This window comes from Saccopteryx leptura, chromosome 3, assembly GCF_036850995.1.
Source record: "Saccopteryx leptura isolate mSacLep1 chromosome 3, mSacLep1_pri_phased_curated, whole genome shotgun sequence".
NCBI lineage: Eukaryota > Metazoa > Chordata > Mammalia > Chiroptera > Emballonuridae > Saccopteryx > Saccopteryx leptura.
Window position 1 is genome coordinate 74016157 of NC_089505.1, and position 61958 is coordinate 74078114.

At 39.8% G+C, this 61958-nt stretch overlaps 1 protein-coding gene across 1 annotated transcript; it reads right to left on the reverse strand.

Moving 5' to 3' along the window:
* Window positions 1-21521: 21521 nt before the first annotated feature.
* LOC136399235 (zinc finger protein 432-like) lies at window positions 21522-40210 on the reverse strand. The gene is given in 7 exon segments (XM_066374232.1): window positions 21522-23091; window positions 23094-23127; window positions 23129-24840; window positions 30736-30831; window positions 31116-31242; window positions 32032-32227; window positions 40011-40210. Coding segments are annotated over 6 exon segments (2106 nt in total). The 5' UTR covers window positions 32047-32227; window positions 40011-40210; the 3' UTR covers window positions 21522-22969.
* Window positions 40211-61958: the final 21748 nt, after the last annotated feature.

Here is a 61958-nt window from a genome sequence, read left to right on the forward strand (position 1 = left end):
TTATCTCTCTCTGTTCCTGTCTGTACCTATATATCCCTCTCTCTGACTCTCTCTCTTGTCACTGTAAAAAAAAAAAAGCAATGATCATTAAGACTTAGTCTCTAGCTACAGAGTGTGGCATATAACTACAACTTCAGTACCTTATAGACTTTTCCTGAATATATGTGACCTCTGCTCTTTAGAACATTTTGCAAACTAAAGTAAGATTGAATTAAATTTGTAAATAATATAAAGCAGCAATAGTGTCAACATAGACTTAGTGAAATTACATTAACATGTTAAGAACATTTGTGATTGTAAGAATTTTATTTTAGATCCTGTTATATTAGTTAGAACTTTATTTTTGTTTAATAATCTAGTAGGTTTTAGTCACTTTATTGTATTGAGACGCTTGTTATAGTATTTGTTAACATTAGCTATTGAATTTTATTGTTAACTGTACATTCTTTCAGTCTGTCTCAAAGTCGGAACATACTAATTCAAATGAATAGATGCCACCCAGAACCAGTGGGGTTTTGGGACCCTTATTGCCAAAGGTTTATTTGAAACCAATTTGAAAAGATTTTAAAACAGGGAAGAAAGAAATTTACTCAGGTAAACATTTAGGAATATTTAGAAATAGACTTTATAAAATAATTGACAATTGTTAGGAAATTGCTATATATGATTCTTTCCAGGTTTAGGTTGCCCATTCTAGTACTGGATCTGCATTTGTGTCCACAGTCTCAAAGCTAGTAGGAAAGGAACCCAATACTGATTAGAAACTAATTTGAAGTTACATTGTACCCACAGGTATCCAAAGGTTCAGGGAAAATAAATTACATGAATCAAATAGTAAAAGAAACATAACTGTCCCTTCCTTAAGTACTTGCAGGATTTACAGATTACTCAGCAAACTGTTCAAAGACTGTCCAAGAGGTGCTTCCAGCATTACCAGGAGATCAAGTACATCTCCCAGGGACTGACTCTCACATGGACAGGTCCCCACACTAAGATCCTGACAACTCCCACTGCTCCTAAGGTAGAATAATGGTGTGCCCTACTCCAACCATAAAACAGAAGCTGGTTGGTCTACATATGGCAAATGTATGAACAAACTGACTAAGGACTCTTTTTAATCAGTTTTGGGAAAGGGAAAACTAGGGTAAAAAGAAAGTGAACTTAATTGTCACTAAAGGTTAAAAGTTTTTAAATTAAGAGTTCTGACTAAAAGTAAATTGTTATAAAAGCCAATTAGTTTTATGTAAATTGAAAAAGGTTTGTACAATTTATAGAAAATCAATTAGTAATATTTGTTTCTTTAATGAACTGTATTGCTATTAATGTTGTCTGTTAAATATCTGTTACATGTTATAAGTTAATATTCCTAGACAACAGCAATATACTCTTCAGTAAATTAAGTCAAGTATTTGACTTAGGAAATAGAACCAGTGGGGATTGTTGTAAGGTACCAAAAGCTACAAAATTAATATTAATATTTTAGGAAGCTTAAAGAACATTTTATTATATTAATTTGGGCTAGGCATACAGAGAAATTTTGTAAATGATCTTTGGACTTGTGTGATTAGCATAAAACCAAGATGGCCAATGGTATTGTGTTGTAAATGCAAAGGGGAAGGAGATTTGGATTCTCTGACCTTCCCCCACACCTATAAGTAAGTGAGTGAATAGCTAGCCAGGTGTAGGGAGAGAAAAATTAAAATAAACCTTTACTTATATTAATGGACCATTTACAGGCATTTGTCATAGAAACTACCTCTCCCCTCCTGAAAACATGTAGTTAATGTATGTATCTCTAGACAAAGAAATAGCAACTAAACACTAGAAAACATAGGAATGTCTCTTAATATGTAAAGTGACATTTTTACCATTGTGCCACCTTGTAAGTTTTAATATGTAGAAATGTCTTTTTGTGAACCCTGTAGATGAATGTTATAAACTTGCTAATGAGTTGTGTCCCATCTCCCCCCCCCCCTTCATCCTTTTCCCAAACCTGTGTAGGTAAAAACAAAGGTTATAAGCTTATGCCATGATGTCAGCCTTTTTCCCTGTCCATGTATAATTAAGGGTATATAACCAGCTCCTAGAGTATTATAGGCACACGATTTAGGACTGCCCCGTGTAAGCTATATGCAGCCGGCATATTTAATAAATTTCCTCCTTTAATAAAACTTCAGAAAACTCATTTGGACTTGGTGGCTCTATAAAAACCCACGGAATTATGGATTGGGTACTTTACAATAGTTGAAACTGGGCCTCGGGGAAAGGTGAATAAAAGTGAGACCAGTAAAGTGAGACTCCATTTCTCTACAGCAATCAGAAAAGCACCACCAGAATTGATAATCCAAAATTTGAAATGGTAATCCTAATTACCATTTCACCAAGCTCCCAGGATAAGCCAATGAGATAAGTCTTTCATCAAAAGATGCTGAGATAATTGTATACCTAGTGGCATGGAAATAAATTAAGAACCTTAACTCTAGCCATTAACAAAAATTAAATCAGAATACATCACAGTTTTAAAGTACGAGACATAAAAGTATGAAACTCATAAAAGTATATGAGAGACAATCTTCCTGAACCCAAGTTAGACAAAGTTCTGAGAGAAGACAAAGGATGAATCATAAAAGAAAAAGATAACAAATTGGATTTAATTAAATGTAAAGGATTGTACTTTAAGCACAACATTTAAAAAAGCACCAGAGATTGGGAGAAAATATTTCCACATTATGTATATATCTGATAAAGGATTGCATATAAAATATAAAATTTGTAAAACATAACAACAAAAAAAAGACAACCATTTAATTACTTTATATATGAAGTCATGAAATTCTCTAAAACCTGGATTGCAGTGCCTGACCTGTGGTGGTGCATTGGATAAATCATGGACCTGGAATGCTGATGTCACTGGTTTGAACCCTGGGCTTTCTGGTCTAGGCACAAAGGGGAAGCAATTAATATGAGCTGATGCTTCCTGTTCTTTCCCCATTACCTTTCTCTCTTTTCTAATAAATCAGTAAATAAAATATTTCTGTCTTACAAAATAATAATAAAAATAAAATCTGGATTGTGATGACATTACACCTAAACTTACTAAATGTCAGCCCATGCCTGGCTGGATAGCATGGTTGGTTAGATTGTAGTCTGGAAATAGAACTTGCCAGGACATACAAGAAAGGAACCAACAAATCATGGAAGAAGATAATAAGAATTTGGATAATGAGCTCTGGCGGGGTAGCTCAGATGGTTTGAGAGACATCCTGATAGATCAAGGTTGTGAGTTTGATTCCCTGATGAGAACCAACTAATCAATGCATAAATAAGACAGAAATTGATATTTCCTTTTTCTGTCTCCATTGATTCTCCAAATAAATTTAAAAAGAGTTTATAAAACAGAACTGTGAGTATAAGGGGATCATATATAAACTGAACCATAATTAAATTTTGCATATTTTTATGCAAAATTTTATACCCATTTTATAGATTTTAGGAAGGAAGGTAGAAACAGGGATGTGTTTTTCAAGTTTACTCCATGTTTTCAAATGAAAAAAAATTTATTTTTTTTTAGAAAGACAGAAGGAAAAAGACAAGAACACCTAGCTGCTTCTGCACGTGGCTGGACTGGGGAATCACACTGGCAACCTCCGCTCTGAGAGGAGGCTCCAACCAACCAAGATATCTAGTCACGATGTAATTTTTATTGATTTTTAAAAGACAGAGGAAGAGAGAGAAGGGGAGGCAGAAGGGAAGGATCTATTGTTACACTCAGTTGTGCATCTTCTGGGTGCTATCCCTCTCTGCCCTGACTGGGGATTAAACCTGCAACCTTTCTGTTTTAGGACAATGCTCTTAAGTGACAGAGCAAACAATTCAGGGCCAAGAAAAAATTTATTTAGAGAAAAACAGAGGTAGAAGTGAGACATCAAAGGAAAGGCTTCAGGAAACAAGTTACAGAGGCAAAAGAAGGGGCCACAGACACCTGAGAGGAACAAGAAGGGGTGGGGAAAGGCACCAGCACGCTGCTGAGGGAGCCGCCAAGTGTCCTCCACTTTAATGCACACCTTCTGTTAATGCATACCTTTATGTGACTCTAGTTAACTTTCTACCAGTTCACCCATAATTTTATTATTCCCATTTAGTACTAATTACATATAGTTATCCATAAACATTTTGAAATATAAAAATGTTTATAACAAGGTAAAATAAAATTAGATCATAACAGTTTTTTTTTTCAATTTTATTGAGATATAATTCACATAGGTTAAACCTAGTCATAATAATATTTCTCTTGGGAAAATTTTATATTTATATAAAAGTCACTAAGGAATACTAAAAAAAATTCATATATACTTCATTCAGCTTCCCATGACGTGAACATTTTATATCAGCATTGTACATTTGTCAAATTGAGAAATTAGCATTGATATAATATGCAACCAAATCACAGGTTCTACTCTGATTTCATAAGTGTTTACACTACCATCCATTTTCTGTCGCACGATTTAAACCACAATATTATATTTAAATACCATTTTCTTGTGATTTTTCTCTATTCTGTGACCATTTCTCTGTCACATTTTTCTCAATGATGTCCTCAATTAATTTCAGGAGTACTGATGAGGTATTTTGTATATTAATCCGTCTTTAGAGTTGTACTAAATTTGCCTCATTAAAGAGTGGTCATGCATTTTTGTCGGGAGCCGATCCACTAGTGCTGGCTAACAAGGTCACAGCAGAAGAAGATCCACAACTGCTGGTTGACAAAGTCACAGCAGAAGAAGACCAATGGCTGCTGGTTAATAAAGTCACCGCAGTGAAGACTAACAGCTACGGGTTGACAAAGTCACCGCGGAGGAGAGGCACAACGATACTTCCCCCTTTTGACCTTTTTGAATTAATCTGGCCTTATATCCCCCCTTTTCTGGGTGTGTGCTATCATTTATGGCACAGGGATAATAGTACCGTGCTTTCCCTGTAGATTCATAGTAATTTCTTTGGAAATGAGACAGAGGGTGTGAGTTCCACAGAAAAGCCTGTAAGCCCCTTGAACTGGGCTCATAGACATAAGAGGCTGGCTATGATATCCCTCGTAAAGGGTTAAGTTGGTAGGAGAACTTCTTTTTATTAATCATGTTAGAAAGAATAGATTGTGACTTATGAATAGGTAGGAAACAGTAACTATACACAGAGCACCTTTCAGCCTTCACTTAATTCATCACTTTTCCTCCTTAGCCTTTTCATGTAGTAGAGTAAAGAAACTTTCCATTCTTCTTGCATACCTGACCTGCAGGTGGTGGAACACTCTGAGAAAAGTAAAGTTAGAACTTAACTAGTGTATGAATATAGTAATAAATAAAATTTGATTAGACAATAGCATCATAGGTAAGGTAGAGTTGTTATTCAGTACTGACTTTTTAGAAGTCTGTACCAACAATGTTATTGCTGTTCAAGTGATTGTATAACTGTACTTTGAATGACTTACCACCTGATTTATAGATGTAAGAATAGTGATACAAAAACAATGATTGATCAATGTATTCTGAATACCATGTGATTGTAACTTAGTGTGTGTGCATAAAAAGAAAGCTAGACCAGCATTTGGCAGAGATGCCTGGCAGTAAATGCTAACTGGAGAATAAAGAGAAAGAAAAGAATTCGGCTCTCTCACTCAATTCGTGCCGACGCCGTCTCTTCCTGTGGGACCCCTGGATCCTTCCCCCCGGGGCTGGACCCCGGCATTTGGCGCCCGAAACAGGGACCCACAGGTAAGCCCCCCTCGTTGTCTCAGGACGGCTAGGACTCCACTCAGGGTGCTGCAGACCCCCCTGTAAGGAAGACGGGGTGAGGATAGGTGGAGGATTTCAGAACTTAAGATTTTGAGAAGTCATGGGCCATACTGAGTCTAAAGAAAGAAGACTCTTTATAGAAGTCATTAAGTATACACTTTCCCTAAAGGGAGTTAGTGTTTCCCCTCAACAAGTAGCTCGTTTTCTGCATTTCGTACAAGAATGTTCTCCATGGTTTCCAGATGAGGGAACGCTTAGTCTTGAGACATGGGCTAAGGTTGGAGAAAATCTAAAACTTTACTATGAGCTACATGGACCTGAAAGGGTCCCAGTTGATACATTTGCTTTATGGAGCTTGATTAAAGATGCCTTAGATCCAGAACATGAGATGCATAAATTTTCTAAGGCAACTGCTCCTCCAAAAGAAGAGACTCCATTAATTAGAAATAGAAGGCAGTCTCAAGATAGTACAGATTATGGAATGGCCTCTTTAAAATTAAGTAAACATCAGGATGATAGTGAAGATCATTTATCTCCATCTGATGAGGCTGAATTAGAAGATGAGGCAGCTAAATATAATAGGGATAATGAGGATTGGAATTCAAAAACAGTCTTGCCCATATTATATCCCCCCAAGACTGACAAAAAGGATAAAAATAAGGATATTAGAATGTCTTTGCCTCTACCAATACAATCATTAGATGTTAATGAAAAGAAAAAATCATCAGGGTTAACAGGGTTGCAGAAGGCAATTCAAGCTTCTTGCGACCAAGGGGAAACTGATTTGGCATTGTGTTTTCCTGTGGCTGTGGCTGGTGAATTTGATGATGAAGAGACTCCTACATGGGAGCCGCTTTCTTATAAATTATTGAAAGAGTTGAAAATGGCTTGCAGTCAATATGGACCCACCTCTCCTTATACTATGTCTTTGATGGAAACAGTTTCTCATAATTGGATGACTCCTTATGATTGGGAACAGGTGGCTAAAGCTTGTTTATCTGGAGGAAATTATCTCCTTTGGAGAGCTGAATATGAGGAGCAAGCTAAGCAACAGGCGGTTAGGAATCGGAGGTCTCATAATCCTGTGATTAGAGAAATGATTACGGGAGAAGGAGAATTTGCTGATGTTAGTGAACAGTTAAAACTCTCTAAACCGGCTTTAATGCAAGTGAGTGGTTGTGCTATGTCTGCTTGGAGAAAGTTACCGGCTTCGTCTGGTGGAGATGTTACTGTGGTAGGAGTAAAACAGAAAAGTGATGAACCTTATGAGGAGTTTGTTGCTCGGTTGATTCAAGCGGTTAGAAGAGTTATTTCAAATGAGACAGCAGGAGATATTATAATTAAACAGTTGGCTTATGAAAATGCTAATTCCACTTGCCAGGCCATGTTGCGGTCAGTGAGGAGAGAAGGAACGATAGGGGATTTCATCAAAGCCTGTCAGGATGTAAATCCTGCTTTTATTCAGGGAGTAACTATTGCTGCAGCTTTAAAAGGAGAAACATATCCTCAATTTATTAAGACTATGTATCAAGGAAAAATGCCTTCTAACAATGAAGCTTCCTCTAAGGGAAATCTTACTTGCTTCACTTGTAACCAAACGGGCCACTTTAGCCGACAATGCCCTAACAAGAGTGGGCAAGCAGGCCCAGGAGTACAAGGGACAGCTCCCATAATTAATAATGCTAATAATAATGTCCCATTGCCTAAGACTTTGTGTCCACGCTGTCAAAAAGGATACCATTGGGCAAAGCAGTGTCGTTCTAAATTTCACAAAAACGGACAGCCATTAGAACCAAAGTTAGGGATAGAATGGCAGCCCCCACAAAATCAAAATCTAGCAAGCAATCCAAGTAATAATCAGGGAAACTGGCAAGGGGGCCAGCCTCAGGCCCCAATAACAATTGGGGCCAGCCTGAATCCATTTGTCAACTCCGGTCCGTCTCAGACCTCACCAGGGCAACCCCAGGCAGTGCAGGACTGGACCTCTGTTCCACCGCCTCAGCAATATTAACCCCTGACAGTCCTGCGGTTGCATTACCAACAGGAGTTAAAGGTCCCCTTCCTAAAGGAATGGTTGGATTATTAATTGGCAGAAGTTCAACATCTTTAAAAGGAATATACGTAATGCCAGGAATAATTGATTCGGACTATGAAGGGGAGATAAAAGTAATGATTGCTCCCCCAATTAAAACGCTTGAGATTTATCCTGGTCAAAGAATTGCTCAGCTTTTACTATTGCCTTACTGCCCTGTTGGAAAGCCTATATCTGAACAAAAACGGGGAGAAGGTGCCTTTGGCTCCAGTGATTTTGTGTTTTGGATACAAGAAATTAAGAAAATTCGGCCATTAAAGAAATTAAAGATTTCTGGAAAAGAAATTGAGGGGCTTTTAGATATTGGGGCAGACGTCTCATGCATTGCTGGCAAAGATTGGCTTCGAGCCTGGCCGACTCAGTCAACTGTAAACCTCATTAGTTGGACTTGGCCAGGCTTCAAATGTTGTTAAAAGTTCTCAAATATTAACCTGGCAGGATGAAGACAATAACCAAGGAACTTTCTGCCCCTATGTAATTTCAAGTATACCATTATCTCTCTGGGGGAGAGACATTTTAGAGCAAATGGGTGTTTTCATGTACAGCCCGGATTCAAAAGTAACTGCACAAATGTTACAGATGGGTTTTGATCCTAATAGAGGGCTAGGAAAGAAACAGCAGGGCCAAATATATCCAATTCCGGTAATAGAAAATCAAGGAAGACATGGCATAGGATATACAAATTTATAGTTGGGGCCACTGAGTTGTTTGCTGCCGACCCTATTATCTGGAAATCTAACAACCCAGTATGGGTAGAGCAGTGGCCCCTGAATTCAGAAAAAATTAAGGCAGCCAGAGAATTAGTTATGCAGCAATTACAGGAAGGACATATAGAAGTTTCTAACAGTCCATGGAATACTCCTATTTTTGTTATTAAAAAGAAATCAGGAAAATGGAGGTTGCTACAGGACCTTAGGGCTATAAATGCCACAATGGAAGATATGGGGTCATTACAACCTGGGCTCCCCTCACCAGTTGCGGTGCCTCATGGCTACAGTGTAATTGTTATAGATTTACAGGACTGCTTTTTTACTATACCATTAGCTACACAAGATTGTCAAAGGTTTGCATTTAGTTTGCCATCAGAAAATTTTAAACAATCTTATGAGAGATATCAGTGGAAGGTTTTGCCCCAGGGAATGAAAAACAGTCCCACACTTTGTCAAAAATTTGTGAATCAAGCTTTAGATCCAATAAGAATAAAATATCCTGATCTTTATTTAATTCACTATATGGATGATATTTTGCTTGCTCTGCCTGATCGGGAAAAATTGCATAATATTTTACAAGAAACAACTCAGTCTTTACAGAACTTTGGATTAAAAATTGCCCCTGAAAAAATTCAAGTACAGCCACCTTTTAATTACTTGGGGCGTATTCTGTCTACAGACATTGTCAGTCCTCAAACGTTACAATTAAGAAAAGATCATTTAAAAACTCTAAATGACTATCAAAAATTATTAGGAGACATTAATTGGATCAGACCCTATTTGAAATTAACTACAGCAGAGCTTAAGCCATTGTTTGATATTTTGAGAGGAGATGCTGATCCAACTTCTCCTCGAGAGCTCACAGAGGAAGCGGCAAAAGCTCTTAGAAAAATAGAAGAAGTAATTAATAATCAACATTTAGTCAGAGTTGTTATAGAAAAACCATGGCAGCTTGTGATTTTAGCCACTGAACACACTCCTACCGGATGTTTGTGGCAGAATGGCCCTCTAGAGTGGCTTCACTTACCTGTCTCTCACAAGAAAGTTATTATGCCCTATACTGATTTGGTGGCTACTCTTATAATTAAAGGAAGAAACCGCAGCAGAGAGTTGTTTGGTAAAGAAATGACGGAAGTCATTGTTCCTTATAATAAGGATCAGTTTCAAGCATTATTACAGCTAAATTCAGAATGGCAAATTGCTTTTAGTAATTTTACAGGGCAGGTTTTATTTCATCTTCCTACTCACCCACTGCTGCAATTTCTAAAAAGACAATCAGTAATTTTTCCCACTAAGACTTCTAGAAATCCACTGCCGCCACCAGCTGTACTAGTTTTTACTGATGGCTCATCTAATGGTAAAGCTGTAACAATTACAGGGGATGAGCATATTATCACTGAAACTCAGGAGAAATCAGCACAAAAAACAGAAATTATTGCTGTTATAACAGCATTTCAAAAATTGGAGCATGTTCCCTTTAATTTGTTCACTGATTCACAGTATATAGTTAAAATGTTTCCTCACATTGAAACTGCTTCCTTGCCACATCATCTAACCACTATTTTTTCACTTTTAAGTAGCCTACAAAAGCAGATTCATTCCAGAACTCTCCCTTTCTTTATTGGCCACATTCGCTCTCACACTTCTATTCCAGGACCACTACACGAAGGAAATCGTCTTGCTGATTTTCTTACACAGCAGAAAGCAGTGTTTACAGCAGTGGAAGAAGCTAAACTTTCACATGCTTTACATCACCAGAATGCATCTGCACTCCGATGGCAGTTTCAACTATCTCGTGAGGCTGCTCGAGCTATCGTGCGTAGCTGTAACACTTGCCCTACTCACTTTTCTAATCGTAGTTTTGGAGTTAACCCACGAGGACTCCGGCCCAATGACCTTTGGCAGATGGATGTTTGTCATATTCCATCTTTTGGCAAACTTTGCTATGTGCATGTTTGTGTTGATACCTTTTCAAATGTTGTTGCTTGTACTGCACGAACTGGAGAGGCCTTTAAGGATGTAGTACAACATCTTTTTCACTGCTTTGCTATTCTAGGAATGCCAAAGGCTATTAAAACTGATAATGCTCCAGCATATACATCAGCTGCCTTTAAAAGGTTTTGTAACACTTTTAACATTTCACATATTACTGGCATCCCTTACAATCCACAGGGACAAGGTATAGTAGAAAGGACTCATCAGACCCTGAAAATACAGATTCAAAAACTACAGGAAGGTGAGTTAAAATATAGTTCCCCACATCAGCTCTTAAATCATGCTTTGTTTGTTATTAATAATCTTAATTCAGACTGTCAAGGCCACACTCGCATGCTGAGACACTGGAATCCGGATCTGGATAAGCCTAAACCAATGGCAAAATGGAAGGATTTATTGACAGGTCAATGGAAGGGACCAGATGTAATTCTAACTCAGGGGAGAGGGTATGCTTGTGTATTTCCACAGGACGCTGACTCGCCTCTTTGGATCCCAGACCGGCTGATTCGCCATGTCTTGCCGGAGGTCTCCGCAGCTACCGCTGCCCCCTTCTTATCTCCATCCTCCTCCTTATACACCACCCAGCCCGGAGGAGCCTCCTGTGCCACCCGCGTCACCGGTGACTTCCCGGCGAAGGTCATCAAGGAACTCTCCGTATGATCCTGTTACTCAAGGGATACAGCGATTGTCACTGCGGGAAGCTAGACGACCTCCCTATTACCGGATGGCTCGCTCTACTCGAACTGTTAACCCACCAACCTGGGGCCAGTTGAAGGCATTGTCTGAAAGGGCTGATTTAATTTGTCGTCAACAAAATATACATCGTAACCCTGTTAATATGTTTATTGCTATGCTAGCTGTACTTTCAATTCAGGTACTTAATGTTGAAGCTACTGGACAAAACAAATCTTATTGGGCTTATATTCCAAATCCACCATTGGTTAAGCCTGTTACTTGGGGAGGAGATGATATACCTGTGTTTAATAATCATACTAAGTTTTTGGGAGGATCATCTAGTTCTTTTATTATGCATAAAACTGATTCAAATTTCTCATTTCATGGAAAAACAGATAATGTACCCATATGTTTTATGTTTAACAATACTCGCAAGATTTCTGGGTGTTTTCCTACTACACTTAAGACTATTTTAACTGACTCTCCTAAAAGTAATAGACCTGGACACATTACAAGAGACTTATGGTCTCTCACAATTTTAATGCCTAGAAGCCCTGACACCCATGAGTATAATCCTGTTACTTTGCCTCCTAAGGGATTTCACCCATGTAAACTTTATCCTCCAAAAAGGGCAACTCAAGAGCCTTATTGGTGGTCTGTAGAGAATAGATTTGGTTTTCCCCCATGGCAAGAGTGTGCATATTCTAATTATATGAATTATACTGCATGTGCTATTAATTTCACTGTACAAGATTGGTCTAGTCCTTATTTTGAATATGATTATAGAAAATTAGTGCAGGAAATGAAAGATGTTTACAATTGGTCAAGTAAATATGATCCTTTAAATAAAATCATCACACGATGGCAGTCTACTGGATGGATACCTGCACAGCTGACTTATCAGGATGAATCAACCACCAGGTATCAAACAAAGCTTTGGCAGCTAATTGCAGCTGCTGCACCTGCATATATGGTTAGGCCTCACCCTTATCCTGCTCAGAATATTTTTGTTCAGGCTTGTGTACAGGCTCCTTATGTACTTTTGATTGCTACAAGGAACAGTAATCTTTCTGTTAGCAATTATAATTCTATGTTTAGCATTTCCTGCTCTCGCTGTGTTTTAACAAACTGTCTATCTTATGACACCAAAGCTCAAGTCATGTTTATTTTGCAGCAGCCACCTTATGTGATGTTACCTGTTAGTTTGTCTCGGCCTTGGTATGATGACCCAGGGTTGCATGCACTACAGGCTGCTTCTGAAGCGCTTGCTCGCTATCGAGGAAAGCGATTTATTGCAGAATTAATTTTAGAAATTACTGCTCTTATTGCTATTATAGGATCTGTAGCTGCTTCCACCACTGCTTTAGCTCAATCAATTCACACTGCAAATCATGTAGATAGTTTATCTCGTAATATATCTCTTGCCTTAGCAGTACAGGAGACTATAGATAGAAAGTTAGAAATGAAAGTGAATGCTTTAGAGGAGGCTTTTATTCACATAAGTAATGAGCTGTTAGCTATGAAGGCTAGGATGACTCTTAGATGCCATGCAGGATTCAAGTGGATATGTGTGACTCCTTTAGAATACAATCAGTCTATCATAGCATGGAATAATATACAGAATCATTTGTTAGGTGTATGGAATAATAGTGATGTTAGTTTAGATTTGAGGGAATTACATCAGCAGATACAAAACTTAGGACATTCAGGCTCTTTAGTCTCTGCCTCAGAAGTAGCTGATCAATTTGTTGAAAACATTAAAAGTATGTTTTCTATGCATGGCCTGACCTCTTTGGCTACTGATATAGGCATTATAGTAGCTGTGGTAATCATCGCTCTTCTTGTCCTTCCAGTCATCTTCCGACTTTTAAATAACGGTCTCAGGGAAACAGCGGTGAAAATACAAAAGCTTTATTTAAATAATAAAAAAGGGGGAGATGTCGGGAGCCGATCCACTAGTGCTGGCTAACAAGGTCACAGCAGAAGAAGATCCACAACTGCTGGTTGACAAAGTCACAGCAGAAGAAGACCAATGGCTGCTGGTTAATAAAGTCACCGCAGTGAAGACTAACAGCTGCGGGTTGACAAAGTCACCGCGGAGGAGAGGCACAACGATACTTCCCCCTTTTGACCTTTTTGAATTAATCTGGCCTTATATCCCCCCTTTTCTGGGTGTGTGCTATCATTTATGGCACAGGGATAATAGTACCGTGCTTTCCCTGTAGATTCATAGTAATTTCTTTGGAAATGAGACAGAGGGTGTGAGTTCCACAGAAAAGCCTGTAAGCCCCTTGAACTGGGCTCATAGACATAAGAGGCTGGCTATGATATCCCTCATAAAGGGTTAAATTGGTAGGAGAACTTCTTTTTATTAATCATGTTAGAAAGAATAGATTGTGACTTATGAATAGGTAGGAAACAGTAACTATACACAGAGCACCTTTCAGCCTTCACTTAATTCATCACTTTTCCTCCTTAGCCTTAAAGAAACTTTCCATTCTTCTTGCATACCTGACCTGCAGGTGGTGGAACACTCTGAGAAAAGTAAAGTTAGAACTTAACTAGTGTATGAATATAGTAATAAATAAAATTTGATTAGACAATAGCATCATAGGTAAGGTAGAGTTGTTATTCAGTACTGACTTTTTAGAAGTCTGTACCAACATTGTTATTGCTGTTCAAGTGATTGTATAACTGTACTTTGAATGACTTACCACCTGATTTATAGATGTAAGAATAGTGATACAAAAACAATGATTGATCAATGTATTCTGAATACCATGTGATTGTAACTTAGTGTGTGTGCATAAAAAGAAAGCTAGACCAGCATTTGGCAGAGATGCCTGGCAGTAAATGGTAACTGGAGAATAAAGAGAAAGAAAAGAATTTGGCTCTCTCACTCGATTCGTGCCGACGCCGTCTCTTCCTGTGGGACCCCTGGATCCTTCCCCCCGGGGCTGGACCCCGGCACATTTTAGTAGAGACACCTCAGAATTGAAGTCTATATTACACAATTAATTGGGGGTAGAAAATATCAAAAAGTCTTACAGCTTATCTCTTCATAAAGGTAATATTTACCAGGTTTTTACCCTGAAAACAGCAAGAACAATTTTGACCAAAAACAACCAGTGTACAGAGCCCACATTAAAAGATTTCAATACTTATATGTAGTATCAGAATTCATAGTACTTGTGAAAGCATAAACTTGCAGATAAATGGAACAGAACAGAGATTCCACAAAAAAAAACACACAAAAAACTGCACAAATTATATAAACTCAACGGTTGGAGAAAGGAGCAAAGGCATCAATTTTCAAAGGATATGCTTTTCAAACGATGCTGGTACACTTTTAAGACCATTGGTATGCATGAGTAAATAAAGAAATAAATGGAATCTAAACAGATTCATCAAAAATTTTTAATTGATAACAGACTAGTATACAGCTGACCTGTGGTGGCGCAGTGGATAAAACATCTACCTAGAATACTGAGGTCACTGATTCGAAGCCCTAGGCTTGCCTGGTCAAGGCACACATGGGGGTTGATGCTTCCTGCTCATTCTTCCTCCTCTCTCTCTCTCTCCTCTCTAAAATAAATAAATTAAATCTAAAGAGAGAAAAGACTAGTATCTTGAACAGGGGTCGGGAACCTATGGCTCGCAAGCCAGATGTGGCTCTTTTGATGGCTGCATCTGGCTTGCAGACAAATCTTTAATAAAAAATATAATAAAGTTAAAAATATAAAACATTCTCATATATTACAATCCATTAATTTCCTACCACTCATGTTTATGGTTGTGGGTGGCTACAGCCAACCACAGATGTCCTCTTGGACAACAACAAATTTTTATTGGATAATGCTTAACATACATGGGTCGTTGTATGGCTCTCACAACATTACATTTTAAAATATGTGGCATTCGTGGCTCTCTCAGCCAAAAAGGTACCCGAACTCTGATCTAGAACATAGAATTCCTAAGGGTCGATTATTTAGAAAACATTGGGAGAATGTGAGAGGATGGATATAAAAATGGACAAATATAAGGTGACATAAAATGATATGACTGTGGGTGATGGGTATGCAACAAAATCAACAGTTTAAATACTATAGAAATATGTACCTGAAATCTATGTACTCTAATTGATCAATGTCACTGCATTACAGTTAATTTTCTAAATATAAATTTAAATTTATTAGGAAAAAAAAACGATGACAAGATCTTGAAGAGACACTCTTCCTCGGATAAGGAGATGGCAAACAAGCATGTGAAATGGAGATCTATATCATTTGTTATTAGAAAATTACAATAAAGTACAGTGCTGAGATTGATAAAAATACTCAGCTATTAGAATTTCTAAAACAAACAAAAAAGTCCCAAGAGAATATGAAATGCTGCTGACATTGTGGAGGAACAGGAACTCTTACCTGACAGAGAAAAGGCAAAAAGGATGAGCATGTTGGAAAGTAGGCAGACTCTTCAATGCATGATCTCACACATGATTTCTACTTTTTAGGAAATCTGTCTAAAAAACTCTTCAAATAAAATGGTCTCACTAATGAGTAGAATTTAGGAAAATGGTTCTGGTTACTTTGTCCAACAACCTGAACAAAAATATAAAAAAGAAACCCCTGACATATAACACTAACAAAGAAACCCTTCCTTACTTATGGACACAGCCTTTGATCATGGTGAACTACTCGGATGATGACATTGTATCACGTGTATCTAAAAAACTGAATTTTTTTTGAACCCTTGATTTGAGCAAAAGTGAGAAAACATGACAAGGAGCAAGACATCAAATCCTCTAAGACAGTGGTCCCCAACACCCGGGCTGCAAACCGGTACCAGTCCATAGGCCACTTGGTACCGGTCCACAGAGAAAGAATAAATAACTTACATTATTTCCATTTTATTTATATTTAAGTCTGAACGATGTTTTATTTTTTAAAAATGACCAGATTCCCTCTGTTACATCCGTCTAAGACTCACTCCTGACACTTGTCTCGGTCACGTGATACATTTATTCGTCCCATCCTAAAGGCCGGTCCGTGAAAATATTTTCTGACATTAAACCGGTCCGTGGCCCAAAACAGGTTGGGGACCACTGCTCTCGGAGACAAATGTTGACTAGGAAACTTAAGCCACTTGAATTTGGGATAATGAAATGTTTCCAACATCCAAAACCTGAATATCAAAACTCCTGCTAGCCTGGGGCTATGGTTCTCAAAATTCCCAGACTCCTAAATTTCCTAACCCACACAAACTCTGCACTCCCTGGTGATCTCAAGTTCAGTCTGAAGTTCACCAGGAAATTATTTTGTGCTGACACTCCTCAGTGATTTAGATTAAATTAGATTTAAATTAAATTGCTAACCTAGACAAGCAGGGTTCATGCTGCACACATTCCACTTTTCACTCAAAGAGCCTAGAGAACTGACATAATGACTTTAGGCCTTGACCTTCAGGCATTCAGTTCTCAAACTCTTCAGAGTCAAGTTTAATCAAGGGACTCACACTAATGCCAAGTCTCTTCAGAGAATAAACTCACATAAATCCCCAAATGACAATTCACATGCATTCCTGCTTCACCAAACTCATAGGTCCTTCATTCAGGATCCACACAGAATCTGGCTCACAGACCTCGAGCCTCTGAAGCCTCCATTGGCAGCACCCAGAGGCTGAAGCTAGTACAAACCACTTCCAATCCGGAGCTCTGTCCCCAAAATTTCTTTGAGGCTGCAGTTAGAAGGAATGTGTAGCCAGGTCTGGGGCTCACTTCTAAAATTTCTATTTCTGGCCTTGAACAACTTCCATGACATTGTAGAATGTATTAAAGTTTCTGATGGGTGTGAACATAACAACTGCTATCACTCTCTCAGGTGAAAGTTAACAGAAATGTTCCAGGGGCTCCCCGATGCCTTCCAGGATTCCCGAGAGATGGTCACAAGCACAGAGGCACTACTGAAATTTCTACAGAACACAACCTGTCCAAGGCCAACTTATCAGGAGATGCATTTCATCCATCACTTTAAAATAAAAATTTGTGACAATATCCTTATCACGGAGGAACAGCAAAGGAACATTTTGCATATGGTCTGATGACCATGTGTCTCAAAAGAACCCAGAGACCTTTGGGCTGAGTATGAGGTTAAATTCAACTGAGGTCCACTTTCAAAACACCTACAGTGCAGTCCTCCTCCTTTCATCTTTACTCTCTCACTACTGCCGCTCTCACAATAGTCCTGGTCACCCAGCATGTGTTTTATTGGACTGGGGGGATGCCCCACACCAGAAATTCTTCACACCACTGGGTGCCTGAAAACTTAGTTCACTTATTACCCAGTACTGTAAAATCCCACAGACTAAGGCTCAAGGCCACACACTGCTCTAAACTCACTTCAGAAGCCAAACAAATGGAGGTTCCCTCAACCCATCTCAGCTTCACTTCATTCCCCAGAGCGGCTCACATCACAAAACAAAACAAAAAACAATAATGTTTCACTTTCCTAAAGGGTATTATAAAGGTTATAGGTGGACAGTCACATGAAGCAATACATAGCTCAAGGTCCGGGAGGGTCCTAAGCACAGATATTTCTGTCCCCATGGAGTTAAGGTGCCTCAGCCTCCCACACTTGGATGTGCTCACCCACCTAGAAACTCTCTGAAGCCCCTCATGTAAGAATGTTTTCTGGAGGCTTCAGGTAGGCACGATTTACTTACTCTCTTTTCAGACTCTTGCCGCTCTCTGGATGTGGCGGTGGGGCTGAAATGTCAAATCAGTCACCTCAATATAACAATAGATACTCCTGGTTCTGGTGTCACTTAGGCATTGATAAGGGTGTCAGGGGCTCTGTGGTAGAAACTAGGAACAGAGAGAACTCTGAATGTTTTTTGAGTATTTCACTAGGTCAACTTGATAATCTGAAAAGGATACATAGTAAAGGACTAAATTTTTCTAATATTCTGTAAATTAAAAAATTATAGATAAAAATAGAGCTGTGCTGCCAAGCATTAGGGTTAAAAAAAAAAAAAGGATTTGACCATGAACAGAAAGACCATGAGTTAAGTGTGTGATTCAAAAGAATAAAAACACCAATAGAAATTTCTACTGTGGTTTTGGTTACAAGAACCTGTCGCAGAGACAAGAACTACTCTGAGAGCAGACGGAGTGCACCGAGGGCCCTGGGGACACCGCCTCACCATCCCAGATTCAGGATTCACATGAACGACCTTGACTCCTACTCGTTATGGGTACTTACTGATACACACAAAATAGAAGCAGGGACTAAAATGAGAAACTCAGGGAACAGATGGGAATGAAGTCAGGAAGAGGAATTTTCTAATCAGACAAAAGGGCAAGAAAAGTAGCTCACTTAAGGTATTTACCCAGTCTACTAAGTAGTCCGAACTGGTAATTCTATTCCTACTGTGTGCTGTGTTCAGCACCTACTGATTTCAGCTCTTCCCAAAAGTGACATCACTGTGGCTTTTGCCACAGGGCAGTGAAATATGTTCCTATTCTATGTTCCTAATCAGTGTCTCTACAAGAACCTACATATGTACTCAAATTTCTTTTATCTTTTTTTTTTTTTTTTTGACAGAGAGAGATAAGGAGACAAACAGAGATAGACAGGAAGGTAGAGAGATGAGAAGCATCAATTCTTTCTGGCAAGACCTTAATTGTGCATAGATTTTTTTTCATATGTGCCTTGACCAGGGGCTACAGCAGTGTAAGTGACCTCTTGCTCAAACCAGCAATCTTGGGCGCAAGCCAGGGACCATAGGTTTCAAGCCAGTGATGATGGAGTCATGTCTATGTTCCCATGCTCAAGGTAGCAACCCCATGCCCTAGCTGGTGAATCCACTGTCCAGCCGGATTAGCCCACATTCAGGCCAGTGACCTCAGGCTTTTGGACCTGGGCCCTCTGTGTCCCAATCTGATGCTCCATTCAGTGCGCCACCACCTGGTCAGGTTGTGCTCAAATTTCTTAAAACCATTGAACAACCGAACAGAAATAAATGCTTGTTAAAATTGGACATACAAATGTATCATAGTTAATAGTACTGGAACAACTTTACTTTCTTCATTTGATAATGATGGGTGTAATTAAGATTTTATTTAGTAGAATACCTGCCTGAAAAGCATTTGGGACATCTCTTAAAACTTTCAAATTTTGGGATTCTAAACTTAACTTGAAATTTATAATGGGCCCTGCTCAGGTAGCTTAGTAAATTAGAGTGATGCCTGGAAGGTGAAGTTTTCTCATTCTGTCCCCACTCAGGGCACACACAGGAACAGATGGATGTTTCTATTGCATGCTTTTTCTTCTAAAATAAAATAATAAAAGTTTTGTGTTCTAGTTGGTTTGCTAAATAGATAGTGTTGTCTTATGTTGGGAGTGCCAGGTTTAATCCCTGGTCAAAACATACATGCGAGGCTGAACTGTGGTGGCGCAATGGAAAAAGCATAGGCCTTGGAATACTGTGTTCACCTGTTTGAAAACTGGGCTTGTTCAGTCAAGGAATATATGGAAGTTGATGCATCCTGTTCCTCTCTTCCCTCTTTAAAATAAATAAATAATAATAAAAAAAACATACATGAGAAACAACTATCTGCTTCTCTTCCCCTTCCTCTACTCCTTCTCTCTCTCTTCAATGTCTTAAAAAACAAGGTTTAATTTATACATTTTTGGAAAAGAAAGAGAGAACAGGGAAGAGCAGGAAGCATCAACTCCCATATGTGCCTTGACTGGGTAAGCCCCAGGTTTTGAGCCAGGGACGTCAACATTCCAGATAGACACTTTATCCACTGGGTCACCAGGTCATCCACTCTCTTCCTTTCTCACTGGCAGTGTCGTGATCGGTTCGAGCGTCAGTCTCACATGGTGAGGATAGCTTGGTTGATTGAAACATTGACCGCAGAAAGGGTTTTCTGGTTGAATCCCAGTGGGGGTGCATGTGGAAGTCTATTTCCCCTTCTCTCGCTTTAAAAAGTAAAAATAAATAACAAATTAAAAGTTACTTAGAAGTACTTCTAAAAGGTTTTATTGATTTTAGAAAGAAACACAGAATATGGTGTAGGAGGAAGGATTAAAAAGCATCAACTCACCCTGCCCATTTAGCTTAGTTGTAGAGCGTCAGCCCGGCGACTGGAAATCCCTGTTCAATTCCCGGTCAGGGAACACTGCAGAAGCACAAATCTGCTTCTTCACCCTTTCCCCTCTACTTTCCATCTCTCTCTTCCCCACCCTCAGCCAAGGCACCTTTGAAGCAACGTTGGCCCAGGTGCTAAGGATGGCTCCATGGCCTTGCCTCAGGTGCTACAATGGCATCAGTTAAAATGGAGTATCTCCCTAGATGGGCAGAGGATCACCACCCTAGGTGGGCATGCTGGGGGGATTCCAGTCAGGTGAATGTGAAAGTCTGTCTTTCTGCCTCCCTGCTTCCCACTTCACAAAAATAAAAAACAAAGAAACAAAATAAAGCATCAAGTCATATTTGCTGCTTCTTGTATGTGCCTTAACAAGGTAATCCGGGGATTCAAACAGACAACCTCAGCATTCCTGGTCCATCCTTGACCCAGTGAGCCAGAAGTCAGGCTAAAATTATTGATTTCATACAACACTCAATGCCACTTATAAAGGTCAACACATCAAAATATGTTATTACTGAAATGAACATATTAACTCTGAAGTACTTCAAGAATTCTAAAATAACACAAACTTTAAGAAAAAGCAAAACATATTGAAAAAGGCACAGAACACTGTTGTACACATTAGGTTTAACTCACGTTGAGAGCAACTCCATTATCTTATAATTTCAATTACAAAGCAAACAGAAACAAGGTGGATTCTGGAGCATTTGGGATCGTGCTTCGCAGCATATATAATCAGTTTGCCTCAAATAAACACATAAAGGTTTTTTGAAAATATATATGGCTGAAGGTGTTCTGTCCCAAAGTGCTTGAAAGGTGGACTGTCTGTTTAGGTTTGTGGCAGAATGCTTTTTCATTCAAGAATTCTTTTCTACTCCAAGTTATCTGAGGTTTTGCTAAAACCACCAAATTCGGTCTTTATTTCTGCATGTATTTCATGTCGTGATGAGGAACATGAGGTAGTGCTAAACCTCACCATATTCAGTCCCACATGGAAGTATTTCACTAGTGTAAACTGACATTTCTTGAGGTCTTACTTTCTGACCCTTCATTTCCACAATTACAAACGTCCACTCATAATTTCTGATGATCTCATATGAGTCTACATTCCACTGCATGGTTTCCTAGTGTGCCACATTCATAGAATCTCTCTCAGTATACACATTTTACAGATACAATTTCCTAAAATATTATCAAGCCTGATTGCATGAGAATGTTTAGTAAATTGTTTTAATATATGATCTAAATGATCAGGACAGAACCATGTTTGTTGCTCTAAGTTATTCCTTTTTTTATTCTTTTTGTATTGTTATTCTTCATTGCATAGAATTATATGGAGGACATACAACTGGCAACAGGCATCTACAAAGCAATGTCCTGTGAATTCTTATGTGTAACAAAAATAAATAAGTGAAAACAGCTTTCCCACAATTGCTGCACCCACAGAGCCTCTCTTTTATGTTTCTCGATGAACACTGAGTCTTGACTTTGCACTGGTAGTTTCCCACATTCATGACATTTGTAGGATTACTCTCCTGTGTGAATTCTCCAATAGATAATGAGACAACCTTTACTCAATGAGAATTTAATTTCCATATTCAGTATATGCAAATGAAGTCTTTTCTGGCAAATCACTGATGTTTCATGAGCCATATGGTTGGTTTTTTTGAAATAGAAACACAGACATACATCTAGACAGACTAAAAGGGAGAGAAATGAGAAGCATCAACTCATTGTTCTGACACGTTTATAAATTGCTTTCTCATACATAACTAGAGGGTTCCAGCTGAGCTAGGGGCCCCTTCCTCATGGCAGCAAACTTGGGTTTAAACCAGTGACCATGAGGTCATATTCATGACCTAATGCTGAAGCCGGCCTTGGACTTCAAGCCAGCAACCACGAGGTTAAGTGTATGATCCCACACTCAAGCCAGTAAACTTCTGCTTAAGCTGGTGTGCCTACAATCAAGCTGGTAACCTAGGAATTTCAAACCTAAATCCTCAGCATCCCAGGTGAAACTCTATTCAAAGCACCTCCACCTGATCACGCCATCATGCATATCTTCTTAAAGCCTTCACCAAAATACCTGACTTGTGTTGGTGCACCAGGCATCCCCAAACTATGGCCTGCGGGCTGCACGAGGCCCCGAGGCCAGTTATCCACCCCCGCCACACTTCTGGAAGGAGCACCTCTTTCATTGGTGGTCAGTGAAAGGAGCACTGTATGTGGCAGCCCTCTCACAGTCTGAGGGACAGTGAACTGGCCCCTTGTGTAAAAAGTTTGGGGACCCCTGTAGGCTATAAACCTGGAATGTTGAGGTCCCTCATTTGAAATCCTGGGCCTGCCTGATCAAGGCATATATGGGAAGCAACTTGTGGAAGTTGATGCCTCTAGCTCTGCTCCTGCACCAATCTTACCTTTTACTTAAATTTTAAAAATTCTTTTAAAAAGGGAGTTTTACAATAATCACTGCATTTGCATATTTTCTATGAGGTTTCATATATACATTGATATTACTTTTCATGGGGCAGACTTTCCCACATTCATTGCATATTCATGGTTTCACTAAGGAATGAGCATGCTTCTGTACAGTTAGATCACTCTTCCTGTGAAAAACATTCCCACATACTAAACATAAAGAGGATTTCTCTTCTATATGAGTCCTTTGATGTACAGTCGATGCTTCAATGCAAAGCCTTTCCCACATTCACTGTATACATACATAAGGCTTTTCTCCCGTATGAATGCTTTGATGTGCAATCAGTGGCCGCTTCCTTGAAAAGCCTTTTCCACATTCACTGCATACATATGGCTTCTCTCCTGTATGAATCATTTGATGTTTAATCAGATTACTCTTCTCTGAAAAGCCTTTCCCACATTTATTGCATACATACGGCTTCTCTCCTGTGTGAGTCCTTTGATGTCTAATCAGGTGAGTTTTCACTGAAAAGCCTTTCCTACATTCACTGCATACAAACGGCTTCTCTCCTGTATGAATCATTTGATGTCTAATCAGACTACTCTTCTCTGAAAAGGCTTTCCCACATTCACTGCATACATACGGCTTCTCTCCTGTATGAGTCCTTTGATGTTGAATCAGTGGGCTCTTTACTATAAAGCCTTTCCCACACTCACTGCATACATACGGCTTCTCTCCCGTATGAGTCCTTTGATGTACAATCAGTAGGCGCTTCTCTATAAAGCCTTTCCCACACTCACTGCATACATATGGATTCTCTCCCGTATGATTTCTTTGATGTACAATCAATGGGCGCTTCTCTATAAAGCCTTTCCCACACTCACTGCATATATACGGCTTCTCTCCTGTATGAGTCCTTTGATGTATAATCAGTTGAGTTTTCACTGAAAAGCCTTTCCCACACTCACTGCATACATATGGCTTCTCTCCCGTATGAGTTCTTTGATGTATAATCAGTTGAGTTTTCACTGAAAAGCCTTTCCCGCATTCGCTGCATACATAAGGCTTCTCTCCCGTATGAGTCCTTTGATGTATAATCAGTGGAGTTTTCATTGAAAAGCCTTTGCCACATTCACTGCATACATATGGCTTCGCTCCTGTATGAATCACTTGATGTCTAATCAGACTACTCTTCCCTGAAAAGCCTTTCCCACATTCACTGCATACATAAGGCTTCTCTCCTGTATGAGTCCTTTGATGTATAATGAGATTCTTCTTTCCTGGAAAGCCTTTCCCACACTCCCTGCATACATATGGCTTCTCTCCTGTATGAGTTCGCTGATGATTGCTGAGCTGATACCTATAAATGTAACATTTCCCACATTCACTACACGTGTATGGTTTCTTTTCCACACTAGTTTTCTTATGTATATTCAACTGTGATTTATTGAAGGTTTTATTATATATATTGTATTCACTCTGATTCAGTCCTGTATGAATTTTTTCACTGCATTTTCTGGAGGCTTTCTGATATAGACTGCATCCATAAGGTTTCTCTCTACTATGAATTCTGTGATGATCAATGAGCTGAGCCATCTTGACAAAAGTTATCCCACATTTAGTGCATGTGTGGGCTTCCTCTCCATTGTCAGTTGTCTGTCGCTGAGTGACCTGCGACTTATTTTCAATGGACTTGGTATTGGAATGCAACCTAATTTCAGTGTAGAACTGTTCATGGATATGACGTGTAATGGATGTCCCATCTCCATTCAAGGGAACAGAGTTCTTTAAATTAAAACTTGTGGTTTGGTTTTCAAAACTTAATTTTGATTTTAAAGGTTTTCCACATATCTCCAACATATCGCAGTGTTGCCTCAATAGGGACTGGCTTTCCTTTTGATTAACAATATTTGCAAACATATCATGTTCATAGCATTCTTCTCCACTCTTCTCAGTGGCTGGACTTTGGAAGGGACTTTGCAAAGGCACATTAACTTTCTTCATTTCTAGGAAAGAGGAGAACAGTAGATCATCCTATAATCTTTCATAATCTTAGTTTGAAATTAAAATTTGTTATAACTTTCTGTAAAGTTACTCTTTAGTGATACCCCACAGGTTGTAAAAAAAAGATATATACTTAGAGTCATCCAGATTCTAGACACAGAGCCTGTAAACCTCTTGAAGTTTTCTACATAATAAAAGCATATTTTGTTTAAAAACGTTCTTTCATTCTTATTGTTTTCCATTATTTCTTTTAAGGTGAGAGACATAGGGAAATGATGAGGCATATTTTGGCATGTGCTCTGACTTGGATCCACCTGGCAACTCCATGTGAATCCAATGCTAAAGTAATGAGCTATTCATAGTACCTGAGGGAAGTGTACACTGACAGACCAGGGCATCCTGAACTCCTGGTGCCATGGTGGAACAAAGCCAGCCACTGCCTGTGAAAGGGAAAGAGAGGAGAGAATGACTAGAGGATGGGGAAGAAAAGCAGATGGTTACTTCTCCTGCGGGAGACGGGCTGTGGGCTGGTGGGGTCGTTGTAGCCTAAGGCTTGGTTTGGGACTGAGCCTTTCCCTCTCTTTTAATACTAAGATCTCTTAACACTAAGATCTTTTAATACCAAGATTTTTTCAACACTAAGGTTTTCCCCACACCCTTGACTGTTGCATGATGCAGGGTGGGCACTTTTATGAGGAATCCAATTTATGCCTCAGATGAGGAGTGGCTTTGTATCAGAGATTTCCCTATTTGTATATTGGCTTAAAGGCTTTAATTGTCTATGCTATATACTAAAGCATTGCACTGTTCTCCCTCAACACTGAAATTACTAGCTGCGCTGGTTCATGGCATCTCCAGGGTGCTCTGACCAGGAATCAAATCTGGGGTATGCATATGCTGGGCCGATACTCGAACCTTTGAGTCAGCAACCAGGGCCAAAACAATTCCTTTTGATAACTGCAGAGATTATGCTACTGAAGTGACTTATTACAGGATTTTAACATATCCTCGGGATAGTACTAGGGAAAAGAAATGCCTTCATGTGGTTATTCTCTTGCTTGAAAAATGTGGCCACCTCATTCATTCACAAATTCTACAACCAGCAATGGGATCTTAAAAAATCACAGAAGCAGACCAACAACTAGCAGCCATGTGTATTCCAAGGCTGAATATAGAACAAACCTGGATGCAACCAGAATACAGAGTATGCTAGTCTGACAAGAACAAATGAGACTGCAGGACACGGAATGTTGGGACACTGGTCTTTGTATTGGGTTTAGTGAAGACAAGGTAAATTTTGTTTCTGACACTGAGTTTGTAAAACCTTCATAATTTCAGAAGTGATAAGAGTATTTTTTATTCTGCATAAAAGAACATTTCAAAAAAGGCTGACTGTATGCTACTGAGGAACCTAAGCACAAGTTTCTACATGGCCTCAGGATGCAGCTCGTTACCAGAAGGACCAAAGTGTGGAAGGTTTAACTTCAGCCCCAACAACTGTCCTCTAGGACAGAAGAGATGGCCTAGAGCTATAAACTCTATAAAAATCATTTTTCATATCTGATCAGCTTTTGGATAAGTTAACATATCCCTGTGCCTGGTGCATGGTTCATCTCAGTTCCATGAACAGAGAAAGGCCTGTATTCAGGAATACTTCAGACCTTCTCTTATGTACTTATTCATCTGTCTTCTTTAAAATAAATGAATAATCATTAGTATTCCTCTGCTTTTGTAACCAGCTCTAGGAAATTAATTGAATTCAAGGAAGAGCTCATGAGAACCTCCAACTTATCCAACTGGTCAGAAGCACAGGTTATAATCTGGACACACAAATCGACATCACAAATGAAGGAAGTCTTGTGGAAATGAACTCTTAACATGTAGGTTCTGACACTAGTTCTAAGTAGATAGTATCAGAACTGAATTAATTTTTAAGACACTCAGTTTAGTAACTACCCAGTGGAAGAAACCTGAAGCAAAGAAGTAAAGGCAATCAGCCTGTAAAGATAGTAAAAGACACAATGGAAACCTAAACAGTGGAGATTATCAGAGAATACGGGTGGGAAAAAATTATGTTTACAACTGCTAATATGGGAAAAGATTAATCATAATAATAACAATAATAATAATAATAATATAGCACTGGCTGGTAACTCAATGTCACAGCATCAGCCTGGAGTGTGGATGTCTCCAGTTTTATTCCCGGTCAGGGAACACAGGAGAAGTGCTCATCTTCTTCTCCAGCCATCTACCTGCCCCTGTCACTTCAATCTTTCTTTTAATCCCATCCTGCAGCCCTGGCTTGATTAGAACAAGTTGGCCCGGGGCGCTGACAATGGCTCCATGGCCTTCACCTTGGGGACTAAAAAATGGCTCTGATTGTAACAGAGGAAGGGCTTCAGGTAAGCAGAGCTTTGCCCCCTGGTGGGCTTCCCTGGTGGATCCTCGTTAGGGGCACATGGGGGAATCTGTCTCTGCTTCCCCTCCTCTCATTAAATTAAAAATAAAATAAAAAGATTTTTTTATTGATAGTACATAGAGAGAAGAGAGCTAGTGTGGGGCAAAAAGTATCAACTAATAGTTGCTTCATTTCAGTTGTTCATTGCTTGCCGCATGTCCCTTGACCCTGCAAGCCCAGGGCTTCCAATTGGCAACCTCTGCATTCTCCATCACTGCCCTATCCACTGAAGCACCACAGGTCAGGCTTTGAACGAAGTTGATATTTTATTTTTAGACTTTATGCGGTTTAGAGAGAAGAAGGGGAGACAGAGAAAGGGGAGGAGCAGGAAGCTTCAAATTACACATGTGCCTTGACCAGTCAACCCCACAGTTTTCCAGCCGGCAACCTTAGTGTTCCCGGTGGGTGCTTTCTCCAGTGGGACACCACAGGCCAGGCTCAAAACACAAGTTGTTTTGTTTTGTTTTTTTCTGACAGAGACAGAGAGAGTCAAAGAAAAGGATAAATGGGTACAGACAGGAAGGAAGAGAGATGAAAAACATCAATTCTTTGTTGTGGCACCTTAGTTGTTCATTGATTGCTTTCGCATATGTGCCTTGACCGTGGGGATACAGCAGATGGAGTGACCCCTTGCACAAGCCATCAGAACCCACCTGGGTTCCAAGCTGGTGAGCTTTGCTTAAACCAGATGAGCCCACGCTCAAGCTGGCAACCTCGAGGTCTCAAACCTGGGTCTTCTGAGTACCAGTCCGATACTCTATCCACTGCGCAACTGCCTGGTCAGGCAAAATGCAAGTTTTAAAGACATAAAGCAATCACAGCATGCTGGCGGAAATCAGAGTTATGGAACACATTAAAGAGTCTTTCAGAAGAGGACAAACTTTCTCATCAAGATGATAGCATATCATGAAGGTCAATGCAGGAGCAGCTGCCACTTCATATGACAGGAAACAAGACTATCTGGCATCTTGTGTCATCAAAATTTGATGGGAAGGCAATATTATTGTAATGTTCTAACAAAAAATAATAAATGCAATCAAGAAAACAATACCATTTTCTGCATAATAAAGAAGAAAATCACACATAGGTTTAATTTAAGAAAAGCTGGCCTGAGAAGGCTGTGGGGCAGAAAATAGAGCCTCAGACTGGGATGCAGAGGACCTAGGTTCTAAAGCCCGATGTTGCCGGCTTCAGCACAGGATCACCAGTTGAGCGTGAGGTCGCTGGCTTGAGCAACCTCATGACACCAGGGTTGCTAGTCTGAACACATGGTCACTGTCTTGAAGCCCAAGGTCACTGGCTTGAGGCCAAGGTCACTGGCTTTAGCAAGGAGTCAGTCACTCTGCTGCAGCCCCCCAGTGAGAAAGTACATATAAGAAAGTAATCAATGAATAACTAGGGAGCTGCAACAAAGAACTGATACTTCTTATCTCTCTCCCTTCCTGTGTGTCTGTTCTTATCTGTCCCTCTCTGTGTCTCTCTCTCTGTCACACACACACACACACACACACACACACACACACACAAATATTGATAAATAAATAAAGGCTGAAATGTTTTATTCTAAATATTAGAAAATGTTCTTGGAAGAAATCAAAGACTAATTAAACAAAAGAACACCCAATAATCCTAGATTAGTATGAAGAGTATGTAGTAGACAAAATTACTAACCAATGAGATAGAGTCAATGTAATCACTGTTGAAACACTAGCTGGTTAGTTTTGCAGAAATTGACAGGCTGATATTAAAATTCAAATAGAAATTGGAAAATCCAAATGTCAAAATGATCTCTATTTCTTTTCTTTTTTACTTTTCTGAAGTGAGAACAGGGGAGGCAGAGAAGCACTTTTACATGTGCACAACCAAGATCCACTCGGCAAGCCCACAGGGGGCAATGCTCTGCCCATCTGGGGCATTGCTCCATTGCAACTGAAGCCATTCTAGCACCTGATGCAGTGGCCATGGAACCATCCTCAGCACCTGTGCCCACATGCTCCAATAGAGCCTTGGCTGTGGGACGGGAGGAGAAATAGAACAGAGAGGGGGAAGGGTGGAGAAGGAGATAGGTGCTTGTCCTGTGCCCCCTGATCGGGAATGGAACCTGGGACTTCCACATGCTGGGCCGATGCTCTACCACTGAACCAACCAGCCAGGACCTCAAAATAATCTTGAAAGAGAAGAACAGACTCAGAGAATTCACTCTTTACAATTCTGAAAGCTGCTACAAAGCTATGGATATAAAAAGCACCATGAAAATGTATACACATAAAACGCCCCAAAATTGACTGTTACACTGATGGTTGTACAACTAAACGAATAAACTAAAAACATATTAGCTATTTATTTAAGTAGCTAAACTAATTGGTATGTGAATTAAATCTAAATAAAACCATTAAGTATATGATGTAAAATCAGAATCTTCAGGAAAACAAAGGCAGCGATAACATCAACCAAAGAAGAAAATCTGATTTAGGAAAACTGGGAAGGATGGCACATGAAGCACTTGTAAATTGGGAACTAGTTTGAGCTGGAACTCGTGCTGCATGGTAACAAGATCTATTCTTGTTCATTAAATGAAGCAATACAGGCCTTTAAGAAGAGAGCTACATAGAAAAAAATAAATGAGTAAAACAAAACAAAAAGAGCTCAGAAAGTAGCGAACATCATAGGTGATGCTAGGACAGATGTAATTTAAAATGTCTAGTGCAGAATTCTAAATTTTAGAAAGGATGGAAAGAATGTGATTCTTGCTCTCACACAGAATGGGAAGTTGGAGGTTGGCTGTCATGGCAATGGGTATGATGCACAGGAAGGAAGCGCACAATAGACAACACTGGGGGAGATGTCAGTCTGGGAGTCCATTTGAAATACCAATATAGGTTCAGCAATGAGAATTGAGGAAACATTTAACAGTGATGAGAACTGAGTATGAAAAAAGCTGGAGAGAAGGGAGGCGAAGAACGACATAAATGCACAATGAAAACCAGACTCTCGTGGCATCACAGCATCCATCGTGTGGATGGATTTTATGGTAGAAAATCACTATTTCCAAACAGGGCACAAAGGCTGAGTGGTAAGAAAACTGATGAATTGATAATTCTATCTTTCCAAAGAAGCCCAGAAAATGGAATTTCTCAGAAACGGAGGGGGTAACACAGGCTGAGACTCTGTGGCCAAGACAGAGAGTAAAATCTGAGAATGCTAGAATAAAAGCACACAAACAAAACTGTGATGTAGATGAAACCAATAGGTGTCATTACTCAATGAGAAAAAAGGGGTATGTTTCCCTCTAAATTTCTAGAAATAAAAAGGGTTCTCATACGTAAAGGGGTGGTTTGGTTTCTTCATCCAATGTTACAGGTCTGATGTGTTCTCTGACTAGAGTATGACTTCCTGCCATTCAGCCCCCCGACTTACTGGCTAGTTGTCACCCACTCACCTGGACAGAGCAGATGTTGGGGTTCATCCCCTACTGTCCACGGTTCTTCCCCTCGCTCCAACTTGGAAAGTACAGCTGGTTTGCTGGATTGGTACCCTGCTCAGAGGGAAAAATGACACAAGACCTAAACTTACTGAACTGGGCTGGGATCAGTCAACAGAAAGAACAGTACGTTTTAAGAAACGAACATGCTTCACATCTGTTAACACAAAGCCTTTTGTCTCAGGAGGCAGAATGTTATACCTTCTTGTCTGAGGTAATGGGAGGATCTTAAGTTCTTCTTTTCAGAGAACAATAGTTATTCAGTTGAGTTAAGCAACTGAGGGGAAAAACACCACTGACAGGGCACCTTCTCAGTGACACAGGGGAGCTGTCCTCACCCACTGACACCAGGTGGCTGTAGATCTCCAACATCACGTCCTGGAACAAGTCCTTCTGATCGGGGTCCAGGAGCCGCCACTCTTCCTGGGTGAAGTTCACGGCCACATCCTGAAATGTCAGGCATCCCTGTAACAGCAGCGTGCTGTTTAGTGGTGTGATGTGCTTTTGATGATGCAAAAGAAATGTTAGTTTTTCTCCCATTTTACTTTATCTGATAAATGTATAGAGCAAAAAAACTATTTTATTATAAAACTGAATAATCACATACCTAGTAAAATACAAGTTGGGAAAAAAGTAGGTTTTTACATTTGTGTGTACAAAAAATACAATCATAAACAATGATAAAAGAATAAACTCTGTTTTACACATAACAACTGCAAAGCTACTTTTGCCTTACTGTGTAGTCTGCAATTGTGCAGTCATCTATGCGTTCATCAGATCACAAGACTGTGCAATGTGAGAGAGAAATTGTACTGATATAGTTCAGTATTTCTCAGATTAACTGAGGTAGTTTTTCATAGTCCTCTTCAAATTGATAATAAAGAAAAAAATTAAAATAAACACAAATGCCTACCCAGGTACTGACGGAATGGATAGAACATCAACCAGAGACCTGAGGATCCAGATTTGAAACTCTCAGGTCTCTGGTTTCAGCACCCTTGCTCGCCAGCTCTGGTGTGGGGTGGCCAGCCGGTGAGTAAGATCATCGAAATGACCCCATGGCTGCTGGCTTGAGCAGAAGGTAACCGACTTGGTTTAAGCCCTACTTCATGGGAAAAGTAATTATGAGAGCTAATCAATGAACAACTAAACTGTCTCAACTACAAGTGGATGCTGCTCATCTCTCTCCCTTCCTGTCTATATTGCTCCCTCCTTCTCTCTCTCAAAAAAACAAACAAAAAAACATAAAGTCACCTGAGCCAGAATCATTTTCTTCTATTGCTGGAAAAAAGCTGGAAATAGAGAGGGTGTGTGTTGGCGTGTTGTGGGTCTGCTCTAAATTTCAGCTCAGAAACCTGTCTTCAGTTGGGTGTGTTGCAAGAGATGCTGACACCCAATTCTACAACGTCTTCCCGCTCCTCGTGATTCTATTGCTCCGGGGAGTCAGGACCTGTGGATTAGGAGAAAATTCAGTGACTGGTACATTTCCTCTGGGCCCAGATGCACTCACCCTCACACAGTGACCACAGTATCACTACTGTCCCTTTACATGGTGTCCCCGAAGTCTATCCTTCTGGCCAATAAAGCCTCAGCTTCCAACTGTGGTGGAGGACCCCGTTATCCTGTGGAGTTTAAGTGGGTGACTGTCAAAGGAGCCCCGGGCTATGACAGCCAGCCCTGCACCATCCTCAGGGGCCGGGGAGTCTCAGGAAAATCACTCATACAAAGCTGACCACATGGAAGGAAGGGATCTGGGCACTGTTTTCCTTAAACCACATGTGCTCGGATCCCTCCTCAAACGATTCTGCACACCCCGTGACTGCACCCATTTCAGGGAGAAAACAATGCACTAGACACATCATCAGTGTTTTTCTTTTATTATTATTATTTTTGAGAGAGCCAGGAAGGCAGAGACAAGAACACAGAGCTTCTCCTGGATGTGCCCTGACTGGGGAATCAAACCAGCAACCTTTGCGCTCCAGGATGAAGCTCCAACCAACCAAGTTCTCTGGCCAGGGCTTTTTTCTTTAGCGACAGAGAGAGAAAGGGGAAAAAAAGCAGGGGAAGAGAAGAATTCACATGTTTTTTATTCAGTCATGAACTCATTGTTTGCTTCCTGTGTGTACCCTGGCAGAGGATTGAATCTGCAATTCTGTCATTTCATAACAAAACTCTTAGTCGATTTAGCTAATCTGCAAGAGCCCAATTTTTAAAAAAAGTATTTTATTTATTTATTTACTTATTTGTTTTAGAAAAGAGAGAGTGAGAGAGAGTGAAAGAGAGTGAGAAGGGGGAGAAGCAGGAAGCATCAACTCCCATACGTGCCTTGACTGGCAAGCCCAGGGTTTTGAACCAGCGACCTCAGCATTCCAGGTGAATGCTTGATACACTGTACCACCACAGGTCTGAGCCTAATTATTTATTGATACATTTGTGAAAGAGAGAGAGAGACAGAGAGGGAGATTGAAGAGAAAGAACCACAGATCTGATGTTACACCCATTTATGCATTCATTATTTGACTCCAGTATGTGCCCTGAGCGAGGATCAAACCCACAACCTTGCTATATGGGGAGGACAGGCAATGAATGAGTGCACAACTGAAATGAAACAACTAAGTGGAACAACAAGATGCTTTTCTCTCTCTTGCTCGAATCAATGGAAAAAAAAACAACGCATCAAAACCTACCCAGATAACTAAGTGTGTTAGAGCACTGTGCAGAGAAGCCAGGGTTGTGTTTTTCATTCCTGGTCAGAGCACATAAAAGCAAACAAAGAATGCAGGTGTTCACATTTGTTTCTAAATAAACCCATAGATAAGCATTGTAAATGAGCTTGTTCCACTGCTTTGTTTTACTGCTAGGCTTCCCCTACTCCCTATTCCTCAATCAGTGTACAATTTTGTCTTAAAAGCTGACTTCAAACTGTGTTCTGGGTTGCATAATTTGACTGACTTAGGTCTCTGTGTGGTTAATGGCTTCAAAATAAAGACTCCTTAATTTGGCTACTTAATTGTGTGGCACAACATCTGTTTCTTGCTGTTCTGATAGAACAATATATCATATTATATTTTATACATACCATAATCACACATACAAAATACATATATGTTGTTTTAGATATATGGTATGTTATCAGGACATATATACGTATACAATATGTGTAAATACAGCTTCAATACTGACCTATATATAAAATTATCAACTCAATGAAAGAACTGAACTATACCAAAAACTTTTCTCTTGAAAACACCAAAATATATATATAACTAATAGCGAGATGGAGAGACAGAAATCTTGGGCAAACAATGTATATATATATATAAAGAACTAAGGACACCAGACCAGGCCATGTCTCAGTGGATAGTGTCAGACTAGAACACAGAGATGCCAAGTTTGAAACCCCACGGTCAGTGACTTCAGCAAGGGGTCACTGAGTTGCATGAGGGTTCATAGATATGACCTCATGAGTCCTAACATGTCCGCAAAGGTCACTGGATTGAAGTCCAAGGTTGCTGGCTTTCGCCCAAGGCTGCACGATTGAGCAAGGGGTCACTCGTTCTGATGTAGCCCTGCAGTGAAGGCACATATTAGAAAGCAATCAATGAACAACTAAGATGCCAAAACAAAGAACTGATGCTTCTCATCTCTCTCTCTTCCTGTCTTCTATCTGTCCTCTCTATGTTTCACACAAAAAAAGAATTAATGGCAGAAATAAACCACATTAAATACACTTATTTGTCATAAAGAATACTGGTCAGGAGAGCTCAGTTGGTTAGATCATCTTCTGGTACACAAAGGTTGCCAGTTCGATCCCACACAGGGTACATACAAAAATGAGTCCATGTTTCTGTCTTTTTCTCTCTAAACATTTAAAAATTAAAAAGAATATATAAATATTTTATGGCATTTAATTAGTAATTTTAGATGAATCATATTTTATGATTCTACCTTCTAAAAACTGGTAACTGCAGACACTGGCAGGTGAGTAATATGAGGAGGCATCAGGAAGGACACAGATGTCCACGACAAACCCACTTTCCTATTGTGTATTGGAGAGTGCAGTCACTGCTTGAGATAAGAAAAAGTGCAAGCTGCAAAGTAAGAAAGATAACTAAAGTTATATTCAGGAATTACTTATTTAACAGAGAATATGCGTTCAGTAAGCACATTTTCACTTTTATGGAGAGAAAGAAGTACATCCACCCATGTAACTAAATTCATTTCCCTTTTTTTTTTTTTCCTAGTGAAAGAAAGGGAGACAATCAGAAAGACAGACAGACAGGGACAGACAGAAAGGAAGGTATAGAGATGCACCAACATTTAAGAAAGTGAAGACTAAAAACAGAAATTGTGAGAAAATATTTTCACTTTAAGTATCTAATAAAGAATTGTACTTAAATTACACAAATGATTTGCAAAACATAACAATAATACCACTATCCAATTCCATTATGTATGAGGTCATAAAATTTTTTAAAAACTGAATTTTGACGATGTCACAATTGTAAACTTACTAAATATCGGCAAGTTTAGAATTACTATGTAAATACAAATTACGGCCCTAAAGCCATGCCTGGTTTGAACACTGGTAGAGCATTGGTCCGGCATTAATTAATTAATTAATTAATTTGTATTTTTCTGAAGCTGGAAACGGGGAGAGACAGTCAGACAGACTCCCAGCATGCGCCCGACCGAGATCCACCCGGCACGCCCACCAGGGGCTACGCTCTGCCCACCAGGGGGCGATGCTCTGCCCCTCCGGGGGATCGCTCTGCCGCGACCAGAGCCACTCTAGCGCCTGGGGCAGAGGCCAAGGAGCCATCCCCAGTGCCTGGGCCATCTTTGCTCCAATGGAGCCTTGGCTGCGGGAGGGGAAGAGAGAGACAGAGAGGAAGGAGGGGGTGGGGGTGGAGAAGCAAATGGACGCTTCTCCTATGTGCCCTGGCCGGGAATCGAACCCAGGTCCCCTGCACGCCAGGCCGACGCTCCACCGCTGAGCCAACCGGCCAGGGCCGGCATTAATTTATTGATTTGAGAATGAGAGAGAGAGAGAGAGAGAGCATGGGGAAGAGAAAAAGGACCATGGATTTGTTGTTGAACCCATATACACACTCATTACTTGACTCCAACTGTGCCCTGAGCAAGGATCAAACATGCAACCTTGACATATTAGATGGACACTCCCATCAAAAGTGTCACTACACCAGGTTAGCACTGTCTCATAAGTAAATATTATAGCATTTAAGGTTTGAAACACACATAAAAAACAAAAGTTCACAATAAGGTAAATAAATTGGAACGTGGCAAATGAAGCTGAAGTGCCTTGAGATCCCTGTATTGTCATAGAAGAGTGTAAAGACACTGTTTATCACAAGGATTTATAAAGTTCCACACTATGCATAATCTCTACTGTCAGGATGAAAACTAACAGCTGTCTTAATTTTTAGGCATACAAATGTGGAATATATAACTTTAAAAACTCACCCGAGCCCTGGTTCAGTAGCTCAGTTGGTTAAGAGTTTCTTCCCCATATGCTCAAGTTGCAGGTTCAATCACCGGTCAGGGCACATGTGAGGAGCAACCAATGAATGCATAAATAAGTGAATCAACAAATTACGTTTCCTGCTCTCTCTCTAAAAAAATCAATCAGTGCAATTTAGAAAATTATTTAAAAGAAGACAAAACAACAACAACAACAACAAAGAGATACAGAAAAAAGAATATAAGCCACTACAATGCACTTAGATTACTGTTTTAAAAGAGATGAAAAATTATATTAAGTATAAACAAAATAAGCATTCCTGTTAGTTACATTAAATACAAACTTTACAAAACTGTCAAATTCAAATAAAATTTAAAATCAAATAACATCCTATTATAGGTGACATGTAAGTAACATAATGATATGGAAAGCTTAAAATAAAAGGTTAGAAAAAGATACATCATGGCTGACCAGGTGGTGACGCAGTGGACAGAGTGTTGCCTGTAATGCTGAGGACCCAGGTTCAAAACCCCAACGTTGTTGCCTTGCATGTGGGCTCATCGGGCTTGATAATGTGCTCAATGAGCAAAAGCATGGGCTCACCAGCTTGAGCATGGGCTCGCAGACATGACCTTATTATAGTCCCTGGCTTGAAGCCCAAGTTCACCAGCCTAATCAAGGAGACACTGGTTCCGCTGCGGAACCCTTGTGTTTAAAGCATGTTTGAGATAGCAATCAATGAACAATTAAGGTGCAGAAAATACAAGTTGATGTTTCTCATCTCTCTGCCTTCTAGTTGGTCTCTCTCTAAAAAAAAAAAAAAAAAAAAAAAAAAGGAAAAAAAGAAAAGAAAGAAAGAGATACACCATGAAAGTCTCACCACAAATAAACTGCTGTAACCATACTCTTACAGAAAAAGAACCAGAATACCCTAAAGTTACTACTGAGAAAGAAAAACAACGCTGAGTAGTAGTAGTTTCCATTGACCACCGTGTAAAAGCCTGAAATTCCTTTCCTGCCTGACCCTTTGGGTGCAATGGATCAGGTGTTAACCCAGAATGCAGAAGTTATTGGCTTGAAACCATGGGCTTGCCAGGTCAAGGCACAAGTGAGAAGCAACTACTATGAATTCATGCTTCCGTCTCTTTACCACCTCCACCCTTTCTCTCTCTCTCTCTCTCTCTCTCCTCTCTTTAAAATCAATCCAAAAAATCTCGAAAGAAAAAGAAATATTAAAATCCTGCCATTCCTATGCACCTAACAACATAGCCTTGAAATGTATTGTGAAACTGGACCACAAAAAAAGAAGAAATAAACACACTCAGACTAATCATACAACATTGAGACATACTTCAGCCAGTAACTGACAGATATACAGGCCATCAAGAAACAGTACAGAATTTATAAACTACCATTTTGAAGACCCACAGAAATATTTTATAATGAACAAAAAATGTTGACTCATGGCCGGGTAACTCAAGTTAGCTGGTTGGTGTCATCAAGAAATGTCAATGATGAAGATCTCATCCCCAGTCAGGGAACATACAAAAATGTACTGATGAATTCATTAATAATTTGAACAATCAATATTTCTTGCTCTCTCTTGCTCCCATTCTCTTTCTCTAAACTCAATCAATCAATAAAAATTCATGTTAGAGACAGAGAGAGAGGGACAGACAGGGACCGAACGACAGAGAGAGATAGATGAAAAGCATCCACTTTTCACTGAGGCTCCTTAGCTGGTCTGTGATTTCTTTGTCATATCTGTCTTTACCGCGGGGGCTACAGCAGACCGAGTCACTCCTTGTTCAAGCCAGCAACCTCAGGCTCAAGCTGGTGACCTCGGGGTTTTGACCATGGGTCCTCCACGTCCCAGTCCAATGCTCTATCCACTGTACCACTGCCTGGTCAGTCAATTTTTTTTAAATATTAGACTCTTTTTATTTTTAAAAAAGTTGAAATAAATTCCAACAATTTAAATAGTACATGGAAAAGTTCATTGTGAACAACACTCTCAGAAGTCCATGCATTTTAAAATGTTTTGTTTCCCAAATGTATATATACACCGAATGAAATTCCATTCAAAATCCTAAACTAACAGCTATACGCAGCTTTAATAACAGAAAAGAAAGATATGCTCTATCAGTTAGGTAGGAGACTTAAAGTTACTTTAATTATAACAGTACAATTATAGTACAATAGACAAATAAGCCACAGGAACTAAATACAATGCTGATGAGCAGACCCCTGCACAGACAGAGACTGTGATGGCACCGCAGGCTCTGCAGAGAAAAAGGTAAGAATGGCTTTTTAAGCCTGACCAGGTGATGGCGCAGTGGATAGTGTAGCTTCAACTGAGAGGGGCTGGAGGGAGTGTTAACTACAGGCACTAGGGGCTGCTGCCCTGGGCATCTGCTGACATGGGGGTTGGTGCATCTAGTGTGCTCAGATGAGCACATCCTGGTCTATGTCCTTGGTCAGTGACTATCTGAAAACCAACAGCAGCGTGATTTACTAAAGAATAATAGGAGGAAGCAGATTTTGTCCTGCAAGAATGTACAAGCTTTTAGCAATAGAAGGTGAGATGTGTCTTAACATTCCAGCCTCTTTTTTCTCTTGAGGTGTACGGAGACGCTCATCTCAATATTTTCTGCTTCCTGCTTATCTGAGGTCTTAGAGCAGTCCCTTTTTTTTTTAACCTGTTTACTTCCTCAGTCCTTTTTTCTTTTTGTTTCTTCCCCCTGCACAAAACTTCTGCACCTTACAGAAATCTTCCTAACAATTCAGAAATAACTAGCTTCTAGAACAACTTTCTTTTTTTACCTTCAAAAAGTACCTCTGTACCTGTTAGGTTGGGGTCTAGGACCGCTAAGCAGAAATCCTCTACTAGCCTGGTTCAAGAGATCTGGCACCTGGGCGGTTCCTTACCTCTCCACCAGAGCAAAACTGACTGATTTTCCACCTCCCCTCACCACCCACACCTATATCCCCGCTGGGGCAATTTTTTCATTAAATGATCCCCTTCCCCGACCCTGCCCCAAAAGTCTCCACCAAATTTAATCTCGCTAGCCATGCTCATTACACCTATAAAAGTTTAAATCCCCAGGCTCTCGAGGCTGACGCTATTCTGTACTCAGCCCATCTATTCGCAGATGCATCAATAAATTTCTTATAAACCTCATCAGGCCTGACCTGTGGTGGCGCTGTGGATAGGGCATCAACCTGGAGTGCTCACAGTGCTGGTTTGAAGCCCCAGCCTTGCCCAGTCAAAACACAGATAAGGAGCAACTACAAGCTGATGCTTCCCGCTCCTTCCTCCTGTCTTTCCTCCCTCTCTCTCTCTCCCCTATCTCTAAAATAAATAAAATCTTAAAAAAATATATGCCTGGACACGCGGTCACGCAGTGAATAGGGCATCAGCCTGGGTTGCTGAGAACCCAGGTTTCAAACCTTGAGGCCACTGCCTTGAGCATGGGATCATAAACATGACACCCACGGTGGATGGGGGGGGGGGGGGGGGGAGGCTTCTCCAGCAAACAGTAGCAATACAATGGCTCGTCCCAAGCAGAAACGGAATCTGCAATTTACAATCTGCTTACTGAAAGAAAACACCGCAGCTTTCCACAGAGTACATACAGGCGCTGCCTAGGCCAATGCAAAATATAAGCAAGCAGACTTAAAAAACATTTGTAAAGCTTATTTGCCCCAAAGTACCCAAACCACAGGCAGTCACCTGCTTCCTCCAAAATACCTGGGAGCTTCTTCCACACGGCTCCTCCCACCGCCATAGTTCCAGGGTCCACACTGCACCACTTCCACCCTGTGATGTCAGGCACTCTGTGATGTGAGACACAAACCTGCCACCGGACAAAATGTTTCTGAAAATTTAAAAGGACAAGAGCGCATTGACCTGGTTTTCTGTAGCCCACGAGGAAAGTCTAAACTTTACACTTCCACAACCAGACTAGGGTTCTGGCAACGTCACCGAGATTGTTCGTCAGCCTACGGCGGCCGACGAGGATCTGAAGGATTCGAGGAAACGCCAGCGATTCTCTCACTGCGCTTGGAGCCAGTGTGTTCCCGCCCGCTCGCTCCGCGGAGCCGCGTTGGAGGCCGCCATGTTGGGAGACCTGACGCGGCACAGAAGGAAAGCAGCCACATTGAAACCTGGGTGGCTGAAAATGGGAAGATTCTCAGATATCTCGTTTCCTGGTATTTGACTCTTGAGGTAAGTGAGTGTATTTTCAGAGACGAAGTTTTCAGAGGGAAAATAGCTCGGAAGCTGAAAGCACTCAGTGGTCTTGGAAAAAATGCCATATGGCCATAGAAGGTTTTAAAGTTGGTATTAAAAAATTTTTTTATTAAATAATTTAAATGGTCAGTAGCTCAGGTGTTCGTATAACAGTCCACAATAAAATATTGTAGAGAAACATACATCTTGTAAAGGCAGAACAACGGGAAACTACCAGCGGAGATATTAATGCAGTAAGTGGGCTTTTTGTTGGTGTTTTTTCCATAAAGTGAAAATCAGGGAGGCAGAGAGACAGACTCCTGCATGTGCCCGACCTGGATCCACCTGTCAAGCCCACTAGGTGGTGATGCTCCGCCCATCTGAGCCATTGCTCTGTTGCAACTGGAGCCATTCTAGTGCTTGAGGCGGAGGCCATGGAGCCATCCTCAGCGCCCCGGCCCACATGATTCAATGGAGCCTGGGCTGCGGGAGGGGAAGAGAGAGACAGAGTGAAAGGAGAGGGGGAAGGGTGGAGTGGCATGTTGACATTTCTCCTGTGTGCCCTGGCTAACATTCGATCCCAGAACGTCCACACGCCGGCCGATGCTCTACCTTACTACCAACCAGGCCAGAGCCAGTAGGTGGTTTTACAGAAAAGAAAAAGATTTGGAGAAATGGGTACAGTGTGAGGCTGGCCATCACCAACCCGGGAGAAAGAGCAGCTGGGAGGATTTAAAGTTGTCGCTGCATCTGGTCCTTTGAGAAAGGCTACTAAAAGTGAGGCCATTAACTGTCTGAGATCAGTGAGAAGGACACAATCAGAACTGAGATTCCAAAAATATTTATATTATGTCTATTTTGTTTTGAATAAGGTCCTATGATAAGCCAGAGTGGTACATCTTTTCAACAAAAGATGGTGGTATATTTGTATCTCTAGTGACATAAATATGAGTTAAGACCCTTAACTCCAGCCCTAAACAAAAATTAGATCAAAATAGATCACAGATCTAAGTATAAGAGGTGAAAGAAAAAAACTTAACAAAGTAAATGGGAGAAAGTTTTTTGAACACGACTTACCCAGAGTTCTGAGTGAAGACAGTAAAGGATGAATCATAAAAAAATATAACAAATTTTACTAAATTAAAATTTAATACGTTTGTACTTTTTTTTTTAGTGAGCAATAAAAAGGGACAGACAGGGACAAACAGACAGAAAGCGAGAGAGATGAGAAGCATCAGCTCATAGTTGCAGCACCTTAGTTGTTCCTTGATTGCTTTCTAATATGTCCCTTGACCAGGGGACTCCAGCTGAGGCAGTGACCCCTTTCGTTACCCAGGGAGCTTGGGCTCACACCAGTGATGATGTGGTCATGTCTGTGATCCCATGCTCAAGCCAATGACCACACCATCAATCTGTTGAGCCTGCACTCAAACCTGCAACCTCAGGGTTTCAAATCTGGGGCCTCAGCGTCCCAGGCCCACACTCTATGTACGGAGACACAACCTGGTCAGGCAAAACGTGAATTTTCAAGCACAACATTTACGAAACTGAAGACTAGAGCCAGAGTTTGGGAGAAAACATTTCCGCATGTATCTGGTAAAGGATTGTATTTAAAATATAGAAAAGACTTATAAAACATAACAAAAATAATAACCATCTAATTACTTTATGTATGAGGTCATGAAATTTTCTAGAAACTGGATTTTCATAATGTCACAACAGTAAACTTACTAAATGTTAGTAACTTGCAGAATTACTATGTATAATAAATGTTACCTATAAATTTTGGCCATAAAGCTGTAAAAATGAACTATAATTAAAAAAAACTTGTAGGGTATGGTTTATTTTTTAAATGACTCCAAGTACCATTGCAAAAGTATAAACTACCTAGAATTAAAACTAATCATTATGTCTGGGGCACTAAAATTTGATACGTATATACCTTTTTTTTTTTTTTTTTTAGTAAGCAAGATATAAGGATAGGGACAGCAGGATAAAAAGGGAGAGAGATGAGAAGCATCAACTCAGAGTTGCAGCACCTTTTGAACAAAAGATGTCGGCATAATTGTATCTCTAGTGGTATAAAAATAAATGAAGACCCTTAAGAGAAGAAAGGTTTCAACAAACCATGGAAGAATGTAAGAATTTGGATAATGAGCCTGGGCTGGGTAGCTCAGAATGTTCGAGTGTCATCCTGATACATCAAGGTTATGAGTTTGATTTCTGGTGGAGAATCAAGCAGTAAATGCATAAATAAGTCAGACAAGAATTGATATTTCTCCTTGTCCCTACTTTCTGTTTGTCTGTAATCAGTGAACAAAAATTTTTTAAATAAAGAATTTGGATAATGAGGGGATTATATTATAAACTGAATCATAAAAAATATTTTGGGTTTTTAAGGTTTTTTTTTAATATTAGAAAGATAGAAACATCAATATGCTTTTCAATTATACCCCGCTTTTCTTTGTAAGATGTTTATTTAGGGAAAAACAGAGGTTGAAGAAGTGAGCTGTTGAATAAATAACCTTCAGTAACAAGTTACAGAGGCAAAACATGGGACCTTGGAGCTTAGGACAGAGGCATAAACCTTGAGAGGTATAAGAAGGGGGTAGAAAAAGGCAGCATGCTACAGATAGAGCCATCATGTGTACCCTCATAAATGCATACCTATTATCTATATTGTTTATTTTATTACTGTATTTTAGAAAGAGAAGAGAGGTAGGAGAGAGAATGACAGGAACACAAATCTGTTCCTGTATATGCCCTGACCTGGGATTGAAATCGGCAACATTTGCAATTCAGAACTATGCTCTAACCAACTGACCATGGCCATTCCGTTTTTTTGTGATACCTTTTTGGTAACTTGAGTTATCATGCTACTAGTTCACCCATACTTTTTGTATACCCACTTACTATTAATTACATGTTGATATACATAAATATGTGTAATAATATGGAAATTTGTTTATGAGAATGTAAAATAAAATTAGATCACAATTGTTTCTTTCCAGCTTTTTTTTTTCATTGGCAAAAGAGACAGAGAAAGGGACAGACTTGGGTGGTTTATGTTGTTCATTGATTGCTTTCTCATATGGACCTTGATGGGTGGGGGAGCCTTCAGTGGAGCTAGGGAAACCTTGTACATGCCAGCGACCTTGGGCACAAGTTAGTGACTGGGGTCATGTCTATGATCCCATGCTTGAGCTGGCCACCCTGCACTCATGCTTGTGAGTGTGCGCACAAGCCAGAAGAGTCCGCTCTCGAGCCAGAGACCTTGGGATTTTAACCTGGGTCCCCAGCTCAATCTACTGAGCCACGACCTGCTAGGCTTTTATTTTACAATTTAATGAGATTTTATTCCTGTACAGTGTGTCTGTAAAGTCATGGTGCACTTTTGACCAGTCACAGGAAAGCAACAAAAGATGATAGAAATGTAAAATCTGCACCAAATAAAAGGAAAACCCTCCCAGTTTCTGTAGGATGATGTGGCAGCATGTGCGCATGCGCAGATGATGACGTAACACCATGTATACAGCGGAGCAGCCCATGGCCATGCCAGTCGAGATGTGGACGGTACAGAGGAAAGTTCAGTGTGTTGTGTGGCTTGCTAAATTCGAATCCATGACCAAAGTGCAATGTGAATATCGGCGCCTTTATAACGAAGCGCCACCACATAGGAATAACATTACTCGGTGGGATAAGCAGTTGAAGGGAACTGGCAGTTTGGTGGAGAAACCCTGTTCTGGTAGGCTATCAGTCAGTGACGAGTCTGTAGAGGCTATACGGGATAGCTACCTAAGGAGCCCTAAAGAATCAGTGCGTGAGCCCACATCGAACTGCACTGAATAGGTATGAAACTAGGAGAGTTTTCCTTTTATTTGGTGCAGATTTCACATTTCTATCATCTTCTGTTGCTTTCCTGTGACCGGTCAAAAGTGTACCATGACATTACGGACACACTGTATATATTAAACCTATTCTTAATAAACTTTATTATGGTAAATTTTCATACTTATATGAAAATCACTAATACTAGTATAAAGAATTCGTATATGACTTTATTCAAGTTCCTATCATGTGAACATTTTATGTAACCATGGTACATTTGTCAAATTGAGAAATCTCCCAATTTCACAAAATTTTCCACTGTTTTTTTTTTCCAAGTTGCAGTACTCAACCCACAATACAATATTTCTTTAAGACATCATGTTTTCTCAATTTTCTCTGTTCTGTGACCATTTCTCTGTAATCAATTTAAAGTAGAGATGAGGTATTTTGTATCTTAATTCATCTTATGGGTTGTGCTAAGGTTTTCTCATTAAATAGTGAGAAAATGCACTAGAACAGACCCCTCAGAATTGAAGTCTCTTAACACACCACTAACTAGGAGTAGAAAATATAAAATATCTTACTGTTGATCTCCCGGTAAATATAACATTTGCCGGGTTTCTACACTTAATATATCAAGAACAAATTCTTACCAAAAACAACCAGCCTAATGACTCACATCAAAAGATTTTAAAACTTATATGTAGTATCTGTATTGGCAATATTTGTGAAAGCATAAATGTACAGATAAATGGAACAAGATAGAGATCCCACAAAAAGACTTGCACAAATCAAATACACTCAACTGTTGAGAAAGGAACAAAGGCTTTGACTGTGAAGGAATATTCTTTCCAACAAATGATGCCAGAACACTTAGAGGACCTTTGGCATGCATGGATAAGTAAATACTAGTATGTAAAAGGAATCTCAACACATTCCTCACAAGTTTTAGCTGATGAAAGAGTGGTATCCAGCCAAACCAGGCAGCGGGGCAGTGGACCTAGAATTAGACTGGGATGCAGAGAACTCAGATTCAAGTCCTCAGGTCGCTGGCTTGAGTGCGGGCTCACCAGGCTTGAGCGTGGGGTCACTGGCTTGAGCGTAAGATCATAGACATGACTCCATGGTCACTGGCTTAAGCCTAAAGACACTGGCTTGAAGATGAAGGTCATAGGCTTGAGGCCAAGCTAGCTCTGGCTTAAGGAAGGGGTCACTTGCTCTGCTGTAGCCCCCCGGTCAAGGCACATATGAGAAAGTAATCAATGAACGACTAAGATGCCGCAAAGAAGAATTGATGCTTCTCCTTTCCTGTGTGTTCTTGTCTGTCCCTCCTGACTCTCTGTCTCTGTGAAAAGGGTTAGGGGGAGACTGATATTCACATCATAGAATTCCTAAAAGTCCACAATTTAAAAAACATGAAAAGATCTTGAACAGACACTTTCAAAAATAATCAGATGGTGAGTATATCAAAGGTGGTCAACATCGTTTGTCACCAGAAAATTACAATTTAGCACAGTAAAGAGATTGATAAAAGTACAGAGCTCATAGAATTCCTGAAATATTATATATATAATATAAATGCTGGTGATAGGAGAGAAAAAAGAATTCTTATTTGACAGAGACAATGCAAAGACTACATCATTTTAGAAGGTAGATTCATTTTTTTTTTGTTTTATTTACTGAGAAGAGAGTAGACAGAGACAGACTCCTGCATGTACCCTGACCAGAAAATACCCAGAAAGCCACTACGAGGGGGATGCCCTTCCCATTTGGGGCGTTGCTCTCTTGTTTACCAACCAAGCTTTTCTTAGCACCTTAGGTTGATGCCATAGAGCCATCCTCAGTGCCCAAGGCCATCTCAATCCAATGGAGCCATGGCTGCAAAATGGTGAGTAAGACAGAGAGAAGCAAGTGAGAGGAGAATGGGGAGAGAAGCAGATAGGCTTTTCTGATGTGTGCCCTGAAGGGAATCGAACCTGGGGCATCCACACACCAGGCTGACACTCTACCACTGAGGCAACCGACAAGGAATGGCAGATTCTTGAATGCATATTTATACTCTTGATTTCAGTTTTATAAAACTTTGTCTAAAACATTGTTTTTTTAAAAGATTTTGTTCATTTATAGAAAGGGCAGAGAGAGAGAGAAGGTAGGATGATCAGGAAGTATCAACAAACATGTGCCTTCACTGGGTAAGCCTAGGGTTTTGAACCAGTGACCTCACTTTCCAGGTTGTCACTTTATCCACTGTGCCACCACAGGAGAGGCAAAAAAATTATTTTAGCCTGACCAGGCGGTGGCACAGTGGATAGAGCATCAGACTGGGATGCAGAGGACCCAGGTTTGAGACCCCGAGGTTGCCAGCTTGAGCACGGGCTCATCTGGCTTGAGCAAAAGCTCACCAGCTTGGACCCAAGGTTGCTAGCTTGAACAAGGCGTTACTTGGTCTGCTGTAGTCCCACAGTCAAGGCACATAAAAGAAAGCAATCAGTGAACAACTAAGATGTCGCAATGAAAAACTAATGATTGATGCTTCTCATCTCTGTCCGTTCCTGTCTGTCTGTCCCTATCTATCCCTCGCTCTGACTCTCTCTCTGTATCTGTAAAAAAAAAAAAATCAAGTGGTCTCACTAATGAGTAGAATTTAGAGTAATGTTTGTGTTTACATATGTCCAAAAACCTGAACAAAAATATTAAAGAGGGCCCTGAATGGTCAGCTCGGTAGAGCATCGACCAGGTGTAGGGACATCCCAAGTTTGATTTTTGGTCAGGGCTACAAGAGAATTGACTATTTTCTTCTCTCCCCTGTCCTCTCCCACTGCTCTCCCAATTTCTCTTCTGCAGCCTGTGGCTCAATTCATTCTAACATCAGCCCTAGCATTGAGGTACTTTGGTTGGTCTACGTATATCTATCTCAGGAGCTAAAAACAGCTCACTTTATTTGAGCATCAGTCCCAGACAGAAGTTTCCAGGTGAACTGTCACTGACTTGCACGACAAGTATATTCAGGTCCCAAGCGAGAACGGTGCAGAATTAAAGAAAATAGACTTAAAAAATTAAAAGATGGGTTCAGCACGGCTCTGCAAATACTGCTGTTAGAAACACCACCCTAGCAGAAAAACATGGTCACCCCCAGAAACTGCATTTTCCTTTATTTATAGTGCAAAATGGGCCATTAGCAAATCAATTACTTTTCTGATTAGTTTCCAAGGCAACCCAAGAATTCCACCAAGTGCAAAAAACCCTCACCAATACTTAACATCCTAACTTTACATAAAGAGGAAATTTGCTTCCAGTCTTTTCCGGAGAATGTGGAGGGGCAGGATGAGCATCACAGATAACATGGAGGTGTGGGGAAGGGTTTAGCCCAGGGGTCTCAAACTCGCGGGCCGCGAGTTTGAGACCCCTGCTTAGCCATTTGCAAGCAAGGTGGGAGCTTGGGCAGAAGCCAGTCCCCAGCACTTCTCTTCTCAAAATCTAACTGCAAAGTCCTGTTGATTTTTCATTCCCCGACATATTCCCCTTTTATATTTTTTAAACTTCACTTCGTGTGCTGTGATTTATACTCATCTGATTTCCCATGTTCCGATTTGAAAGAAGACTGGAAAAATATAAAATAAACAACAAAATTAAAATAGCTGATACTAAAAGATAACACAACAAATGTCTTAATACAATCAAGTGATTAAAGCCTATTAGATTATGAAGCAAAGTCTTAGCTAATGCAGCTGGATCTAAAATAAAATCTTTGCAGTTTTGTATGTCCTTAACAAGTTAATGTAATTTCACTAAGTCCATGTTGACACCATCACTGCTCCACATTATTTGTAAATGCAACCCAACCCCACTTCAGTCTGAGAACTGTCCCAAAGAGCAGGAGTCACACACATTCAGGAAAAGTCTGCAATGCACTGGAACTGTGGTCACATTCCACATTCTAGAAGCCAAGTCCCAGTGACCACTGCTTCTAGCTTGCAATAATTCAGGTAGACTGGAAGGACCATCTGGAGCACGTATGAAGATGTGGCTTCCATTTTCTTTTAACACGGAGAGATAAACCCAATGGGCCTTTCCCTGGAACTTTCCAGCCATGTGGTGGTGAGGAGAACCTTGGGATACACTATGCCGGGAGGCAGAGGTAAATTTGTAACAGAAGTGGGCAAAAAGGAGAGAGACAGAGGCTCTAAATTAGGAGAAGGACTCAGCCCAAAATAGGCATGGGGCATTGAGGCAGGAGGAGACACTATGTATAAAACAAGGCAGTGGATCCATGGCAAACGGGGAGGAAAATAATACCATCGACACCCACAACAGAGATCTTTGTGGGATGAGCAGAACCCAAATATTCAGGCAGGGCAGAGTAAGTGGCCCTCGTGTCTATAAGAAATGAGATCGCTTACCTGCTACTTGGAAAATTACCCTAGGCCTGTCCACGGTGATATGAGATGGAGCCAATGGCTCTGGACACCTTTAGTCTTCAGTGGCAAGTCCCAGCAGGCTGGGCAAGGTTAGGTCAGAGGTGGCTAGAGTAAGGCTGGAAAAGATTGAACCCTCCCTTAGAGGAGTGAAGGGGCAGCCTACCTTCCAATGTCCTTTTATCCCACAGCAAGGGCATGGTCCTGGCAGAGGCTGAGAAACCAGGTAGGCTTTAGCCCAATGACTTTCTTTTCCATTCTTGAAGCAGGACGCTGATGGAGCCTTATGAGGCCCCTGAGGAGCATTGGAGCCTTTATGGGTGTATGCCAAGAGCTGATATTTTGCCTGATCTCTTTGGGGCTCTGTCTGCCTTTTCCTGATCCTCTCGGTCATTATAGACCATAAAAGCCATGCTCAGAAGATCTCGCTGAGGAGTTTGAGGGCCCTCCTCCACCTATATAAACTTTTTTCATACATCTGGAGCTGGCTGGAAAAAGACAGGACAGCGTTATTAGCTGGATCAAATCAAGGAGGATAGGAATTTTCAGGAGAAAGAGGTTTGGCGTCCCTTGTAGGATTCCAGAGTCTCTTGGTTGCTGAATGGCCCTGTACATCATTCAGATACATTTTTAAATTAAAAACCATGATAAAGTAGATATGCAGGAGTTCCAGGATATGACTCTCCCTTTTATATTTCTTACAATTGACTTTTAAACATTTGCTGGTTACACTTTATAATACCTTGACCCTGAGGATTGTAAGGAAATACCTGTCTTTATGTTAATTTTAACAAAATATAGTAAATGCTTTTCCAAGTAATATCCCCATACTTTTCAAAACATTTCTACCCCATTAATTAACAGGCAATCTAGAGGGTACATTTAGGCTGGAAAAATCCAGTAGGAATTTCATTATCTTCCCATTACAAAAAAAATTTTACACTTTTGTTAATCAAATCCACCGAGATTCAAGGTTTGCAGCAGTTTGAAGCTTGGAGCAGCTTGCAGTTTGCAGCAGTTTGGTCAAATGAGCAAGTCTTTAGGATCCACATTTTATTGTACTTAAATTTAAATGATGCTTTGTACAAGTTATATAAGACTTTTATTTTTTTTAATATTAGAGCCGGCATTTCCAATTTTTGCATTCAAGAACTTAATTCAGGCCTTAAAAAATCCCATTTTAGACAACATTAAACAAAGACTAAACACAAACAACAATCAGATGAATCAGACAAATCAGAAAGAAACCTGGGATTTCAGAGTACAACCATATTAGAAAGATATCTGCTTGATTTTATAGTCAGGGCGTTTTTTGAGAGGGACAGAAGAAGGATGAGACTAAACAAAATTTTCTTGAGAAAAATCTTGAAGAGTCCACATGAAATTTTCTTTAGCTACATCCAAACAGGCATCTCCCACCCCAATTTCCAGACAAAGAATAGGAGAAAAACAAAATGATAGTGTAGCTAAAACATTAAAGAAAGTCAGACAAAAACAAAATAAGCTGCAACTTTCCTAATACTTAAGTCTTCTATTCATTCTCTAATTCTAATAGCTGCTGCAACTGGCAGCCCAAACCGACCACACTGAGATCCCTTTATCTTAACTCTAGCTGAGCAGCAAACTTAGTTGACAGGGGTGGGGGAGGCTGACAAATCACCTACCCCTTGGCTGCAGCCACCCGCTGTTGGGGCCCAACCCAACTGCTACTGCTACCGCCACCATGGCCTCTGTGAATGACCTGTCCTTTGGCTTTATATTCAGATTTACACTAATTTGCCCAATGTTTCCCTCTCCTACAACATGGGCAGTGGTCCAGAGCCTTAGGAGCTACCCGGGCTTGAAAAGGAGGCTGTGGGTGATATTCTAGGGAAACAGTGCAGTTTCTACCAAAATGTCCCAAACCCCTGCATTGGAAACAAGATCCATGGGCAGAAGTACTTTTCTGACCTTTTTTTGTTTCTTCTGCCTTTTTTCAAAGAATTCTGGGGATTCCAAGATGGCAGCAGAGTAGACAGACACACAGACTCCCAGCTCACACCACCAAACTGGATTACAAATTAATTTAGGAACAATCATCATAAAAACCAACTTTAGACTAAAAGAACAGGTCTCAAAAGCCAAGGAGCAAATAAGAATCCACACTGATCCTGGTAGGGAGTGCAGGGGCATGGTTGGGGCTCCCCTGTTTCCAGTAGCAGGGGAAGCTGAGGCTGAGAGTCCAGAAAGGCTCTCATTACATGGAGAGAGGCCCTGAGAGACGGGAGCCCTCAGTCTCAGAACCGGAGACCCAGCCTAGACATCCAGGGACTGGAGGAGACAGACGAAAAGCATTGAGAAAAGAGAAGAGCAAAGTTCTGTGTGTGGGAAGCAGTGAGGGTGCCTTAAAGGAACAGAGCAGAAAATATTGCTCACAGCCACTTGCCTGGGGCCCCGGGGGTAAAGAGGCCTGAGAGGACTGGCTTGTCTTCCACAAAAAAAAGTGGAAAGAATGAGACAGATGGTGACGAGCAGAGGAATGCTTGGGATGACCTGAGAAGCTGACTCATCCAGTGCAGAGGCAGCCATAGCTGGGGGACGGGTTGATCCCTCCATACAGGACAAGCCTAAAGTGGTTCCAGGTGATCTACCTCCAGAAAGCTCTCCAGCTCCAATCAGCACAAAAGACACAGCTGAAAGCAGGAAGTGGGGAGGAGGGGCAGTAACTCAGTTCTCCAAGGAAATCTGAGATACACCTCCCCCTATTGAAGCCAAGATCACGCCCCACCCCCAGAGAGCAGCTGGCAGAACCCGCCTTCAGATTCTCAGAGGTCACACCCACCACGTTCCTGGATAGAGTTTCAAATAAGCCCCATGCTGAGATCAGTAAACAAGCCCACCACTGAATAAACTGAAAACAAATCAAGACTTCAAAGCGGCTCTACTAGATAAGGAGACCACAACTAGAACAAGCCTGCAAGCCACACACAGAAGCAATGAAAAGACAGAGAAGCTTAAGTCATATGAATCAACAAGACAAATCCCCAGAAAAAGATCTGGATGAAATGGAAAGTAATCAAATTACCAATGCAGAGTATAAAATAATGATTGTTAGGATGCTTAAGGATCTCAAAGCTACAATGGAAGGACTTAATGAACACCTAAATAAAGGAATTGTAAGCATCAAAAAGGACACAGAAATCATAAAGAAGAACTGGACAGAAATGACAAACACAATATCAGAAATGAAGGCTACTAGAAGGAATTAAAAGAAGGCTGAATTTTTTTTATCATTTTTTTTATTATTTATTTATTCATTTTTAGAGAGGAGAGAGAGAAGGAGAGAGATACAGAGAGAGAGAAGGGGGGAGGAGCTAGAAGCATCAACTCCCAAATGTGCCTTGACCGGGGAAGCCCAGGGCCTCGAACCAGCGACCTCAGCATTTCCAGGTCAATGCTTTATCCACTGCGCACCACAGGTCAGGCAAAAGAAGGCTGAATTGAGCAGAGGATCAAATCAGCGACTTAGAGGACAAGATAAGTGAAACCACAGAAGCAGAACAGCAAAAAGAAAAGAGGATCAAAAAGTCTGAGGAAAGTCTAAGAGAGGTCTGTGACAACATAAAGAGAAACAATATCTGCATAATATGGGTTCCTGAAGGAGAAGAGAAAGAACAAGGAATAGTGGCCTGACCTGTGGTGGTGCAGTGGATAAAGCGTCGACCTGTAAATGCTGAGGTTGCCGGTTTGAGACCCTAGGCTTGCCTGGTCAAGGCACATATGGGAGTTGATGCTTCCTGCTCCTCCCCCCCTTCTCTCTCTATCTCTCTCCTCTCTCCCTCTCTCTCCTTTCTAAAATGAATAAATAAAAAAAAGAACAAGGAATAGAGAACCTTATTGAAGAAAGTATAGCTGAAAATTTCCCTAAATTGATGCAGGAAAGAGCCACAGGTTCAAGAGGCAGAGAATCTGATTTAAAAAGAATCCAAAAAAACCCACACCAAGACACACCATAATCAAAATACCAAAGCTAAGAGATAAAGAAAGAATACTAAAACCTGTAAGAGAAAAACAATCAGTCACCTACAACGGGACCCCCATAAAGATGATATCTGTCTTTTCAACAGACACACTTGAGACCAGAAGAGAATGGCAAGAAATATTCAAAGTAATGCAGAACCAGAACCTACAACCAAGAAGTCTTTATCCAGCAAGGCTATCATTTAAAATTGAAGGAGAAATAAAAAGCATCCCAGATAAAAAAGAACTCAAAGAATTCATCACAACATCACCAATGCTGCAAGAAATGTTAAGGGGCCTGCTGTAGACAGAACAAAGCAGACAAAAAAATCTAAAAGAGCAATATAGATTTTTTAAAAATGGCAATAAATAACTACATATCAATTATAATCTTAAATGTAAATGGATTAAATTATCCAATCAAAAGACATAGGATAGCCAAATGGATAACAGGACCCATATATATGCTGTCTACAAGAGACTCACCTCAAAACCAAATACACATAGATTGAAAGTAAAAGGATGGAAAAAATATTTCATGCAAATGAAAATGAAAATAATGCTGGAGTAGCAATACTTATATCTGACAAAATAGATGTTAAAAAATAAAACTATAGTAAGGGATAAAGAAGGTTACTACCTAATGATAAAGGGAGCAATGCAGCAGGAAAAGATAACCATTATAAATATCTATGCACCTAATATAGGAGCACCTAAATATATAAAGCAGAATTTGATGGACATAAAGGGCGAGATCATCAGCAATACTATAATAGTAGAGGATTTCAATATCCCACTAACATCACTGGATAGATCCTAAAGAAAGAAAATTAACAAAGAAACAGCAGAATTAAGGTTCACACTAGATCAACTGGATTTAATAGATATCTTCAGAACCTTTCACCCTAAGGCATCAGAATATACACTTTTCAAGTGCAAGTGGTACATTCTCTAGGATAGACCACATATTTGGGCATAAAACGAGTCTCAACAAATTTAAAAAGATTTAAATCATATCAAGCACCTTCTCTGACCACAATGGCATGAAACGAGAAATCAACTACAATAGAAAAATTGAAAAACACTCAAACACTTGGAAACTAAACAGCATGTTATTAAGAAAACAAGTCAGTCAACAATAAGATCAGGGAAGAAATAAAAAATTTCCTTGAAACAAATGAAAATGAGCATACAACAACTCAAAATCTGTGGGACACAGCACAAGCAGTCCTGAGAAGGAAGTTCATAGCATTACAGGCACATGTTAAGAAGCTAGAAAAAGCTCAAATAAAAAACTTAACCCTGCAACTAAAAGAACTAGAAAAAGAACAGCAAGTAAAGCCCAGAGGAAGTAGAAGGAAGGAAATAATAAAGATCAGAGCAGAAATAAATGACATAGAGGCTTAAAAAAACCACAGAAGTCAATGAAACCAAGAACTGGTTCTTTGAAAAGGTAAACAAGATCGATGAACCTTTAACCAGATTCACCAAGAAAAAAAGAGAGAGGACTCAAATAAAATTAGATATGAGGATGGAGATGTAACAATGGACAAAGCAAAAATACAAAGGATTGTAAGAAAATACTGTGAAGAACAGTATGCCAAAAAACTACACAACCTAGGTGAAATGGATAAATTTCTTGAGTCATATAATCTTTCAAAAATCAATCTGGAAAAATCAGAAAACCTAAATAGACCAATTACAACAAATGAGATCAAAACAGTTATCAAAAAAAAATCCCAACAAACAAAAGCCAGATGGCTTCACAGGCAAATTTTACCAAACATTAAAGAAAAACTAACTCCTATCCTCAAGCTATTTCAAAAAATTTAAGAGGAGGGAAAACTTCCAAGCTCCTTCTATGAGGCAAGCATAATTCTGATTTCAAAACCAGGAAATGACAACACAAAGAAAAAACTATAGGTCAATATCTCTCATAAATTTAGATGCTTAAATTCTCACCAAAATATTAGCAAACTAAATCCAACAATACATGAAAAAAATAATGCATCATGATCAAGTGGGATTTATTCTGGGGAGGCAAGGCTGGTACAATATTTGCAAATCAATCAATGTGATTCATCACATAAACAAAACGAAGGAGAAAAACCACATGATAATATCAATAGATGCAGAAAAAGCATTCCATAAAATCCAGCATCCATTCATGATCAATACTCTCAGAAAACTGGGAATACAGGGAACATACCTCAACATGATAAAGGCCATCTATGACAGACCCACAGCCAACATCATACTCAATGGGCAAAAGTTAAAAGTAATCCTCTTAAGATCAAGAACAAGGCAGGGATAGGATACCCCCTTTCACCACTCTTATTCAACATAGTTCTGGAAGTCCTAGCCACTGCAATCAGACAAGAAGAAGAAATAAAAGGCATCTAAATTGGAAAAGAAGAAGAAAAACTATCATTATTTGCTGATGATATGATACTGTACATAGAAAACCCTAAAGTCGCAGTCAAAAAACTACTGGACCTGATAAATGAATTCAGCAAGGTAGCAAAATATAAAATTAATACTCAGAAATCAGAGGCATCTTTATACACCAACAATGATACTAGGGAACAAATTATTTTCATTTTCTGTTGCATGAGGTTTTAGAACTTTTTCTATATATATCTGCATCGCTGGTTCCAAATCTGAAATCTGTTTTTGGTGTATGCTCTAGTTTTTATGCAATGTTAATTTCTTTTTGTTACAGTTAATGGAATACGTTGGTTTTGAAATTAGAGTTAAAGGGCAACTACTCTTGGATTGAACATAACCACAAGGCAATTAATGTTTTACAAACATCACTTTTACATAATTGTAGTTGTTTTTAAATGTAAAAAATTATTATCTGATAAAACCACCCTCTTACTTTGTTTTAAGATTGAATCATGGCTTCTTCGATTAGGCATAAATGTAAGAATAGTTCTGACACCTTCTGTTATATATATGGCTGTTACACACTTCCAACGTCAAAGGTGCAATATTTTGTCATTTGTGACATGTGCATATATTGCCTATTTTCAAGTTCCCATTGGCGATCAAGAATTGGGCTCCTGGCCTGACCTGTCGTGACGCAGTGGGATAAAGCGTCGACCTGGAACACTGAGGTTGCTGGTTTGAAACCCTGGGCTTGCCTGGTCAAGGCACATATGGGAGTTGATGCTTCCTGCTCCTCCCCCTTCTCTCTCTCTCTGTCTCTCTCACTTCTCTCTCTCTAAAAAATCAATCAATAAATAGAATATTTTTTAAAAAATCAACTAGTATGTTCCAAGTGGAACAGCAAATCAATATTTCTCTCTCTCTCTCTCTCTCTCTCTCTCCCTGCTCCTCTTCCTAATCAATAAAAAAAAAAAAAAAGAATTGGGCTCCTCATATTGTGTGTCATAATTGTGAGGAAATGCTTTGTAAGTGGACAAAAGGAAAACACAAAGGAATGCCTTTTGGTATTCCCATGGTTTAGCGTGAACCTAAGGACCACAGCAGTGACTGTTATTTCTGTCTGATCCATACCAAGGGCATTGGCAAGAAAAAATGGGATATGATCGTATATCCTAATATTCTTTCAGCAATACGACCTATCCCATACTCTGAGACACTCCCAGTTCCAGTTTTAAATGGTTTTACTTTTTCTAAGGACAAAGAAAGTAAACATGGTGATCAACTGTATTTTGATAAGATGCATGAGGAAATGGTTGTAGAACCTGAAGGGTCTTCTTCTGATGCCAAGCAGTCATTAACCTCTCAGCAGTTTAGCCAACCCAAATTTAATGACTTAGTAAGAGATTTGGGCCTATCAAAAAAGCAGCTGAGTTATTGGCCTTCAGGCTTCAAGAAAAAAAATGTACTTCACCAGTCAGCTAAAGTATCCCATTTCAGGAAGCGTGAATAAATTTTTGTGGACTTTTTTCCTGAAGACAAACACTATGTTTACTGTCATGATATCAGTAGTCTTCTCAGCAGCTAGGTGTTACCTCTTACAGTCCAACAGAATGGCAGCTATTTCTTGACAGCTCTAAACAGAGTCTAAAATGTGTTCTCCTACAGAACGGTAATGTTTATGCAGAGGTTCCCATTGGCTATTCAACTTATCTGCAAGAAGATTATAATGACATAAAAATTGTCCTCAACTTTCTGAAGTATGAGGAGCATAACTGGATCATTTGTGTGGATCTTAAAATGATAAATTTCCTGCTAGGACCACAGAGAGGTTTCACGAAGTATCCTTGCTTTCTGTGTTTGTGGGACAGCCGAGCTCGGGAGAAACACGGACACAGAAGGTGTGGCCAAAACAAGAAGCTCTGGAAGTAGGCATGCAGAATATTGTGAATGAGCCTGTAGTTAATCAAGACAGGATCATTTTTCCCCCACTTCACATCAAACTTGGCTTAATGAAGCAGTTTGTTCAGGCTTTGTTTAGAGAAAGTGAATGCTTTCAACATATTATTTCTGCTTTTCCTACCTGGTCTTTCAAGGAGATAAAAGTAGGTGTATACAATGGACCTCAAATTCAAACCCTCATACATGATGAATTTGCCAGGAAGATGAATAAAAAGGAGAAAGCAGCATGGCAGTCTTTTGTGGCAGTTACAAAGAACATCCTTGGCAACAAAAAAGCAGAAAACTATGAACTTCTGGTTCAAAGGATGCTGTTGGCTTTCTGCGACATTGGATGTAACATGAGCATTAAGATTCACTTCCTGAACAGTCACCTTGATAAGTTTCCTGAAAATCTTGGAGCTGTTAGTGATGGCAGACTACTGCTGGAGCACCAAACAAGATTGTCCTCAACAAGTACAGAAATGCAAGAGCTACAAACGCAAATTTTTGCCTGAATAGAATTTAAATAAGTATTGCACAAATTTTATGATTAAAATAAGTGTTTTAATATGAATTGTAGACAAATTCTGGTGCAATCGTATCTTTTACCGTAATAGTGTATTTACTGCGTTATATAAATTATTATATTTTCACAAAGATGATGCCCAAGAAGACATTCTACTTCATTATGTTAAACTAAATGTTGAAAATTTTACAATAAGATGAAAAAACAAAATTTTAAATTGCAAAAAAACCCTGTAGCTTACAGAGAAAAACTAATGTCAGATTTGAGATCTGCACAGTCAAATCAGGTAAGAACAAGTGTTTTTATAGATGCAACAAAAATTTTGTTCCCCAGTGTGATCTGTCTGAAAGAGAAATTAAGAAAGCAATCCCCTTCACGATTGCAACAAACAGTGAATGCTAGTTTTGGTGCACGTAGATGTCTCCCTATCATCTCTCCTCTTACTTCAAAAAAATTAGAAATGTCAAAGAGGAAAGTTTTCTGGAAGATAAGGAAAAAATATTTTTTTACTTCTAGAAACACCACTCGATCATGGGGAACTAGAGTCACATAGATGTAGAAGACTCAACTTTTTAGAAGAGTTGATTTGAACCAAACTGAGAACATATGACAAGGAGCAAGACCTCAAATGCCCTAGGAGTCAATATTTTAGTATGAAACTTGAACTTGAAAAATTAAAATGTTTCTAATATCCAAAACCTGAGCTTCAAAATTCTTACTGTTCTGGGGCTATGGATCCTACAACTTTCAGACTTCTAAGATCTGAAGGCCTGACCTATGGTGTCTCAGTGGATAAAGCATCGACCAGGAAAGCTGAGGTTACACGTTGGAAATCCTGGGCTTGCCCAGTCAAGGCACATATGGGAGTTGATGCTTCCTGCTCCCCCTGCCCTTCTCTTTGTCTGTTTCTCTCCTCACTAAAAATAAATTTAAAAACTTGAAAATTCCTTGAACACAAACAATCTCTAGTGTCTTCAAATTCAATCTGAAATTTACCACAGTAACTCTTCTACATTGACTCTCCTCAGACATTTAGATGAAATTAGATTTAGATTCGTTGCTAACTTAGACAAATGGTTCATGCTACACATATGGCAGTTTTCTATCAACAAGCCTAACATAATTGACATGTAAACCTTAAACCTTGACCTTCAGATGTTCAGTTAATCTCTGCAGAGTACAGCTTAATGAAAACACATACACTGATGCCTAGATCTTCAGAGACTGAATTCACATAAATCCCCAAATGACAATTTGTATGCATTCCTGCTTCACCTAACTCACAGGCCCTCACTCAGGATCCACAGAGAATCCTGCTCACAAGATCTTGATCCTCTGAAGCCCCCAGTGGCAGCACCCAGAGGCTGAACACTAGTACCAAACTACTTCCAATCCAGTGCTCTGTCCCCAAGTCCTTCCTTGCCTGTTACTAGAAGACTTGTGTAACCACGTCTCAGGCTCTCTTCTGGAATTCCAAGTTCTGGCCTTGAGCAAGTTCCATGATGTCATAGAATGTATTAGAAAGTTTCTGATGGGTGTGACCATAACATTTGCTGTAACTGTCAGGTGAAATAAAACATAAATGTCTTAAAGGCTCACAATGCCTTCTTTTCTTCTTATGGAATGGTCACAAGCACAGAGGAACTGCTTAAATTATTACAGTTTGGAATATATCCAAGGGCAACATGGTAGGGGATGCATCTTGTTCATCACTTTAGTCAAAACAAAAAGTTGACAGTACAGATGTTACACAGGAGCAGCAAGGGTGAATCCAGTTTCCATCAGGTGTGATGATGTCTGTATGTCACAAAAGAATCCAAAGACCTTTGGGCTGGATGTTAGGTTGAAATAAATTGAGGTCCACTATTAAAACATATGCAGTGCAGCCCTCTTCCTTGGTTTCTCAACTCTCTCATTACTGCCACACTCACAATACTCCTGGTCACCCAACATGTGTTTCATTGGGTGAGGGAATGCCCCACATTAAAATTTTTCCACACCAGCATCATTCTGGTACACAAAGGTTGCCAGTTTGATCCCGGTCGGGGCACATAAAGAAACGAATCCATGTTTCTGTCTCTCTCTTCCCTTCTCTCTCTAAACTTTAAAAAATAAAACATACTGACCTGTGGTGGCGCAGTGGATAAAGCGTCGACCTGGAAATGCTGAGGTCACCGGTTCAAAACCCTGGGCTTGCCTGGTCAAGGCACATATGAGAGTTGATGCTTCCAGCTCCTCCCTTTCTCTCCTCTTTCTCCTCTATAAAAATGAATAATAAAAAAAGGACCAACCCCCCCCCCAGAAATAAAAAAAATAAAACATACAATAAATATTCTTATGAAGTTGAATTAGTAATCCTAGATGAATCATATTTTATGATTTTACCCTCATAGAAACTGTCACCTGCAGACACTGTGGCAGGTGAATAATTGACAAGGCTACGCGAGGGATACAAATGTCCACTAAAATCCCAGCTTTTTATTTTGTACTGGAACGGAAGCCAATGCTTGAGATAAGAAAAAGTGTAAACTACAAAATAAGAAAGATAACTAAAGATACATTCAGGAATTACTTATTTGAAAGAGAAAATGCACCCACTAAGCATATCTTCACTTATATAGCTAGAAAGAAGTACATGTACCCATGTAACTAAATTAATTTTTTTTTTTTTTGCAAAAGAGACAAACAGAAAGACAGACAGACAGGGACAGACAGAAAAGAAAGAATAGAGAAACACAAACATTCAAGAAAGTGAAGACTAGAGCCAGAGATTGTGAGAAAATATTTTTACATTATGTATCTGGTAAAAAATTGTACTTAAAATATACAAATGATTTAGAAAACATAACAATAATAATACAACCATCCAATTTCTTTTTGTATGACATCATAAAATTTTCTAAAAACTGAATCTTGATGATGTTACAACTATAAACTCACTAAATGTCAGTAAGTTGTAGAATTAGTATGTAAATGTTATATAAAATTATGGCCCGAGAGCCCTGGCTGTTTTCTCAGTGGTAGAATGGCATCAATTTTTTTTTTTGAGAATAAGCGAGTAAGGGAGAGAATCATACAGAAAAAGAGAAACATAGAGAAGGATACCATGGGGGAGAGAGAGGACCATGGATTTATTGTTCAACCCATTTATGCATTTAGTTGACTCCAACTGTGCCCTGAGCAAGGATCAAACCTGCAACCTTGACATATTAGATGGACAGTCACATCAAAGGTGTCATCCCACCAGGGTAGGACTCTCTCATAAGCAATAATTATAACTTTTAAGGTTCAAAACACACAGAAAAAACAAAAGTACACAACAATAAATTGGAACATGGTCAATAAAGTTGAATTGCCTTAAGATCTCTTTTTTTAGAAATGTGGAAAGATACCATTTATCACAAAGATTTAATAAAGTTTCATGCTATATGTAATCTATTGTCAGGATAAAAACTAACAGCTTTATTAATTTCTATGCTTACAGATGTGGAAAATATAATTTTAAAAACTCATCTGAGACCTGGTTCAGTAGCTCAGTTGGTTAAGAGAGTCTTCCCCATATACAAAGTTTCCAAGTTTGATCACCACTCAGGTCACATGTGAGAAGCAACAAATGAATGCATAAATAAGTTAAACAAATTAATCTATGTTTCCCTCTCTAAAAAAAAAATCAATCAGTACAATCTACAAAATTATTTAAAACAAGACCAAAAATAATAAAAATAAAATAAAAAACGAGATATAAAAAAACCCAATATAACTTAGACTACTGTTTTAAAAGAGATGAAAAAATTGTTAAGTATAAACAAAATAAGCATTCCTGCTAGTTACATTAAATACAAACTTCACAAAACTGTCTCATTCAAATAAAATTTAAAGTCAAATAACATCCTATTATAGGTGACAAGTAAGTAACATATGATCTGGAATGCTTGAAATAAAAGGTTAGGTCAGAGTGATGGCGCGGTAGGAAGTGATACCGATAAATCTCCCCATAAACTCAACAAGATCTTCAACTAGAAACAGAAAAACCTATCCTTGGAGCCTTCAAATGCTTCGCAACACACCCGAAGGTATGGTTGAGCGAAAGGTTGGCTAGATATATGATCAAACCCCGGGGGAAATAGGGAGTAAGAAATGCTCCGCCTTCCTCTCTGACCCAAACAGGACAGCTTTCACTGAGAACTGAGAATATAGAAACTAAGGCAGGCATAGGGAGTGAATAGATCCAGGCTGCGGTACAAACAGCCAAACCAGGCTGTTGCACGGAGATCCAAGCTGAGAAAAAACCTGGGCAATTCAAGCTAACGCGCGCCAAACCCAGACAAAGAAAGACAAGTGGGGAAGCCATTTTCCGCATCTCCTGGTCGG